At 44.2% G+C, this 54,190-nt stretch overlaps 2 protein-coding genes across 3 annotated transcripts; one reads left to right on the forward strand and one right to left on the reverse strand.

Moving 5' to 3' along the window:
* Window positions 1-341: 341 nt before the first annotated feature.
* LOC119170391 (sialin-like) lies at window positions 342-29,375 on the reverse strand. 2 transcript variants are annotated; one of them, XR_012886642.1, is made up of 11 exons: window positions 28,675-29,375; window positions 25,272-25,490; window positions 22,268-22,518; window positions 18,362-18,545; window positions 16,537-16,667; window positions 15,246-15,395; window positions 12,455-12,587; window positions 11,513-11,668; window positions 4,083-4,247; window positions 3,488-3,573; window positions 2,643-2,826 (listed from the first exon to the last, which is right to left on the reverse strand). XR_012886642.1 is itself a non-coding variant. In XM_037421537.2 (10 exons), exons 1-10 carry the CDS (start codon window positions 28,724-28,726, stop codon window positions 2,614-2,616), a joined length of 1,575 nt encoding a protein of 524 aa, XP_037277434.2. In that variant the 5' UTR covers window positions 28,727-29,375; the 3' UTR covers window positions 342-2,613. The 2 variants fall into 2 exon arrangements, 1 of the variants encoding a protein (XP_037277434.2); XM_037421537.2 differs by lacking the exon at window positions 4,083-4,247 and having other exon boundaries at window positions 342-2,826.
* A 3,304-nt stretch (window positions 29,376-32,679) lies between these two features.
* LOC119170389 (Dolichol kinase) lies at window positions 32,680-34,573 on the forward strand. The gene has a single exon (XM_037421536.2). The coding sequence runs from the start codon at window positions 32,971-32,973 to the stop codon at window positions 34,495-34,497; it is 1,527 nt and encodes a 508-aa protein (XP_037277433.2). The 5' UTR covers window positions 32,680-32,970; the 3' UTR covers window positions 34,498-34,573.
* The last annotated feature ends 19,617 nt before the right edge of the window (window positions 34,574-54,190 follow it).

Here is a 54,190-nt window from a genome sequence, read left to right on the forward strand (position 1 = left end):
ACTAAGGCTTGGGAATTTAAGGGTCAAGCAAAGGGAATAATTAAGCCTTCAATTGAAGACATTCACATGGAAAAAATCCAAAGTGGGAATACTAACTATTTTACCAGTGTATTCACAACTACAGATTGGAATACATGCATATGTACGGTAACGTGCACATAGCGGCTAGATACCTTTGTGCATATGTGAACACTCCTGGTTTTGATTTCAAGCTGTCTATCTAGCCTGTGAAAAAGCAATAATTGCAAAATCTGAAGTTTTACGTTTGCTCACACAAGCCTGCTACGTGTAATCACGATTAGTGTTTAGACAATTGAAACACAAATATCTGAAAACACACCTTAACAACTCTTCAAAACTTTATTGCAATAAGTATCAGCAATTATGTAAAAAAGTTATATAGCCGCCTCATTTCAATACCACACAGTATAACAGCTGCCAAATAAAAGTGGGCATTATTAAAATGTGTTACAATTCAACATCTGGCTCTCAAACTTTCATTTGACACTTCAATTTATCATACATTTTAAAAAATAATACATCTGCATGTACACGCAACAAATATGTTGCTTTGAGGTAAAAACTTAACTGAATATTTGTATAAATATGACTTACAACAGGTTTAATGTTGGCTGTGGCAGTGCTACCATTATCAACAACTGCATATAAATATGTAGTGTAGATTATGTAGGGTGAATTAGAAATTGAGCTCGTAAACAACACAGCAGTACAGTTATTTAACAACGGGTCATAGTGTAGTTTGCGTAGAATTTCATTACTTAAATTGTTTTCATGATCTAAATTCTTTTCAACCATCATACAAGACTTGCACTAAATTCCATGCAGAGCTTCATTTTTCAATTTTAATTACTTATAAAGAATCATGGAAGCAAACAACAAACTATTGCACATGTTTTGTTTGTTCGTTTGCTTGTTTAAGTAACCTTGTCTCTACTCATTCTATTTAGGCTGCACAAATTTCAGTCATAAGAAGGGAAAGGCACCAGTTATATTAAGTATCACTTCTCTACCAGTGGAACTTGGAGTGACCAAACAAGCACATTATACAATACAAGAAAAAATACTATTCTTACAAAGTAAGATTCAACTCCTCGCACATGCTTCTGAAGTGGCTTCGAGCTCATGTTAAACACAAACAAAACAAACACATCACCAGGCTGGAAGAAGCACAGCAGGTTCATGAATATATGAAGAAAGACAATATGCAAACTGTACATTATTCACAGTCTATGACACAGCAGTGAAGAAAAAGATGTAGCAACATCAAGAATACTGTAGCGAGATCAAATAGCTCGCAGTTTCTTACTTCTTCTTTTTCATATTTATATTTTTTATCATCATCATTAGCATCACAGCGTGGCATCATTTTTAAAAGAAGCATCACGGAATGGGAGCTATGGAAATGTTTCGCTCACCTCACCACGAACGAAAAGCTTGAAAATAAAAAAGAGAAGGTGAAATAAGGGTGAGATCATCTCGATATTTGGAGCAGAAGGGGGCTCCATATGGCACATTTCAATTAAAGGCCACTTTCCACTGCAGTGCGAAGGTGACTCTCTTACTCAACTTTCATCAAGCTAATGCTCTCCTAAGCTCCACAGTTATAATTTAGGAAACAAGAACTGCTGCAAGCAGAAAGCTCAGCACGCATGGGGAGACCTCAATATCTGTCACGCAGAATGACGGCCACACAGCGGTAAAGAAATGCGATGCATCATAAAGCAAATTGATGTGATTACAAAAGCTATTCCTATAAATGCTATTACAAATGCTATTCCATCAAGTCTCCCCTTCCATGCTGTCAGCCCAGTATGGAAGAGGAGACTTGATGAAGGTACAGCTACATTATAATGCCTTTTGTTCCCGTTGGCCTGCAAGCATATCACAGTTTGTGCCGTAAAAATAAATTTTAAAAAGCTGCACAATAGCTGCAAATATGCAAATATATGTAGTGCAAGTAATTAAGCTCAAACAGTGGTCGTGATGAGTCACCATACAAAAAATTCTAGCTGTCAGCTAAAACACGCTAACAGGCAAACAACTTTTAGATAAAAATGATCTTCGATAACTGTCAGCCGATCAACCACAACAGAGCAACAAGGTGACGGCATTAAACCCACTCAAGTCGCTCGTTTATCCACAGGTGGTTACATACATTGCGGCACCGGTATTCATGTATATCAAGCTCCATGCATCTTTTAACTTGAATTCAGTTCAATAATTCATTACATCACACTATCTTTGATGTTGAGATGTAGTGGATGCGATTACACAGGGTTAGGGCATGCAAAATATTCACATCATTGTAGTCAAAATGTTTAGCAGCCCATTAAATTGACATCAGCTTCTGAATGAACCAAAGGCCATGTGTTCGCGCTACCACATTTCATCTACTGGGCACTTTAGAACACATAATTCAAGTCTAACATGAAAAACAGTGGTTCAAATGTCAGGTGACTGCATTGCCATCCTATTGTATGACCATTACTGGCGTGCTTCCCAAATTAATGGTAGATGTGGTACACACATACATAACACAATAACAAGTGTTTAAAAAAAAAGCACCTCCTGCGGTGAAAACAGCTACAAGCACTAGCTTGCAGGAGGCAAGTGGTTAGCATCTTCTATCTGTTCAGCTCCAAGCTGGCAACCTTGAGAAGTGCCGTATTTGGCAATAACCTTGAACTTGTTGTCGACTCCCCAGCTCTGAAGTTCCGCTGAACCAAGCAAGATAAACTCCAGGGCTGTGATGATGCCTATTGCACTTCCTATGTAGTAAAACAAAGCCCACGCCTCAAGGGGACTCTGAAACCAGAAGAAACAAATGAATAATGAGCTATGAGCAACAACATCATTACGATCCACTATACTTTTTGCCAGAATCTGTGAAACCAAAGGGTGTGACTGATAGTACAGTCGAACCTCCTTATAAGAGACACTGATATAAGAGAAAAATGGGTATAAGGGACACCTGCACGCCTACAGTAATATATGGGTTGATAATGAAATTGATACGAGGCACCCTGCTTATAAGAGACATCTCATATAAAAGACAAGAACTGCTGTCGAAAGCATGCTTGTTATAAAGAGGTTTCACTGTCTGCGTGGAAGAAGCGAATGCGTCCCACGATGCATAACTGCAAGCTATATTTTGCTGAGAGCCTTCCCGGCATCATCCTAATGCTCTCTGGATTGCCACAAAACTATGAAGGCCTTCTCAACAGGCGTAAAAAAGCAGTGGCACATGCGCTCCGCCAATAAATTTTGGTCGAGCGCATGTGCGCACAATCAAGAGTTTGAACTTTGTTTGAATTAACTCAAAGCACAAATTATTAGGGTTTAAATTGTCGCGAGTCAACTGCACAGTTAAAAGATATGCCAGCATGCCAGCATTGCTTGATAAGAACTGTTAAGAATTAAACCAAGTTCTACGCACCCCAAAAAATGTGCAACAATGGCTGTATACCTGTTCTTTGAGCAGTTCACCGAGCATGGCTGGTAAGGCGATTCCTGGAATGCTGGCGATGACATTGGATATTCCCAGAAGGGTACCTAGTGGAGGTAGACAGCAGTTTTATTTTTCTTACACTGCTACAGTGTTCCTAAGTACTCACATTCTAATAAAGGTCTTCCCAATATGGAGAGCATGCATACTATCATAGTACAGGGTGTAATGCCCAATATAGTATTTAGAATGCTCATTAGAAACATAAACGTGGCCATTTCTGCGATCTCACTAAAATGCAGCATCAAGGAGCCTCTTTAGTGCATCAAGAGCTGAACCTATGCATAATGAAAAAAAAAAGTGTTTGTGCCATTACCTTTTTTACGTTGGTGCATACAAACACATGTTTTGAGATACACGCGTCTTATCTGTCATGCAGTTAGTGCATAGAATAGTCCAAATCAATTATTAAATAACAAAACAAACAAAATCTACAGAATAGCAGTAACACGCAAGAGATAGATTAAGTGGTGATGAAAAGCTGTGAAAATAGAGGCATGCAAGAAGCCCAAAAGCAAATACTAGGCATTTGAAGCAGCGAGAACAGCATATTTACCTCTCCAGAAAAAAGCAGCCATTAGAAAGCGCGTTCTTTTGCACCCCTTATTCCTTGCAATGGAAGATGTCAATCTTGTAATCATTCAGCTTCGTATTCCCGCACAAGTGAAATTCACTAGCTTATGTGTTCCTGAGCAATTTGCTGGTCGAGCATTAGTGCAATCTGGAAGAAATGGGCAATTTCTGTGATATGTGAGGAGTTCAAAAGTAAAAGGGGCCCTGCAACACTTCTCTAAATAGCCAAGGAATAGATTCCCTAAACAAGCCTATTGCCTCACAAATTCACCGTCGCAGAAAATTTCAGAATTCTTTCAGTACGAGCAGAGTCACAAAGATTTGTCGCACGCTGTAATCAGCATTCTTTCTTCTTTCGTCTCGGCGAAAGAGCTGGAAGATAAGCAGGGAGGGATGGCACAGGGGAAGAGAATGCATCACGCAGACCTCGTTACCTTGAGCCCTTTCTCTTTCTCTCCCTTTTGTTTTTGCTTTCTGTGAGTGCGCTGCTCTTTAGTGCGATCGCGCAGCACACGTGGACAAGCTGCAGCCTATCGTGATGAACCCAGTGATGACAGAGTGCACCATGCTCAAATCAGCCAATGGCTGATACTAAGCCTGGGATGTAGTGATTTTGAGCCTGTAGCGTCATTTGTCAAGAGAAGAGAAAGCGATTTTCAGCTGACTTTGACACTTTATTGTGCATCCCAGGCCACGTTCTGCGCTATATGGCACGCATGTACTCGGGAGCCACGACTCCCGATCGGCCGAGTTTTCTGACCATGCTTAAAACGTGTTGCAGGGTCCCTTCAAGGTTCATAAGGAGGCTGTTGAATAATTTCTATGCTCAAGCAATGTAAAAGCTGACAAGTGTCGCTATAGGAGTTATGTGATGAGCTCACCGCTATAGTAAACAGACCACAGCACTCTTTTGCAGCCCTATCCAAGTTTCACCTTCTTTTTTTTTTTTACATAACCCATTTGAGTGAATATAAAGAGGGGCACGTTAGAAACCTTCAAAAAACCATAGTATTGTCTAAAGTCACCATGCTTTGCGAATTCAAACCATTTTTTCCCTCGTCTGATTCTAACGCTGGGAAAGCTTTTTCAGTTGCAGTTGAAATAGCCCCCCTAGACAAGAAGCATTTCTTACTTTTTTATTTTTACATTGCTCAACTTTATCTGGCCCTTCAAAATTATTCACTTCAAAATGTGACAACCTCAACCACCAGGTAAGTAAGTTTTCCTGAAAAACTGGCTTCTCAATACACAAGAGGGGATACAGATGCACAAGTGCAAGAGGAGACAACATTTTTAAGTATGTAGTACTGGAAACAGGTAAGGCACAGGTGCATACAGATACGTCAAAAGGAATGAGTGGTATAACCTTACACAACACCTGACTTTACTACTACTTGGCAGAGCCTATTTCATGCAGTAGCATTCTGTTTTGGATAAAGTATATGTCGTTAAAACCTAGTCCATGTTTTGGTTCGTCGCGCTTTGTAGACGATGAGCCAAATCACGCGGGACTGGCATGTCGGGACTTATTAAACCCCATAAATGCCAGTCCTGCATAATTTCTGTACGGTAATGCATGTTAAGTTCTCATTCTTTACAATCCTATATAAGGCTGCTAGGTCCAAAAACTGTAAGGGTACGTATACTGAAAGCTACATACATGTCACTGCTGAAAATAGACGCAGTGGCACCATCTTTGCATGGGGAGCAAAGCCATCTGTCTTTTTTCTCTTTTTTAACGAGGCTCTAAAAAAACTTTAAAATAAGTTTCTACGACAGTTACTGTGTAGGTATACCACTCTATGCTTTTCAAAGCACTCTGCCACTTGTGAGGCAAGGGTAAGAGCAGAGTGACGTAGAGAGCCAGGGTCTGTGTCAGAGGAAGGTTAGTCTCTGAAGGGTAGCACCAGCAGAAAGACAAGATGCCTGCAGATGTCACACATGAGAAAGAACAGAGCAATGTGGTAAGAGTCATGAAAAAAGCAATGGGGAAAACAGCAAGAGGCATGAATGTCAAATGCTTGTTGTATTTCTGTCACATATCCTTTCATACACAAGAAAGAAAAGGTATTTTAAATATTAGTGATCCCTAGCAAAAATAACAATTCTTGGTCAGGTTAACAAGCAAATGAAGGCCACCACGCAAAGCAAATCAGCGAATCACTTGTGCGTATTCAACTACCAGTATACAGTGGAATCTCGATATGTTTTTATAGGGAAGCGGTAAGTAAAACGTACCATGCCAAAATCATGCTAAATGAAGAGGATGGCTGGAAGTAACGCTGCCCGAGAGCAGAAAGAAAAACGAATTAGGCAAAAAAAAATGCCAGGCCTGCACAGTCACAAGGAAAGCAGGAAGAGTGGCCTTTCAGAGCCTTTTCTATGCACTCTTTAGGTAACTGCTACAAGCCCACTTGCAGGGTGCCTACTACGCAATAAGTCACAATTTTTGTGTAGCAGGAAAGCATTCGCTATGCCATCCTTCATCATTCTTCGGAGAAGCAAGGTACCCACTACACACTTGGAAGAAATTTTGTGAAATTTTTTTTAATGCTGGAAGTGACAACAATCAAGCATTGCGCCTAAAGATTTTGAAATCGGTTAGAGCATTCGATAACCCAGTCGATATTCAATTTGCATTGTGTGGCACCTTGTTGTTCCTTTGCTGTTCTAAAACGCGTTATTACTCATATTGCCGAGCTTCCTTTTCCGACATCAAGCCAGCCTCAGGACAGTTTGCGACGGAGTTCCAGGCAGCAGCGTGGCTTTGTGGTAGAATACTGGGCTGGCACGCAGGGGATCCGAGTTTGAATCCCATTGTGTTAATGTTGTTATTATTTACCTAGTTTTTTTTAAATATTTTTCGCCATAGTGGTCACGGACACCGGCGGCAGCGGAGAACTACAGCACGCACGCAAACAGTGTTGTAATCAAATAACAACTTTCACTGTAACAAAATATGCAGAATTATGGCAATCAGATTTTACAGTATAAATAAATGCTATGGACATTCGCGTTGGCTTCCCTTTGCCATGCTATCTAATGCCCTGTGAAGGTAAAGTGTATAACTCGATGCAGGATGCAGCTGCCTATGGTAACGCAAGCACCATGAAGCCATGGTTTGGATTGCAGTGCCATAGTACAGTTAAACCTGGATATAACGAAACTGATAAATTCTGGGAAAATTCATTATAAAGAGTATTTCGTTATATGCAGGTTCGATACGAAAATTCGAAAAATAAACACACAATTTAAACAAAAGCGGGACTGAAACCTGATCTAACCTAAAACACTTGGTTTACAGTAAAAAAACTGCGTTATTATTGCATTAGCAATTATATGGAACCTCTCGGGAGGTTTTTGCCATCGCCGCCATGTTCCGTAATAGGTACAAATTGATAACATGTCTACGTGCATCGTAACTTTCACGAGCGGGTAAAAGCGCACGAGCGCTGCTGAAGCAAAGATCAAATGAGTCGGCCCAGCCCATCCCTATTGTCTGGAAAGTGCATAAGATAATATCTCCCGCGTGTTAGAACTGCCATCGAATGCTCACACAGAAAGTAAACCACCCGTCTTGAACAAGCAAGAAACAGCGCTGGAGGAGGGGGGGGGGGGGGGGGGATCGTTTAAGTAGCAATAATGAACTTGAATTTTAAGGGCGGTCTCAATCGCTGGCACCTTTGCTATCTCAGCGAGTATCAGTGCAGTTTCAAAAAAAACGAACTGTGTGAAAAGCGCACTTCTCCTTGGAGCAGCCGTATTTGCTCACACTAGCGTTTTGAAAGAGTTCCACCATATCGGATCCAAAAGAGTTGGCTGCCAGCCTTACATTAAATTTTTTTTTGCTATCGCGTTCATTGCATTGCATTCAACACGCCGTCGTGTTGGCAGAACTAATTGGCTAATTGCAAATTTACCAGCTTAGGAACTCGTGGCGCAAGACGGCAGCGCATGACGAGTCTGCCTCCGAACATCCGTCGTCACCGTGGTCTCCGAGAGTTTTCATCAGCGCCTAATCCGACATACCCTTGGTGGTGATGACACAGTTGTCCAGAATAAAGAAAAGTCACAGTTTCACCACGGTTGTCCGGAATGAAAAAAAGTCACAGTTTCGCCGCAAGGGCAAAGCAATAAATGCGATAGCAACAACTTGGAATGTAACGCTGAGAACAGCAAGCAGATCAAAATGTGCAGCGCAATGCTCACGCACAAATGATGAACGAAAACAACACATACACAGGACGAGAGCGAACTAACAACCTTTCCCTAGTTGTTACTTCGCTGTGCTTGAAAAGCGCACTTTTTTCACAAACGGAGTCTGTCCAGTGAGCGAAGTGGTCTTCGAGCGCCCGGCAACTAAACGCAATCGTTCCGGTCAAAGTCAAAGGCACGCGATTCTCCCCAGCGAAGGATAAGCGTGCGCGCACTAGCATCTACCCCCCTCCCCCTCCATTGGTGGGGCAACGTATGCGTGGAAGATAAGCACGTGTTGGTACATGAAGCAAAGCTGAAGGTAGTCGGGGGCCACATTATGCGCGCGCAGTGAAACGATGCACGTGCGCGCGGCATGTTTTTATAGGAAAGCGTGGCATGGCCAACACGCCAAAGTACTTTTTTTTTATTTTGGTTTGGAGTGGGGGGGCACACCCGAAAACGCACCCGCGGTGGCGAGAATGCTGGCAACGCCGGCTGGTCGGGTGCAGGCCCCCCTGTCTGCCTCGCGCTCACGCACATGCAGGAACGAGTGCTCGCTCTTGTCTGGTGTGCCGTGCGCGCCGCTGCCACTTCGCGCATGTCTTCGGCGAGGCAGTTGGGGAAGATGCATGCTCGTACCAAAATGCTGAGCGAAATTCCCAGATTGTCCGTGAAGAAAATTCGTAATGTCAAGGTTGTCTCGTGCTGTTACATTGTTACATAGAGGGCAAAAAAAATGTGCTTCTATGGAGCAACGGCGGAGAATAGAAAAAATTCACTATATCGAGGAATTCATTATACGGGGGTTCGTTATAAGCGGGTTTAACTGTAGTTGACCTGGAGATTCAGGCTGTTCTCAAACGAGCATCACTTTGGGCTCAATGGTTAAAGGCAAAGAAGATATTGGTGGGATAGACAACAGCAGAATTTGCCTGATGACCTAGTAGTGGCTGATATAGTCGTAAGCACTTCAATAATAAATCAACTCCACGTTTGGCAGAAGCTGGCCAGGTTCTCCACCACAAGCTTTCACACATGTGAGCACTATTGTACTTCTCGCAAAAAAGTTTATTCGGGCCGTTCTCATCTTCACGCATTCTTTAACTCGTGTTCCTTCAGCACTGCTTGCAATGTGAACGAGAATGTTTCCCCAACATCTGTTTTCCCCAGCAGCAACATCTGTACTAGACCAAAACTGTTTAAGAAAGTTCTGGTCTAGAACAGACAAGCCCACTTAACCTTGTAGCAGGGAGCGTGTTTTCAGGCACAATACTGCTCCGATTACAAGATATGGCAAGGCCATGTTAAAACCCACAATGGCCTGGTGGGGTATATGACAAATGTCTCAGTGAACGTGTGACAATGTGATAGTTGCTGTCTACTGCGACTGACAGCTACATTTAGTTGTTGCTATGCAAGTCCAGGCCAAAAAAAGGACAAGCGTGTTCCTCTACGGAAATCTACAGAAGGTCCGCACGGCACGGCTAATATAATGAAACTAACAAAAGATTCTAACCGTTACAAGACTGAAACTTGAACAAGTTGTTTGTGCTTCATGATGGAGCGGCAGCACAACCACACACAGACAGAGCAAAGAAGGTTAAACATACTACCAATTATACGACTTTCAATTATACGAATACCAATTATACGACTTTCAAGGGATCACGCAAAGCTACCTATAATTTTGGCACCGTATAATCAAAAAACTAAGATTATAGGCAGTGACACTGGGCCTTGCTAAAAAAATGAGTACACACCACCTGAATAAGCCCAAGGTACGACTTGTGCTTCTGCAAGAAAAGTAGATTTAATTATTCTTGCCAGTGGCAGCTAATGGCAGTACTGTTAAACCTGAATATAACGAAATTGATAGATTCCTGGGAAAATTCGTTATAAAAAGGATTTGGTTATATGAAGGTTCCGTAGGAAAATTCGGGAAATAAATGCGCAAATTAGACACAAGGGGGACTGAAGGCAGAGCTAATCTAAAACACTTATTTTACAGTAAAAAACTGCGATATTATGGTGATAACAATTATATGGACACTGTCGGCGGGTTTTTGCCGTTCTCGCCATGTTCCGTAACAAATACAAATTGATAATATGGCCGCACATCGTAAGTAAAAGCGCACGAGCTCTGATGAAGCAGAGATCAAATTAGTTGGCCCATCCCTATTACCTGGAAAGTGCAAAAGATACAATCTCCCGCGTGTTAGAAACTGTCATCGTATGCTGAAACAGAAAGTAAACCACCCGTTTTGAACGAGCATGAAACAACGTGAGGGGGGGGGGGCGCCCAAGTAGCAATAATGAACTTGAATTTTGAATGTTAAAACTTGAATGTTAAAAAACTTGAATGTTAAAAACGTGAATGTTAAAACGAAACCAAAGCCGCGTTGGCAACAGCTTCCTGTTACAAGAGTCAGACACACTGTCATTACTGTCACATAATGGCGATGAACCACGAGTTTGTATAGAATGCCTTTGTGCGCGGCTGAGCTGTGCGCGTTGTAATTTGATGGCTTGTGAGTGCAACTAGTGATGTCCCGCTGTTACTATGAACGTTAATGTCTCGTGAGAGTAATTTTGCACGGTGAAAACAGCTGCGTCACCCCCTTTAGCATGCGCAAGCCTGTGCGAAAAAGGCAGGAGATCTGCTGTATGTCAGCCAGGAAAAGTTTGCACGGATCGAAAAAGTTAAAATATCAGCTTTTAAGTCAGCTGAAGCTACTCTGTGTAGATAAAGCTGGACTATATAGGTAACGACGCTGGATACGTATGCGAGTGATCAAGACATATGTAGAAGCGCACGAACTTCCAGGACAGTAAATTTTCCATTCTAAGAAGAAATCCTGTCTCACTCCCTACTTTTCTAATCGTCCACCTAGGAGAAAGCAAGTTTACATTTTGCACTCGTGAATGTGTGGTCAACATTTGATTTGAGTAAATGTGAATTTTTCTTTCGGGCGGAATCTGAATCGTCGTAAGATGCAGGGTCGCCATAAAACTGCACAGTATAACCAAGGTTTTTAACACATTAGGTACTTCTATAGGGTTCTTGCTGGGTCCAAACTTATTCATCATAAAATGCGGATCGTCACAAAACAGGGGTACGTATAATCGAAGTTCCACTGTACATTTACAGAAACTCAAATGCTGCAAATGGGAGCACCATTAAGTTGTAATTTAAACATGCTAAAACTCAATGCCAACCTGCGAAGTCTGGCGCAAGGTCAACAAAAGCAGCCATAAAACCACTGTGTCCCATTTCATGAAAGCCACCTGCCACAGCAAGCAGCACCATGTTCCAAAAACCATTGCAGCCAGCCAAGGGCACCAGCAGCAAAAAGAGGCCGGGAACCATCCCACCTGCAGTCGGAGAGTCGTCAGAGCAGCACAGCTAATGAACGATGAACAAAAATGATAATGCCAAATAAACAAAGCGCACACTGTGAATCACTCCACAGCTGCATTTCACACACATGCTTTTATTTGCGCAAATACGTGGAAAGTGCGGCAGATTCAGAGCTCAGAAAAATTGAGATCATGGCTCAGAAAACATGTCAACAAAGCTGAGCTAGTGCCACCAAATTGAAGCAGCGCTCCTATACGACCTTTACACTCGAACAGCATAAATATGTACAGGCTCATGTAACACGCCCCTATTATTTGATTGCGCGATTGTTAGCATGAGTAATCAATCCTTAATTAGGTAATCATTTAATAGAGTAAAAAGAGTGAAGCAACTGTTCTATCTCAACACGCATGGAATCAGAATGATAATGCAGGTTTGGTTCCTGCCGGTGGCAAGCTATCTTTTTGTTGACATTAATTTATTCATGCCAGTATCACAATTACTACAGCACAATTAACATCCCCTACGTGTCCCTTGGCTTCATTATCTGCTGGCTATCACTAAAGTTGTGTTAAACAAAGAAATGAGCACTCATTATTCTCTTCGTGTAGACAAGCAGGGACTACGAGGTCTAAGAATAATGACAAAGCCTGCGCTTGTTAACAACTGTACTGACTTGGAGAATTCAAATCTGCCATCGAGCAGCGATTCATTTGCTTAACGCAGATGGTGTTTTTCTCATTCCTCAAGTTGTCATGAGGAGATAAATGTTTGCAGCTGCCAGGCTAAAATACACGCACCTAAGGTGTTGAAAAGCTTTCTGTTGTTCGAGATGGACATGCTGCCACGTTTTCTAATGAGGTCGGACGCCAGGCTAGCAATGCAGCACAGGAAGGCACCAAGGATGTATGGGACAGCAGAAAGAAATCCATTCTGTGAGAGAAGAGTGCACATTTTTATAAATTAAGATAACAAGACAGCTGCATTCCAAAGTGTTTCTCTGTGGGCACATGCTTTGGTACATCCATATATTACCCACAAAGCTGGCTCCACCCCGCTCTAATTCACGATTGCTGCACTGGTTGCCAACATCAGTGCAATGTCTCACACATGCATTCTAGAGCATCGACTTTTGTGACCGAGCTAGTCGAAGTGACAAAAGTCGATGAACAGGGAAAATGTCAACGTGTCAATAAGTGAATTGTTTTGGTCATGGTAGCAGTTGTATTCCTTCACAGTGCTTCCACTGTGCACATATCTACTGAATTCTTCCAAAGGTGCTTTAAACAAAGGAAATTGACCGAGCGAAACCTGTCGCACGGCCAACAAAAATGCACGTAAATCAGAACAGAAGACGGCATTAGCTAGAAAAGAGCATAATGCACAGCACAAATGGCTGCTAGCATCAAGGTTCTCCCAAGCATAAATGGTACCCCACAAATATGCTATACAACACTATCAACTGATAAACACTTTAGAAAACCTATCTATTTAGTATCAAGGTTTCTGTATTGCCACAATGAAAGCCGGAAAACATCTTAGCCAGCCCAAAGATTAAAGCCTAGGTAGCCTATGTATATCATCAAAGTAGTTTAAATTTTAGGCACAAGACCTGAAAACACCATCCGCGTGAGATTACAGTTAAAGGTACAGCAGGCAATCAGGTCCATGAAATTAAACCCAACTTTATGTGCACTGCTTAAAACATTTCCATTCTAGAATGTTCAAACACACAAAAAGCAATGCCTTGGTGAAACATGGCAAAGAATGGATTTTAAATTAAAGGGATATCACACAGATGCAGCCAAGCCACGGCAAAACACTTTAACATGCCAGATCCCAAATTTGACTAACGTAAATTTTACATACTGCAGGTAAATTTTCGTTCATCAAAACATAATATAGAGGGAGCCATATTCCATCCACAAGTCACATGCACTAGAACCATCAGGAATGATTGTTCCAAAGGGAGCTGTCGAATAGATTTGCTACATCAAAGACACAATTGTTGGTGTAAAATTTACTTATTTTACTGCTTTTCATTTTTTTGCATGATTAAAACTCTCTAGTTTGGTGCTCTCCATGCGCATTTCTTTGAAAATCAGCTTCACTAACTTAGCTTTACACACATTTTTGCATACCGGCACAAGTCATCAGCCCTAATTCCCTTTGCCTTACTTCCCCTCCCCCCTCCATCCCCATTGTTTTCTTCAACTAAATATTCCAAGCCATTATACACAGGCACATTTCCATCTTGGCACACCATGTGTAGAAGATTAGTAGCCACTGCTCACCCAGAAATAATTGCTGTTCCTGGTATTTATTTATTTATTTATTTCTGAATACTGCAGCCCTATTCGGGCAATTGAAGGAATGCTTTTCTCTACATCAGAACACAAACAGAAACGCAATGCAGTACGAGTAAGAGGGGAAAAAAAGACAAACGAACAAGAATAAAACTCTTGATATAAGCAAAGTGCGAATCAATACATTTATTCAAGAAATCTTTTAAAGGCAATGATTCCGATCATACAGGCAATATATTCCAATTTTTCTATAGTGTGCGGAAAGAAGTTGGATTTAAATTGGTAAGCGCGCGGATGGAAGCATGTCAGGTTCAGATTGTGCCCGTTTCCCTTTACGACACATACCAACATTAACGACCCCATCGTTCCCCGTACGCACATAAGTACATATGTATGCAGACAAATGTAATTTTGTAAAATGAACTAGATACAGCTTAGATTTACGTGTAACGTCACTTCAATTAGAGGCAGCACTAGCATGTCATCACGATCACCAGTGAACTCTGCATATTAATGAGTGCTCTGTACAACTAATCATATAACAATGACACAACTATAACTTTCGTGGGCTCTTAAGCAATGCTTGCTGCCGGTAATGACTTGTTTCTCTACGACAGGTACTGACGTTCTGCTTAACATAGCGCTTATAGTTATTTGTATTTGTTTCGGTTGCCGGCACTCGCAATTTATTTACGCCAGTAATAAGCCATGAATACCTTCTGCTTGTTTTTATAACATAATACATTGCGTAAGAATACACTCACGTAAAAATAACGCATTACATTGCATTCTTGTACGAAGTGTCATTGTTACATTATATGCGAACGTGTGATGTACGCTAACCTGTATATAAAATTCTTTCGATGTGAATGCTATGGAAAAAACACTTGGTGACGTGTCATATAAGTGCTATTGCCATGTAAGGGACCCTGGGTCTTCGTCAAGCTGCTGTGGCAGCTTTTTGCTCAGGTGTCACTCCAGATTGTTTTTCTGGTAAATAAATTGAAATTGAATTGAATGCGTTATTATTTTTTATGAGGCCTCTTCTGCTATGTAACATCCAAAGTAAAGTATTTAAGCATATATTTTTTATAAATAAGTAAATACCAAACACACACCATTGGTAAATTTTCACTCCACTGTACGATCGATGGATCAACAAGAATCGTTAAAACTAGGACAATACAATCCGATTTTTTATTTTTTTTGCTCACATACACAAGCATAACACATAGGCAAGACAACAAACTGCCAAAACTGATATTTATTAGAAAGGACAACTCACAGCTCCGAGGCTGTAATGCAGCACAGAAGTCAGGTACGTGGGCATTTCGGAGAGAAAAATGTAGTGAATCCAGTTGAAGCCGAAGTGAGAGAGAACACTGGACCAGATAGGGATGGACAGCAGCACCTTGAGCCATGGAACCTTTCGCTTCTGTCACAATCAAAAGCGAGAAAAAAGATGAAATACTGCAGTGCCCAAGAGCAGCAGAGGCACAATTCAGGCCACGGTCGCCAGAAAAAAGGCGCAATGACCAACTAGAAATCTTTGTCCTCTACAACAACTTTAGCTGCGAACGTTTAAAAAGAAGCAAAGTGGTTTACCTTAATATGCTAACAGCAAGATGATCTCAGTTTACCTATGGTTTTAAATACCCGTTATGTGCTACCAAAGCGATCTTAGCAAAGCTGCGGGGTCAGTAAATATTGAAGCTATTTACTGGTGTTGAAGCTAAGCAGAGGTGGATATGACATATGGGCAAGTGTGGCTAACATGTTGAGAGCGCTGCTGCTGGAAGCAGCAATTCTCAACGTCGTTTTCACTCTGCTTTATATCACCTTCCACAATCTCATGCCTTTCGGTTGTTTATGCATTTCTATGTTGTTGTTCTATTTGTTTATGCAATGCCCACAAACTGATTTTATTATTCTTAAGTTCGCATGTTGCCATCACTGTTTATCATAATTTCTTGTCGCCACACACAGTAGGTACCATTTCAGTTTCTTACTACACAAGCTCCTTTTGTGTGTATACATACACACATATATATATATATATATATATATATATATATATATATATATATATATATATATATATATATATATATATATATATTATCACCAATGATTGACATGAATAAACTGATACTGAAATAGCAATGGTTCCAAATCTTCTTATTTTCTTCCTTGTTTTTGCTCGAAAATTGTCAATTATTTTTAGTTTCCTGTGATTACTCCACTCACATAATTATTTTGCACAACGCTGCTCTACTCCTCGTGGTCTGGAACTATTACTTTTGAATCAAACTTCCCTTACTTGCAGTTAGTCTCCATGACCCGATATTAGCTCTATTCGATGAATATTTCTCTAAAATTGCTATATTAACACATCTTACAGTCTGTAACTTTTCTTTGTTTTTTCATTCTAGAGGTGCTGTTCTCAGTAACATCGTGAAGACACAATTTTTTTCTTTTTTCAGCTCTAACGAGAGCCGTGCTCTCTGCAAGTGATCTCATCACTCAACGAGGTGGAAGGGACGTGAAGGCACTGTGAATAAAAAAAAGCTACCAACCAGTTGTGCCTGTTCGTTTCCCTGGTTCACAATAATGAACTCCAATTCTCCGTTTGAGATTCTGGGGTGCTGGCTGGGCGTGTCAAATGCCAGCAAACACCAGGCTATGAACCAGATGATACCTGCAACACCTGAGACAAACAGCATGGCGTACGTGAAACGTGCACAGGCCATTTTAAGGCAGCCATACGCCAAATTACCTTCTCCATAAATGCTTGCCATTCTTAATAACTTCTAAACAGACTCCTGTTAAACAAAAGCTGAAGGAACCGAGAAAATTTGTTTCGTTGGGCAGGGGTTTCATTTACCGAGAGACGAACAGGAGCGCAAAATTCAAGTACGAAACCAGCCGTGTTAGAGACAGGTGTTCCAATTAGGCAGCATTTTCAGTAAAGAGAGTTTGACTTACTGAAAGAGTACTGTACACCTTATGACCAAGGTGCAAGAACAATACCTCTCTAGTGTGGATAAATCAAAAGTGCACATGCTCACATAATGAAGAAAGTTTAGCGAGTTTCCAATTACCTGTCGGCCCAAAAAGACTGACTCTTCGCACATCAGTCTGGCTCCTACCTCCAGCATGAGCTAGAGTAGGAGTTCTCAAACACACGGCTGCTGACATTGCTTGCGGCCCACGGCTCGCATGTGACCTTCCTCGTCCCATATATTTTTATTTTTTATGAGTATCTTCGTTAGCTACACAGTCATGACTGACTTATAAGCATTTTTTTTTTTTCATGAGGCAGCCCTTGTGGTTGCCACGTGTTGATACGTTACCCTGAAACAAAACTCAGAATCTGCTTCCATATTTTAGTCTTTTCAGAGAACGGCATTTATATGCTGCTGTAAACCTGCCGCTTCCCGACACTGAATTTAAAAATGACCAGTATATGATGTATACGACAGGCTATTCAAGTTGGTCAACTTTTTATACCTTTCTTTTGCCCGCCTCCTACCATCTGGTATGCTGACCCTTGCAGGAGCAAATTTTAATGACTGCCAGCCGAGCCGAGTTTAAACATGTACGAGATAAATAATAAGCTCACGCCCATGCGGAGGCCGTCTACGCTCTACAGAATACCACAAATTTTACGTATATCAGAGTTACCAGATTTAACCAAGCTAACAAGTGAATAATCATTTAAAAAAAGAAGAAAGAAAAGCGGAGCGACTTTCACGAAGAAGTCCCAGAAAAAGTTGAATTATAATGAATTTCTCATGCTTAAAAATATTTTTAATTATATTAAATAAAGTGTTACTCAAACACAAAAGGGGAGTTGAACAAATCGCTTTAGTTACTTTGTACAGCAAAAATATGCACAACTATGAACGAAAGCACATATTTACTTTTTAAAGTTGTCTCCAGAATTGTCTCCATTCAGTTGAATGCACATTTGCCAGCACATGCTTAACGTTAGTTGTTGATTTTTGTGCTGTATTCTTTACTTCAACACTCGACTACTCAGTCATCGACACACTCACTTTTACTGAATGGCGAATGTGCCAGTGGGTGAACAGATGATCAATAAAATAACTATACTCGCTGAAAAAAACACAAATAAACCCAAGAAAGTGACTAGCAATTCGGCAAAAAAAGAAGGCCGAAACGGCTTTTCATAAACAGAACCCACAATTCTGACGAACGTCTATTGGGCGATGAGACCCATAGACAAAACAAATTGTTTGAATGACACATAATTCTGTCTCTTCAACCAAAAATGAAATATCAAAATAAACCAAAAAATACCATGACGAGTAACCCTTCGCATGGGGCACGTAATGTGTACCCAACACTTATAAATGTCCACTTTGACAGCATACTCACCAAATACATAAAAAATGGAAGGCCATCCACCGAGAAATGTTGATTCAGCTAAAACGCCGGACGCCATCATGGCAACCACAGCACCAACGTCGGAGCCAGATTGGATGATTGAGACAGCACGGCTCCGAGATGTGATTGGAGTCCACAACGAAATCATGGTGTGCATTGCAGGAAATACAAGCCCCTGAAATGTGACAGCAGGATCCATCGCACCAAGTCCCGACATCCCACAGTCTTGCATCCTAGCTACCTTTTTTATTAATCACAGCTGGGCCATAACTTATTCTTCCTTAGCAAACCTGTCAGATATTTTACTGCCTGCACGTTGTCTCTCCATTACATGACATATCATACACACCGCTAGCCATTAGTAGCCCCTAGAACATACCGTATCTAGATGGCCAGCCATTTATTCGATCAACATTGGTTGAACAACAAATTTTCCAAGCCTGAAGCCAACATTTTTACAAAGGAACTTGCCTGTGACAGTTATTGACAAAGAGAAGCTTGCTTGTTTACACATCAAGCCCACATCAACCTCTGAAACACAGTCTTGCCTCAAGATTGTACTACCTATTATTCACACAGCAATTAGCCTGCCTGCTGAGTGGAGCACTCCTTAATATTAAGGTGAAATTTTATAGGCACACAAGAATGAAACACTGAATCAATTCAGAATAATAAATTATTAAATAATCCTATAGTCATTATACTTCATCACCGGTTCGTTATTGAAGGACCAAAGGAAGGACGAAGTTTCACATTTTGAGCATCGCACCACGCCTACAGCATTGGAAGGTGACGTCACGGATTTGAATGTCTTCTTTCCCATTTTGGCGGTGACGTTTGAATGGTCTTTTCCAAAACTTATTGTGTTTTCTTTCTGCTCTCCTTAGAACCAACTGTAATAAACTTTACCAGTAAATACTTGCCTATCAGAGAAAAAAAAATATTTTTCCTATTTTCAAGCTAAGCAAGGAAGGAGGCACTTAGTACCATTAAGCTTATCAAAGGTAAGTGCTCTGTACTAAACTTAATATTCCATAATAATGATTACAATGTGTACCAAGGTAGCAATTTAAACACTTATAAAGAAACTTCTAGAAATTTCTACTGCCTTAAATATTGAACTTTCAATAATCTGATTCCCAGACATTACCTGATGTAATTGATACTGTGCAGTGGAAGTGATCTTCAAGAACGTGAGGTTTCACCTTTGTTTATGCCTGCAAATATTCTTTTTTTTCCCTCAACAATAGCAGAAATACACTTTCCAAAGAATGTTGCCTGATGTCACAGAAGCTGGTGACACAGTCCATAGAGTTTCTCACAATATTACCTAGAGGGAAATCTGGCCCTAGTGAGCTGCTGGGTGCAAGGGAATGCCAGGATATGAAACACACTCACTTGAAACAGTAGCACACCGACGCATGTTCGAACGGCTTGTCACTTTACATAAAATTGTACAATCATCGGTAATCACGGCCCCAGTGTCATTTGTGAAGCGTCCTACTCGAGCTACGCTAAGCTATCAACTCTAAGGAGTCCCTTTCTGCCCACATTTAAGTAAATTTAAATAGTCATTTTTCCCATCCACAGTCGAACTCTGGAATGGTCTAGACGGCGCACTTCCCCAGTTACCTCCCGCTCAATTTGCGGAAAGAATTCATGAGTCCTAAATGACTGGTGCGCGTTTTGTATATTTATTGAATTTTTTGTATATTTGTGCCATCTAACAAGCATTATTTGATGCAATGTTGATTTGCTACCCGTGCATTTGCATAACATTCTTTTTATATGCTTGTTAATTCACGCAGTTTAGTATTCATTTTGTATACTAATTTGTTTCATGTTATGCCTGATTCCCAAGCAAATTCTGTACCCACCCCTGTAATGTTTCTCAATTATATGGCCGTATATGTAAATAAATAAATAAATAAAACAAAATATGTGAGCTTCGTACTTGATTCGGATTTTATACCACGAAGACGCATATGGCTTTATGTTGAAGTGGTTGATTTCTTACAAAAAGAGCACGTGTTAAGCTATTTATTTCTTTGTCATTGCACAGAAGCGTGCTTTATTTAAAACTGGAGCCTTCTGTGTCGATGCTCAATTTTACGAAATAACCAAAATAAACTTGGCAAGCAGATGACAAAGCGAGTGTTTCTTCTGCCACTTTTATGTAATCTGTTTCTTTCTTTCGCCGTTTGGTTGCGCCATCAACGTAAGTGGCCCTTTATTTTAGAATATAATACACGTGAATGAGATCTGCTAATAAAGATTTTGTTTCAGAAAAGCTTTATTTACTTTTGAGCCAAAGTCTCGCTCAACAGCAGCCAGCACAAGCCTCGCAGACACATATACCGCCATTCCCAGCGCTCTAACCTTAAGAAATTCGCATAGACAATGGCACCGTATTTCCCTCTAGGTATTTTTGTGAGAAACTTCATGATACTGTTGATCCCAGATAAAAGAAACTCGAATTTATCGAATTATTGGCTATATCGAACAGTTGAAAATCTCCTTAAATTTGCCATGGAAAAGTAAGGGAGCAGTGCACCTATATATCGAACTCCCGCACAGCGGGACAACCGCTATATTAAACACTGCGCTACGCCGAAGCCCAGAAAATGCATTTTTCCTAGCAAATATCGATGAATTTTCAGCCTCGTTCAAACAAGCTCCGATCCCTTTCCACGGGCAAGTGACGAAAAGATGGTGTTATTTTATTGCACTGATCTGATTCGTTGCACGGCGCTTGAGAGTGCACCGGTATGTTTTATGCACGATCTGCAGGTCTTAACGCGTGGGTGTAGTGTTTTTTAAAAATACCCATTGCTGAGGACAACGAAATGAGAATGCAATTTGACTCGGTGATCTGGTTGCAATGTTTGCATTCCCTTCCTTGTTTGTTCGCGCTTAATGGCGTGTGAGCCTGAAAAACATGGCCTCCGAGATGTGCAACCTTGCGACATATTTTTAGTGTTTTCGGTTTTAAAATGCATGTCTCGGAGGCTACACTTTTTCTAGATTTTCCCATCAAGCCAGCTGAAAGCAGCACTGCCAGCTACGAAGCCACAAGTTACATCGATATCGCCAACATATCAACGGTGCGAACTCAGCATTCTTTATTGCACCTTGTGAACTTGTGTACATCTCACCTCGTTTCTGATAAATCATCATTCGGGAGTTTAACTGAGCTTTGACCCTCACGTAGCGACAAAAATTATGACTGGCGCTTGAAGCGACGTCAAGTAAAGCACCTTCGTAAACTTTCCTTGCAGGCCAGGTGACAACTTTGAGTGCGTCATGACCGCTGACACCGGCTAACAGTGCTTCAAAGAATTCTGTGACTTATCAGCGTTTCGGGCAAGATCTCTGAGGTGCATATGACGACGTAGCTGTTTCTGACTGCATCGATGCCGAAATTATGGCCTCCAGTGCCGCGAAAGTGTACCGGTGTGGTTATAGATATGCGAACGCCATCGCTGCCGTCGTCAACCAATCTTTTGCGCACTACAAAGGCTTGCATTGGCGTTTTGTGTCGATCAACAACGTTGTGGTCGAAGGAGCCAAAATTGCTTACTTGAAAAGCTTCAATGACATTGAGGATGACTTAAATTTGATGGCGCGCAAGAAGCAAGACAAGCTTAAGGACTATTTTCATCTGAAATAAAGTGCGATAACTTGCAGTTCACACCTTCTCCTTCGTTATACTGAGAGCAAATGCTTGCAGCGATTTCTGAGGCCTGAAATGCTTTAACTTAGGCAATGAATAATGCATATTTTGTTATTTCGAATTATCGATATATCGAACTATTTTACGATCCCCTTCGAGTTCGACATATGCGGGGTCGACTGTACATAATAAGTGACATATGCGTTTGGTGCCTGTTTGCTTACCTCCGCAAGACCCTGAAGTACGCGGATGACAACCACAATTATGTAGTGCGCATGTGCGGCTGCTGGCAGCACCATGGACAGCAGGCTAGTGATCACGACGCCGAGGCCGATGAGCCACTTTGGCCCGAACTGCTCTGCCAGCACACCTCCCGGCAGCACTGTCAATATGTAGCCATAGAAAAAGGAACCCAGCACCAGGCCTTGCACCCGAGCATCCCAATCAAAGCGCTCTGCTTGACCATACCGCTGCTCTGCGTTGACAACAACAAAAAAAGAAAAAAAACACTATGCTTGTCATCTGCCAGGACAGTGTAAAAGGCAGAGATGATCAGTGCAATCCCTGCCTTTTGCACATATCTTTCGACGCGACCTTTATTTATTTGAAACACCGTTACGTATTGCTGTAAAGTGCACATGAACATCAAGGTTCATGTACAGCTCACAGCCAGCATTTACTGAATAATGTTAATCCTTTGCAGTTTGTTGCTGGGCACTCCTGAACAAGTTTTTTTACACTTCATTCCTGCACACGTTTTTTCTCACCACACATGCGCCATCTGTAAATGAGTAAGTAAACTTATGTACTTGGGCTGCGAGTATTATAGTTTTGGAACAGAATGGACGTAAAATGGGGAGAGCTTATAGACTGCATATGGTTAAGGGAAGCAACGAGAAAGCCTTTTCAACTCCGTATTGCACTCACTACGCAGATTCTATCGCACATGTTAAGAACACAGTAGATGTCTGCGGAGCAAAAACTGCATTTATCATCAATGTTACATGTGAGCATGCTGCACTGAGCACTATACTCCAAAATGCTTGATCAACTTTACCATCAACATGGTGCCTAATTCACACAGTAGGATGAGGACCCAAGCAATGTAGCCTCTGAAATCAATACACAGCTCTTTAACATAACTAAGCTCAACGTCCTATTGAAAACAGCATTTGAAAGCTCACATGCATCTTAACAAAACAATAATAATATTAATAATTAATGGGGCACATAACAGTCTCAAATGCCACACAAAAATTAGATACGCAAAGCACTGAGAAGAATAAGCGCAAGAAACAGTTGTTTGTTTTTTTCTGCATCACCTAATTTTTTAGTAGCATGCGCCAACTAGACCAACAACAAGCTTTACTCAATTGCCCCATAATCTTTAAGCCCTTTCTATCACCCACAACATGCAGGCACATTCTATAGTCCGTTTAACAGGTCCACATTGTCGCGGAAAAATGACCATGAGCCGTGTTGCCGTTTAACAAATGACAGTACATTGAGTTGCCCTAGAAAATATCTATTTTTAAAAATACAGATGTTCAGAAGTCTTTTAAAGGGGCCCTGCAACACTTTTTGAGCACGGTCAGAGAACGCTGCCGATCGGTCGTGGAGGCTCTTTAGAACACTCAAGCCAAATACTGTAGCACAGCACAGGGCCTGCAGTTCACAATAAATTATCAGTCAGCTAAAAATTGCTTTCTCTTCTCTTGACAAACAACGAAAGAAGTTCGAAAATCCCTCGTATAAGGCCATCTATCAGCCATTGGTTGATTTGAACATGGCACGCTAAGTCGTTACAGGGCTTGCCGCTGGAGCCCGTGACTTGCCTATTCGTGCAAGCTCAATCACACTGAAAAAGCCGCACATTCAAGGAAAAAAAGAAAAAAGTGATCAATGTCACGAGGCATGCGTGACGTATTTTCTTTGCACCTGTCATTCCTCCACACTTAGCTTCCAGAACTTTTGTTGGGACGAGAGAAGAGAGAATGCGATTGCAGCGTGCAACAAATCTTTGTAACTCCACTCATACTGGACGGATGCTTAAAATTTTTGTTGCATTCATAGTGAGGCAATAAGCACTTTCAATGAATTCATTCCACGGTTATTCAAAAAACTGTTTGAGGGCCCCTTTAAGGGGTATATCTAACATTATATATACCAGCCTTTATTCGAGATGTTCAAACCTTCATTTAAAGGTTCATAATCTGTCAAACTAGCAAAGCTGCATGCCGTAACTGGGACTGATGCCACCGATATGAATTGCCAAAATCCTAGTGCTCGTGTTTTATTTACTCTGTACTATGGCTCTGGTTTGGCCTTACAGATTACAACTTCGTACAGATTGGTTGTTACAAACGCCTGGTGAAAAATTTCCCTTCCTGGAACAAACAGTTCCTGTCGAACTCTCTTGAGGAACTCTGGGGCGACATAAACTACAATTTAAGAACAACCAACATAAAGCAAGGTACAGGTCAAATTAGGAAGCTTTTGCATAAAAATTAAAAGAAAAGAAAGAGCATAGATATTAGCCATGGAAAAGTGTTTTTTAACATTTCTATTTTACATGTGGTAAAGCATAAGAGAGAAAACTGGCTATAATACAATAGTTAATTTAATTAAGTCGCATAGCCACCGATTTGCTTTGGCGGTCGTTGCTAGAAAGGTCCGCGAAGCTGGCCATGTTTGTTTTTTTTAATTTGGGTGAACTGCTGTTTGACATAATATTATAAATAAATTAAATACAAGCATGCAGCCACCACATTTCATGCAAATTCTGCAACGGCAACTTAAAGATTATGTTGCCCATTAGCCATCATAAGCATTTTTTAGGCTGGTGACTTTGTTCAAGTTTTCAGCCAACCCATTCTACAAAACTGTTGGCTGTTACAACCAAAACGTAAACCGCACTTGAAAAAACAAAGCTGTAGAAAAGGAATGTGTTTCGACTCCAATTATTCTTTTTTAATTCCGTGCGTCATCGATAGTTCAAGCAATGCTGGAACATATATTGCTAAGATCAACCAATTGTGAACAGTGATCCGTAAGAAAGAAACAGAGGAGTTTCAGGAATCCTTATGTTGAAATGGGTTGCAACACCAGTTCAGTCTTCACTGTAAGGAAAGTGTGATACTTTTCAAGATAAACAAGCATTGTGGAAAATACACACACGTGATCATGATATTGGTAGAAAAGATGGTGTCAGATGTCCTTTAGCAGTACCTTCTAATGCCTCAGAAGTGCTTAAGCGACCATAATCCTTTGTTTGGCACTGGGTGTAATTGACGAAGCTTGTTCCATTTGTAGGAGTCGCTGCATCGGCAGGATGCTTCACCATCGCCACAATGGCCACGCTAAGGCTCACCCTCAGAGTGTAGACATTCACAAGGCCTAAAAAGCCTAAGAGGACAAAAATGTGCCTCGCAGGTATTGACAGCCATCCTGTTGGGAGTGAGAAAGAAGAAAATATTAATAAGAGACGGAATATATATTATGTAACCGAGTCCACATGTGTTTAAAGCAGAAATAACTATATTTTTCCGACTATGGCCTGTAAAGCTTCGTCGTGAGGTAACAATTATTGACCGTGCTGTGAGTTACCTGAAAATTATGCCCTGAAATTTCAGAAGCTAAGCATGATGTTTCTCATGCATCCAATTCCTCTATAATTCATTGCTTTCAAGCCTTGAAATAACACCGCTCCATTTCATGGTGCAGTGGACTTACTTACACATTTGGGACAAGCATAGCCAGTAAGAACAAACTTGCGTTAGGGATACAGACTCATTCATGGCCAATGCTACAACTTCTTGTGCCGTATATAATGGTATTTCTTACATGGCAACATGTGGGTGACCCAGCGACGGAAGCGACATTTTGCTTTTTGGACCAGATTCTGGAGCAAAAAAAAATGGCGCTTTGGAGCAGCCTCAAGTGTCTTCGGAGCAGAAAAAAAAATGCTATAGCTTAAGGTTGCTATTGGCATTTTCGGAGTAGAGGCATGTTCCCAGTGACTCCTGAAGTCTGAAACATCACCTAAACATCTAATAAATATTTATATAGATTAATAAACATGCCGTATGCAAGTATGCAGCTAGTATACAAGCAGTATAGTTGGCCTAAATCATGGGCAGGAGTGGAGGATCAAGAGAATCTGGTGAGGGGTCGAGACTTTTCTGGTGCTCAGGCTGTGGAGGACACCCCTTGCAAGTGTCCCACTTGAGATTGAGCTTTAGCAAATGATATAATTGAGTTAACAGTCAAGTACAGCAAAATAAACTTTTTAAAATACTAGCTTTTACTGCGTACCTGTGGTAAATGCCCCCCTCAGCTGTGTTAACTATGGAAATCGAAAAAAGGTGCAAAAAATAGGCTGAATAGAACAATGCAATTGCTCCAGCTCTGAACCCATGCTCTTTTTTTTTATTTGAAAGCATGATTTAATTCTTGTATAAATAAAAATACAACGCATAATCAAAAATACAAATTGGACACCATGGCCTGACGTGTGTCAACCCTTGAGATTTTTCTGGATTTATGCCACTGAGAAGCATCCTAGGATGATGTGCTTATGCTCACGGGGTGGTCCCATGGCTCAACTTCATTGGTGTGCTGCTCCAAAATGGTGTGGTGACACCATTTTGGAGCATGTTTGGAGCACTTACTAGCAAGTATTGCACTTTAGAGCAGCATTTCTATTTTGGAGCAGTTTGGAGCAGCACTTCCATCACTGGGTGACCACACGTGGAGCGACTATTGGGACTGTCCTGCATTGGGGCTATTGTACCACATCCCTTACGAAACATGAAAATCTTCAATAATGTACCGCATTTAACAAGTTATTATTGTTGAGTATCATTGAAAACCTTGAATTCAGCTGCACTAGGCCCCCCTGTCAGAGAATATGTTAGCGGCAAGCACTCCAAGCTTCCAACAAGCCACGCGAATGAAAGCCGTTGGAACATTTCAGGTGCCAGCTGCGTAGCGCCCTCCTGCCATCCCCCCCCTCCCCAACGTGGGCAACGGCACGCATCAAAAAGGTAGTTTTTGCGGAATCTAAAGAATTTTCAGGCAACACATGAAGCAGCTTGCTCAAAAGGCTGCTTTGAAAAATATAGTTGCAGCGCTGTCAGTTGTGTTGAGCCTTCTAGTGACAGATACGTTCGTGGAGCGACCTTTCAACTCATGACGGAACTTAAAGCACAGAACGAAGCCGACGCCATGTGGGCCTGATGAAGGTCGAAATACTGATAAAAGCAAGCTATGAGCAAACATGTCAGCGAGTTGTACCAGTTCCTGCAAACAGACAGTCATTTTAGAGGGGATTAGATCTGACAAAAAATGAATGACTTCAAGAAAGCAAATTAGGTGGCCACCAAAATTACTTTTAGATTTGGGCAAGTTAGTTCATTTCGTGAATAACTTGAGGCAGCCCGCCCCCCCCCCCCAAAAAAAAAAAAAAAACAAAGACGAAAGAGGAACACACACAACAGGTCTAGCGGTGGACCTGTTGTGTGTGTTCCTTCCTAGTCTTCGTTTTTTTCATGCTGCTTCAACTTATTTGTAAAATATCTGGAATTTTTAATCAGTAATGTGTATGACCTACCTAAGCTGTTTTACAAATGACCATTTTTACATCAGCCGAATTTTATGCCAAGTTGAATAACTTTGTTTCATGTCGAAGCATATTACAGCAATGAATAAAATTTGTTTAGACAGATGTTTAGTTAGACTTCAATGAAATACTATATTTCCAAATTTCAGGAAAAACAAAATATTACAAGGGAAGAGCTCTCACTAGAAGTTAAGAAATACACCACATTGGAGTGTTTTGGTACAACTGCTGCAAGATTGAACAGTAGGAAACACGAGGACACCAGAAAATATTGCCATGTTTTCTCATGTCCTCGTATTAATACTGCTTAATTTTGCAAATAAATGATTGCATTTACATGCTCATCCCGTACCCCCCTCCACACTCGGTAAGCATGTCCCGCAGATTGACAGTGGGAGAGTGGTCACCTTAAGCAGCCTTCCTAAGTTTCTGCTTGAGCATAACATGAATTACTACACCTAAAATTAACAGGTGCAGACAGATTCATTTTATGTACTATTTCCGTCGCAATCTTGGACAAATGAAAGCTAGAAAGCTCCTGGCAAGCAGCTGATATGCATCGCACTGAAGCTTCCTGTTACAAACCAAGAAAAGCTGTCGATAAGAATTGCACGGTCACGCCTTCAGGAGTGTCTGCGTACAACAACAGATCAGTGGTTCCAGGATGGCATTCCATCACGCTTCAATCACAGATCTTGAACACTGAACAACTCGTCAGATGAAAGGGAAACATCTATTAGGTGTTCCGTGAACACGGGGTACCTGTTGTGCGGCCATTTTCATATGTTCACACATGCGTCAAGCCGAAATATTTGTACAATGTTATGCACATGCTAACCATGGAATGTGTGCAATGTTCAACAATCTCCTCTTAGGTAAACGCGACACTGTGGCGGAAACACAAAACGACAATGGCAGTGTTGTGCGGTAGGTTTTGTTGGCCTTACAACTTGAGTGTCTACAATCAGAAGGCAAAAAAAGTGTGAAATGACAAGATGTACGAAAACTCACCCAGAATGTACTGGAATCGCCCATCAGATTGTTCTCGGCTACTTTGTTCCATTTTATCTCGATATTCTGAAATAGTTTAGCTAAGAGTCGGGTCGCATCAAGTAAAATGTGTCGTTTGAGGCAGTCATCAAACGCACAAAAACATGCAAAAAGAAAACAAGGCACAGCGGTGAAGCCGGATACTGCCACGGCAACTGCAGAGTCCTATTAAAATGTTGCTGACAGCCGGATCCAAAAACGCCCAGCCGCGCATAAGGAGACTCGGGGGCTTGTGAGCGATTTGTTTTGCGGGTTGCTCATCCTGCGTAAAAAGCCGCCACAGCTGCTTTCGCTCGCTGTCCTTGACTTGTTCATAATTTTCCGGCGCATTGGGCTCCATGGGAACTGGTCACAAGCATCGCTGCCACTTTCGCAGGGGCGCGAACGCACCGCGACACCAAAATCACAGAACGTACCGCGGTCGACAAGGAAACAAGACACAAGCAGCAAGCCACGTTTCAAAGGCTCATGCAGGAGGTCTTGGTTCAACCAAGAAAGGAGACGAACCGGTGCAACGAGTACAGTATATTCCTTTCTAGACACTAAACGAGCACTAAAAAGCACAAGCAACAGCTGACAACAAGCAACGCCTCCCAGATTTCTCGTGCCTGCCGGATTATCGGCGGTCACTTGGGAAGCGGCGGTCGTCGGAACTACGGTGGTGGCGTCACTCATGTAGGGGGTGTCTTCAAATAAGTTTTTAGGTTTTTGGAGATTATATGCAACAAAAATAACGTTAGAAGTTTTAGAAAGGCATAAACGTAGTTATAGTTAACCCTACGAAAGTGATGCCGTCATTCAGCAAGCAACTTTTTTTAATACAAGGCATCCTCTGAAATTAGCAAACGCTAAAATTGCCGATCTTAAAGGCCAAGTACAAAGAATTTTATTTCTACGTAGGCAGCGCTGCCATAGATAACCGGTGTTTCGCGCTCAACCGGCAGGCATAAAAAATCTAGGAGGCGTTGGTTCTGTCCACGCCTATTCTAAACAATGCCTGGGGATTGGCTCGCGCTCCCAGCGGAGTTGGCTTGCCTTCAGTTTTGAGCGAGCGCCGCGCGGTGGCGCTCGTGACCAAAACTATTATGAAAAGATTAGAAGGAAGGGAGCTCAGTGGCTGGCAGAAGTACATAAAAAAGATAGAAAGGCAGCTGCGAAATTTTGGAACCATCTAAACTCCCTAAGAAATGAGACGAGCCTAGAGCAGAACTTTATAACTACAGCCCAAGGTACTAGGCTAGAAGGGGACGAAGCTATTGAATATATAAGAACAAGGGTGACAGAAAAATTTCAACAAAGAAGTACTTTATGCACCACAATAGACAAAGACGAATCAAGTGGTGCAATGGCTCCATTTTCACAACAAGAGTGGGAAAGGGCTGAGAAAAGGGTTCCTAGTAGTACATCAACAGGCCTAGATGGCATTCCAATTAGGCTGATAAAAACATTAGGTCCGAAGTCTAAGCAGGTTTTGAGAGAGGCAGTGAGTACAATAATAATCGATGGTGAAGTTCCCGATGGATGGAAACTTAGCAGGATGAGCATGATCTATAAAGGAAAGGGGGACAAAGCTGACATAAACAACTACCGTCCTATAACAGTGACATCAGTGGTCTACAGGCTGGCGATGCAGATTATAAAGGAAAGACTGCAGGCGTGGATAGAGGATGAGGGGGTGCTGGGGGAACTGCAGAATGGGTTTCGGAAACACAGGAGGTTGGAAGACAATCTGTTCTCACTGACGCAGTGCATCGAAATAGCAGAAAAAGAACACAGGCCCCTGTGGCTAGCATTTTTGGATATCAAGGGAGCGTACGATAGCGTGGTTCAAGAGGAATTGTGGGGAATACTGGACACACTAGGCGTGGAACATGTAGTCACTAATCTTTTAAAGGGTGTCTATAAAGGTAACAAGGTAGTTATAAAGTGGGAAAAACAGGTATCCAAGCCTGCAGATGTAAAACGGGGGCTTAGGCAGGGGTGCCCCCTGTCACCCTTATTATTCATGATGTACCTACAAGGATTAGAGGCAAAATTAGAGGGAAGTGGACTTGGCTTCAACCTCTCTTTAGTCAAACAAGGAAAACTTATTGATCAGGCACTACCGGCATTAATGTACGCAGATGATATAGTGCTAATGGCCAACAACAAGGAAGATTTGCAGAGATTGATGGACATCTGCGGTAATGAGGGAGATAGGTTAGATTTTAGATTCAGTAGGGAAAAATCAGCAGTCATGATTTTCAATGACAACGAAGGTAGTGAGCTTAGAATACAGGAGGTCACGCTAGAGATGACAGATAAATACAAATATCTGGGCGTATGAATAAGCAATGGGACCGGGTATCTGAGGGAACACGAAATATACGTGACGACTAAAGGTAACAGGAATGCAGCAGTCATGAAAAATAGGGCACTGTGGAATTACAATAGGTATGATGTTGTGAGAGGAATATGGAAAGGGGTCATGGTTCCTGGGCTGACGTTCAGCAATGCGGTCTTGTGCATGAGATCAGAAGTTCAAGCAAGATTAGAAATTAAGCAACGTGGAATAGGTAGGCTTGCTTTAGGAGCTCACGGGAATACACCAAATCAGGGAGTACAAGGTGATATGGGATGGACATCATTTGAGGGCAGGGAGGCTAGCAGCAAGATAAAATTTGAGAAGCGATTGAGAGAAATGGGGGAAGAGCGTTGGGCTAGGAAGGTTTTCAGCTACTTGTACATGAAGAATGTCGATACAAAATGGAGGAAGCGAACCAGGAAGTTGACTGGAAATACTTAGAAAACAGCAGGTGGCCAAACCAAAAAGAACTATCGGTTAAGAAAAAAGTGAAGGAAACGGAGACTGACATGTGGAGAATGGGCATGATTAAGAAGTCCGCACTAGAGATCTATCGAACTTTTAAGCAGGAAATTGCCAAGGAAAGGATCTATGATAATACTCGGGGTAGTTCTCTACTGTTTGAGGCCAGGACGGGAGTACTGCGAACCAAGACATATCGGGCCAAATACGAAGGGGTAGACACAGTATGCAGTGCGTGTGGAGAGGAAGAAGAAACTGCCGAACACTTGATAATGTTCTGTAAAGGGCTTCACCCTATAGTTCAGGATGATGGCGCAGAGTTTTTCAAAGCACTTGGATTTAGGGACAGCGAGGGCAAAATAGACTTTAAGCGGGTAGACTTAACTAGAAGGAGGTTATCTGATTGGTGGCTAAAGTCAAGGCACGAGTGAAAATTAAATCCTTCACTGCGAATTACGAATCCTCAACTTCATTATTTAAAGGGGAAAAAAAGATAAATGTAATGGTTAGTTCACTAAGTATTACGGCTAGGTGGCGTTAGCCGCCGCCCGATCTAAAGGGTACAGCCACATCCATCCATCCATCCACCCATTATCACTGCGACGGGCGGTACCAGCCAACGTTTTTAGAACAATTCCCAGCTAACCGTTTTTGATCTGCGGCCCATAGGGGCACGTCAGTCGAGAGTTGTTCGAGACCTGCAACTGTGCATCACTGTTTCGGAGGCTATGCAACGTGTTGCGTTGTTGCACGTCTGCCACAGGTGACGCTAGCGACCAAGAACATTTTCAAAGTGAAGGAGGAAAAGGGTGTGGCAGCTGTTTTTATTTCTCATGCGGCAGGCATCTTCCTAGAGGAGGCGTTGTACCAGCTAAGCGTTTTTGATCTGCGGCCCATAGGGGCGCGTCAGTCGAGAGTTGTTCGAGACCTGCAACTGTACACTACTGTTTCGGAGGCTATGCAAAGTGTTGCGTTGTTGCACCGTCCGCCACAGGTGATGCTACCATAGCGACCGAGAACATTTTGAAATGAAAGAGAGAAAGGTTGTGGCAGCTGTTTTTCTGCTCATGCGGCAGGCATCTTCCTAAAGGAGGCGTTGGTTCTGTGCACGCCCGTAAAATAGTCACGTGGGATTCCAATTCCCCCCCCCCCCCCCCCTGTTGGTTTCGCTAGCCTTCAAAAGTGCTTCCACCGTGAAGTTGGTTGTAAGCTTAAAATACCAAAAACAATACTTCCAGCTGCCGCATACTTTCATATTGTGTGTTGATTCCAGCTTTCAAATGGCAATGAGCAACACAGGCGGCTGTTATCGCAGCTCAGCCGTCTCGCGCGCGCCTTTCTAGCAAGAGCCATGCAAGAGCAGCTACGTACGATTTCTTTGACGTGCCTATCAGTGAACATGAATGTCGCGTGCGTAGTGTAGGGGTAGCCTACCACGAAAACGCCTAGAAATGACCGAAGCAAGTCAAGGAATGAGAATTCGCTTGGAGCACTTCGTCGTCGCTGCCGGCGTGGCTCTCACCGCTGTTCGACTCGGCATGGTCGCACAGTGTTTGACTGTAGTGGCTGTTCTGATTATCCTGCTCCTACTACTACGCTGGCAGCAGTCACAAACTCCAGACTTCAACCAGAGGCCGCATGCCGACAGTGGACTGTGGCTGAGCCTTCTCCTGCCTTTTGCGTTGCTTACCGCCGGCAACAGCTACGAGCACGGAGATGTTTACACTTTCGCCGAAGTGGTATGTAGTCAGGCGCTTGTACTGTCTCTCGCCGTCGTCTTTAGGATCGCGAACATTTTCATTTATGGCATTTCGTCTGTATGGACTGCGACACTGCTTGTTGCTGCGACTGGAGTCTCCTTCATTTGGAGTACCACTGCTGCTGTGACAACTGCAGGAACCTTCAGTTACCTGGTGACTTCCTTACCAGCTTACTCGCCCAAATCATTTACTCAAGGCGAGCTACTGCTCGTTTGCCAAAGTATCACCACCTTCGTCGTTGTCGCGGGATGTAGCGTGGCATGCAAAATTGTGTACAGGGACAACTGCGACCTCAAGTGTTCCGCATCAGCCGGATTTCTGCAAGCGGGACTCTTCAGTCTAGCCGTGTTTGTGATGGCTGTGACCACAATTCAAGCACTGCGAAGAGCGACGTGGTTTTACGCGAGTCTTTGTGCCGCGGCAATTTTGCTCGTATATCCCCTGTGCTGTGTCATGGTGAATGCGGAGCCAGTGAGCTGGCTTGCATACCACTGCTTCAGCAATTACACGAGACTCTGTCTTATGGTCTCGTGGGCCGTCCTGTTAGTAATAGCCGGACTGTTTGTGTACTGGTACACCTCGAACTACAGTGAAAGCTCCACTGTGGTGCGCAAGGCTTTCCACGCGGCGGTTGTGTCGGTGTTTTTGCCCGGAGTAATACTAGATCCTGACCTCATGTACCTCGCGTGTGGGGCCGCTCTCGGGGTGTTCGCGCTCTTGGAGGTCTTTCGGACGTTGTCGATTCCGCCAGTAGGACCGCGCATACAGAACGCCTTTGCGATGTTCGTAGACGAAAAGGACGCAGGCACGCTCATTCTGACACCTGCCTATCTATTCACTGGTTGTGCCGCACCCCTGCTGCTCTTTCCGGGACCGATGGGAGACCCAGGCAAAATGCCAATTTTACTTAGCGGCACGGTCGCACTCGGCATAGGAGATACCGCAGCGTCAGTTGTTGGGTCAAAGCTCGGTAAGCACCAGTGGCCTGGCACATCAAAGACTGCAGAAGGGACACTTGCCGCCATTGTCACACAGTTTGTATTCTACTTCCCTCTGTTACTTGTGGCTGTGCCGACTGTGTGGCATTTAAACACACTGCTGTTAATTGTGGTTCTCTGCCTTGACTCGTACCTTGAAGCATTCACAACTCAAGTGGACAATTTAGCGCTCCCAATCTTTGTGTATCCTATGATGACAGCCTTGTATGCGTTGCAATGAAAATGTTTCAATAGTAAAGCTATCAATCACGAGAATAAATGCTAGGCAATGTGCAATAAAATGATTTGGACTAGTATGTACATTTATTTACAAAATCACAATGCAGTTTCTGCTGCTGGACCCCTTGATACCTTCAGGGAAAAAAAAACAGCAACACGGCTATGCAGTGCTAAATAACAACTCTGAAAGAACATTGTCATAATGACTAACGTCCGTGGAGGCAGACAGCTCGGAGACATACCGATCTAGCTCCGCACCAAAAGTGGCAGAAGCTGCTTCAGTTGTTGGCCTAGCAGACGTATCTGCTTGTGTCCGTCTACGCCTTGGTGCTATCACAGTTGACTTCTTGTCACTCTTGTAAGGTGGACGAGTTGCCAGCACGGTATGGTACCCAGGAAACCCACTCCCACTCTCCTTCATCGGGAAGCGACTGTTTTTTATCGCTTCTATGTAATCCTCGGCAGACTTGAAACTCCTATTTGATCGCCGAGAGTTCTCCGTTTTAGAAGTCGAGAAGGAGCTGGCGGCATTGTAGGAAGTGCTAGAAAAGCTGCTTTTGCTTGGTTTTGAGCTTATGGAGCTGAGGTCACTAGATGTGGGGCTGAGGACAGGCCCCATGTCTGGAACTACTTGCTCATTTGGGGTGCCACCTTTCCCTTTTACGCTCGAAACCCGTTTTGCTTCTTTAGGCGACGCTATCGGACACTTTTTAGGCTGCCTCTTCTTTTTATTTGGGCAGGTTCGGCCACTTTGCCTCCGAGCTCTTGCATTTACATTGGACTTATTTGGTGCACTTTCATTGGCCATCGGTGCAGCCAAGGCTTCTTTGATGGCGGCCAACTTGTCCACGGCTGCAAAACCAGTACGAGTGACGTTTTGTTTCGGAGGCAGAGGTGATTTATTTTGCTTTTCTGTTGTCTTACTCTTACGCACTTTGCTCGCAACTGTACTCGCTACTTGCTCCTGCTGTTTTGTCCTTGCATTTCGAGCATGTGCCCGTTTGTTCATTGGTTGAACAGCTGCAGTCTGTGTGTTGCCACCTGTGACGGCATCAGATGGTAACTTGAGTAATACATTCTGCACGCTTTTCTGTAGACCTGAAACACGAAGGATAACAGCTTTCCCCGTTGCAGTCGTGCCTATGGTAACTTTCATTGCTTCGCAACCCTGTCTAGCTCGCTTCACTTTACCCTCCTGTACATCAGAACTAGGTTTGTTGCATAAAGTGCTTGTTGATCGCAGTAGTAATCCAGTTGACATGCACTGTTGCAAAGTGCCTGAATCGCCTCCTGCATGACTAGATGGTCGAACAGTAGTGCTTAATGTTGCACATGGCGAGGGGCTCCTTGTTCTCTTTAAACTGCAAGTAGGTCGCTGATTCGGAGCAGTAGCAGTCGGTGAAAGGCATCCACCTTTACCCTTCAACTCGGTGAAGTACTTCATGTTAAGGTCACTAGACTGCAATGAAATCTTTTCTGTCAATGAGGCATTTGTACATGAATCTTCAGCACCAAGGCCCTGTGGCACAAAATTGCGAGGACCAATAGTTGACATGCTCTCAGCAATGTATAATGATGGTGCCAGAGGATCCCGTAAGAGTTCCTCTAAGGAACCCTCTACAAGACCTGGTGCACTGATTTGGCTGGACACAACTGTGGGTTCAACGATAGCGTTCGGCGTGGCAGAAGATGCAGGGTGATTTGTAACAGTCCTTGAATTGTCACCGTGTCCAGTCTGTGAAGGCTCCACCAACCCCACAGACTGTGTTTCACTTGCAGCTACCGAGCTTTCTGGCGAGTACACCTCCCTTCTACCTGGTGGACTGGAGCAATAACTGGCAGCTCTCGACAAGAAGCTTCCATCATGAATGAGCACACCCTCGATAGCTGCTTGCTCATTGCACAAGGCTTGTGGTGGTGATATCGTTTCACTTGTTGCTTTACTTGGCGAGCTTCCCTGAATGATGTCGCTTCCATTTAATACAGGTCTTGCCAGCTCTGTAGAGGGTGCTGCATTTGTGGCCCCTGAACAATGTGGCAAACCTCCCTCACTTTTGCCTTCCAAACTAGGCAGTCCACAAGGAGCACATGTTGAAGCATATAGGTCATGGTAGCAATGAACATTCTCAGTGCTTTTCCAAGGTTCCTTTGAATACATAGGCACCTCCAGTGATGCAGTCCCACCTTCAAAGGTTTCTGATGAGCTTGCCTCACTGCAGGTTTGTCTCTCTAAAAGCTTAGGTGACTCTGTCGAAAGAATTTCAACTTCGCTGGCAATTTCATGATTTTCCACAACGCTTACTTCACTTGTAGGTTGGCTGAGCACTCTGGCGCTTGACTCCTTTTCAACAAGAGTCTCTGCAACCATGGTGCAGCTTTTCTCCTCTTGATAGTGGCATTCTTGTACAACTTCACTTGTATCAAGCCGACTCGGTGAATTAATGACAATCTCTACAACATCAGGTTCATGACTAGTTGTGGGCTCAGCATCAGTCCCAATTTTTTGCAGAGGCTCGGGCAGCTTTGGTGTTTCACCAGCTCTCTGGTCGTTCTCTAGTAAGCCTTCTATACTCGGCATGCTGCTTCTATCATCACAACGTTCGAATGAGTCAGTAATATCACAAACAGTTGCACATATAGCCTCCTGTTCTTGTGACAATGTAGACAAACTTGCACCGTGTGGCGATTTATAACAGCCGTCATGAGAAAATGCGTTCTCCACATCCACTGCACCCAATGCAGCCGTAGAAGAGAAGGCAGCATTGGTCATACATGCGGTTGAAACAGCTACAAAATTTTCCTTTTCATGTACTGCATAATTTACTTCATCTTCTAGTTCCTCTGGCAACTCCTCTAGCCACGAGTGTGTACCATTTGAAGGCAAGAGAGTGGGAGTGGAAACACTATTACAGAGACCGGGCTCTACCTCCGATGAAGCAACAATTTTCAAGTTGAGGGATTCTTTCATCCGGTGTAAGTTAAACAGGAGACTCATTTTTTCAACGTGTTCTTTTTTGTTTTCCTTTAGGCATAAATTAGCAGTGGATAATTCAGCCTTAGAGAGACAGAGAGGTCGTTCTGATGAAGCGACAACCTTCACTGCCACCGCCTTGGGCAGCAAAGATGTGTAGAAGGCGTGACCATCACTTGTGTCAATCCGCTTCCGTGTCTTTGCTTCCGATGAAAGGTCGGCACTCGAGGGCGTCAAGGGTGAATTGTCAAGATCTGAATCAGGTGATGCGGTCACTGTCAGAATGGTTTTCACAGCAGTGATAGGAATGTGGAGGGCATCATGCGGCCGAGACCCATGCTCATGCGAGCTCGCGTGCCGTGAGGTGTTGGCACTAAACGATGTCTGCACATTGTCAGGAACACCACACACTTCCTCGTTTTCAGCAGTCAGGCGATTTGCATTGCCACAAGTAACAACGCAATTTTCAGGTCTCATAGATACATGCTCCTCCACATCACCGCCCACTTTCTCCTTTTTAGCAGTCAGACGATTTGCATCATCACAAGTGACAAAGGAATTTTCAGGTCTCATAGATACATGCTCCTCCACATCACCGCCTACTTCCTCCTTTTCAGCAGTCAGGCGATTTGCATTGCCACAAGTAACAACGCAATTTTCAGGTCTCATAGATACATGCTCCTCCACATCACCGCCCACTTCCTCCTTTTTAGCAGTCAGACGATTTGCATCATCACAAGTGACAACGGAATTTTCAGGTCTCATATATACATGCTCCTCCAGATCACCGCCCACTTCGTCCTTTTCAGCAGTCAGACGATTTGCATTGCCACAAGTGGCAACGGAATTTTCAGGTCTCATATATACATGCTCCTCCACATCACCGCCCACTTCCTCCTTTTCAGCAGTCAGATGATTTCCATTGCCACAAGTGGCAACGGAATTTTCAGGTCTCATATATACATGCTCCTCCAGATCACCGCCCACTTCCTCCTTTTCAGCAGTCAGACAATTTGCATTGCCACAAGTGGCAACGGAATTTTCAGGTCTCATATATACATGCTCCTCCACATCACCGCCCACTTCCTCCTTTTCAGCAGTCAGGCGATTTGCATTGCCACAAGTAACAACGCAATTTTCAGGTCTCATAGATACATGCTCCTCCACATCACCGCCCACTTCCTCCTTTTTAGCAGTCAGACGATTTGCATCATCACAAGTGACAACGGAATTTTCAGGTCTCATATATACATGCTCCTCCACATCACCGCCCACTTTCTCCTTTTCAGCAGTCAGACGATTTGCATCATCACAAGCGACAACGGAATTTTTAGGCGTCATATATACATGCTCCTCCATATCAACACACACATTAGAGTCTGCACGTAATGGTGTATTGTAGCGGATGTTGCTGGTGGACTCCCCTGTATCTAGAGACACAGTAGAGTCGGCCAACGGCAACATAGTGTCACTGGTGTCAGTTGGCTTCTCTGCATCCACCCACATATTGTTGGCACATGGCAATTCACAGTCAAATATGTTGCTCCAGGGCTCCCCATCATCCTCACAAAAGCTGAAATCAACACACAATGATGCACTGTCACATAAAACATTGCCAGTAGGCTTCTCTGCATCCATACAAACATCAGGGTTTGCACACATGCTGACGGTGGGCGCTACGACGGGTGTGATCAATGCCGGTCCTGCATCACCACAGGTGGACATAGAAGTTTGACGCTCCCTGTGCACGTGTTCAGACGAGTTAGCGAACAGTGGGGGGTCGGAACACACTGCAGCAGTGGATTTGCTGTCACCAATGTTAACACTGGGCTGTCCTAAGGGTTTTGCAGTCACCAATGCATTGCGACTACTGGCCTTTCTGCAACAGTAGTCGAACTCTTCGTCGCTGTCACATAAGTTGTCCGTGACGGAGATCGGGCCAGCCTCGAACTCGAGTATAGACATGCCGTCTATCTTGACGATCTCAGACAGGATGCTGCCATTCACCTCATCTGAGCACTGCAGAAAAAAAAGGAAGAAAGAATCACTGCTTAAATACTTAATCAATAAGTACTTTTCTACTGGCTAATTGGTTCGTTTTCAACTTTGTAAGTTTATTGCTCGACAAACTTTTTTCTACACCTTTCTTTTTAAGGTGACTCCATCGTGCAGTAGGTTTACACTTTCTCAAGGTAAGGAATGAGAGAACCCACAACGTAAATATATTCCAAATATCTGCACTGCACCCTCGAGTATGGTGATAAAGCTCCCACACCTCTCACCGTGGCATCATAGGTTTCGATGACATCTGCTAAGACCTACATGATTCTTAATTGATAAAAACTAACAGCATAGTGTTGTAATAAAGCCAGACACTTCACATGGCAAGTTTGAGGAAACTATATTGAGCCAACATGTCTAAAAGGTGGAAATATTAATAATGAAAAGGGGTTTATTGGCGTGTATTGCGACGGTGGCCCTACGATGAAAACACGATCGGTACAGTGCAACGGTCAAGCAGATGCCGGCGACGATCAGCACGAGGCGAGCGAGCGAAGCCCAGGACTTAGTACCCAAGCGGTGGCGATGTTGCATGCCAACGATGCGTTTTCTTTACAATTTTCCCCCGCCGAAAAAGAGCCATCCTGGCGACAAGAGTCTAGAAGCAGAGGGCTATAATATGGCTTAAGGCGGGCGATATGGACGATGTCACGTCCACGCCGGCGCATGTCGTCAGACGGGGAAAGTGGCTCAATGAGAAAATTCACCGGCGAGGTTTGCTCCAAAGCGCGGTAAGGACCCTCGTACTTCGGGACGAGTTTTGAGGAAAGGCCGGGGGTTTGGCAAGGAACAGCCAACCATACAAATGATCCCGGGGAATAGCTGTGGCTTCGTGAAGAGCCGGCGTTGTTTTCTTTCTGGCGCTGCTGTTCTTGTGACGTAAAGGTGCGTGCGAGTTCATGGCACTCTTCCGCTTTTCGGGCAGCTTCGGACACAGATGGGCATTCGGATGCGTCAGGATGGTATGGAAGGAGAGTGTCGATAAAGGAGAAAGAAAAGTGAAAATCTAGTGGTGGACTGCGCCGCGGTGTTGTATGCGAACGTGATGAATGGAAGAATGCGGTGCGGATAAATCTCTCCGTGAGCCCGTTAGTCTGCGGATGGTATGCCGTGGTCTTGCGATGAACAACATGGCATTCAGAAAGCAGAGCGTGACGACTCCTGATAGGAAGGCTCGACCTCGGTCACATTGTAGTTCTCGAGGAGCACCATGTCATAGTACGAATCGATGGAGGATGAAGGACGCTACGTCCTGCGCAGTGGCACTTGGAAGGGCGGCGGTCTCAGCGTAGCATGTTAAATGGTCCACAGCGACTATGATCCACCGATTTTCATCTGATGTTGTTGGTAGAGGGCCATAGAGATCAATTCCGATTCGATCGAAAGGTTTGGCAGGGCACGGGAGCGGTTGAAGCGCACCGGACGAGTGAAAAGGCGATGATTTGCGGCGTTGACAGTCAGGGCAGCCCATAACGAATTTTCAAACAAAATTATACATTCCGCGCCAGTAGAAGCGACGGCGAATGCGTTCTAAGTTTTGAAAACTCCAGAATGGTCACATTGGGGATTGTCGTGAAAGGTGGTGCATATTTGTGATCGCAAGCTGCGGGGGACAACCAAGAGCCACTTACGACCTTCAGGGGCGTAGTTGCGTCGGTGTATCAGCCGATCACGAATGGCGAAATGAGCAGCTTGATGTCGGGGAGATCGTGATACCGCAGTGGTTGACGATCCAGAGAGACAGTCAAAAAGGGAAGCGATCTATGGGTCCTTGTGTTGTTCACTAGCAAATGAGTCGAGGTCGAGAGATACGACGGAGTTGGTACCAGTGGTTCCGCAGGCCGAGTTGGGAGGTAAAGGCGAACGGAAGAGGGCGTCGGCGTCAGAATGCTTGCGTCCGCTGCGATAGATCACGCGATCGTCGTACTCTTGGATTTGCAGTGCCCACCGAGCTAGGCGGCCAGAAGGATCTTTCAATGTGGCGAGCCAACAAAGTGCATGGTGGTCCGTTACCAGGTCGAATGGGCGACCGTACAAATAAGGGCGGAACTTGCAAAGCGCCCACACTAGCGCTAAGCACTCTTTTTTAGTGACGCTGTAATTGGCCTCAGCTTTAGTGAGCGTGCAACTCGCATAAGCGACGACGTATTCGGAGTAGCCCGGCTTGCGCTGGGCGAGGACAGCACCAAGACCAACCCCGCTAGCGTCTGTGTGAACTTCCGTTGCAGCTGTTGGGTCGAAATGCCGTAGAATGGGAGGAGATGTTAGCAGACTACGGAGCGTGGCAAACGTGATGTCGCAGTCAGGAGACCAGGATGAAAAGTTTGCGTCACTGCGTAGGAGGTTGGTCAGTGGCGACATGATCAACGCAAAATTTCGAACGAAGCGCCGGAAGTACGAGCATAGTCCGATGAAACTGCGTAATTCTTTCAGTGTAGTAGGTTTCGGGAACTCGGCGACTGCTCGCAGTTTTGCAGGGTCGGGTAGAACACCATGTTTGGACACGATGTGCCCTAAGATGGACAGCTCTCGTGCGGCGAAGCGGCACTTTTTAAGGTTCGGTTGGAGCCCAGCGTTGGTTAAACACGTCAGAACCAGTTGGAGCCAAAGCAGATGTGTAGAAAAATCGGGAGAGAAAACGACAATGTCGTCGAGGTAGCGTAGACACACAGACCACTTCAGTCCACGCAGTGTGTTGTCCATGAGTCGTTCAAACGTGGCAGGGGCATTACAAAGCCCAAAAGGCATTACGTTAGATTCATACAGGCCATCTGGTGTAATGAACGCAGTTTTCTGGCGATCAGCTTTTGCCATAGGAACCTGCCAGTATCGAGATCGCAAGTCTGAGGAGGAGAAGAATTCGGCTCCTTGGAGGCTGTCTAGGGCGTCGTCAATGCACGGTAATGGATAGACGTTTTTCCGCATCACCTTGTTTAATCGCCGGTAGTCGACGCAAAATCAAATCAATCCATCCTTCTTTTGAACTAGAACGACAGGAGATGCCCAAGGACTGTGCGATGGTTGAATAACGCGACGATGTAGCATCTCTTCGACCTGGTCGTTGATGACGTGACGTTCTGCAGCAGAGACACGGTACAGTCTTTGACGCAATGGCTGGCGCGAACCGGTGTCAATGTAGTGGTGCACTGCGGAAGTACGACCCAATTGCGGCTGAGAAATGTCGAATGAATTCACGAAGTGCTGGAGGAGATTAAGAAGCTCGGCGCGTTCTTGAGCACTTAAGGTGTCGGCGATGGAACTCGAGAAAGTGTCACTCGACGAGCATTCCAGTGGGGAAAGTGCATGAATCGTGCAGTAGCGCCTCGGTCGAGGCGCTACTGCACGATTCGTCTGGCATGTTAAGGAATAAAGAAGAATCAAGGTAATCCACTCGACCGAGACATTCGCCGGCAAGTAGCGTAAGCGGTGCAGAAAGGGGGTTGTGGACGAAAATATTACTTGGGCCAGCAGTGACGTCAAGTGTAGCGAACGACAAAGAAACAACTCTGCGGCTCATGAAAATGTCGGAAGGTGTAAACATTATCGTAGCATCATTATGGTCATCGCAGCAAGCAGGGACAACGGCAAGAGAGGCTGGCGGAATTTCAGTGTCCTCACGCACGACAAGTTTGGCGACCGCTCAAGGGTTTTGTGCAAAAATTCGTCACACAGGTGCGAAAATTGAACTTCAGCACATGCGCAGTCGATGATGACATGATGATTTGACAGAAAGTCCCACCCAAGGATAACGTCATGCGAGCACACCGAAAGGACGATGAACTCGACAACGTACATAGAGCCTTGGATGAGTATGCGGGCCGTACAGGTGCCGAGAGGTCCAACTGGTTGTGCGCTAGCTGTACGAAGCGATAGTCCAGAGAGCGGCGTGGTAACTTTGCGTAGGGAGCGGCAGAGCTGAGCGGCTATAACAGAAACGGCAGCACCTGTGTCGACGAGGGCAAAGGTAGAGACACCATCGACAGATGTGGTGACGACGTTAGCAGGTGAAGTGCGAGGACTTGAACAGTTCGACAACGGCGCAGTTCTTGCCTCTGGAACTGCGGCGTTCAGTTTTCCCGGTTGGAGGAAGCGGGTCGAGGACGCATTGGGGACAGTGATTGCCTGCGAGAAGATGGGGAGCGGGTAAAGTGAGTCTGAGGCGAGGGCTGGGGTGACCGAGACTCGGGAAAGTTAGTGTATCCATACTGCGGTGAGGGATAGGGAGCAGGTATGTGCATGGGCTGTGGGTCATACTGTAACGGCCGAGTAGCGTCGTGGAGTGGTTGGAAGCGACGGCGACAATATCGTGCCACATGTCCTGGAGTACCGCAGGCGTAGCAGATCGGTCGATTGTCAGGAGTGCGCCAGGAATTGCTGGCTCGTGGTGCGGCCCAAGGTGTCGAAAAAGGGGTGGAGTGGAGAGCAACTGAAGACATGAGTGGCAAATGCTGCTGGCGGGGTCTGCTGCGTACCACCTGGGCATACGTAAGAGGCGTGGCCACGGGCTGCATAGCCGGCGGATGGGTAACAGGCATGGGCACAGGCTGCTGGTGGGCAGCGACGGGAACAGCCTGAGCTACCTCTTCGGCAATAACATCGCGGAGTGGTGAGGACAGACGAGAGGACGGCGGCTGCTGCGTGATGGGAATCAACGACAGTTGCCGAGCTACTTCTTCACGCACGAAGTCTTTAATCTCTTGCAGGGTTGGTGAGTGGTCCGGAACGGAAGTGAGACTGGAGAGCGAGTCGGCATGTGAGGGAAATGGCCGAGTCAGGGCGCGCTGCTTGCTCAACTCGTCGAAACTTTGACACAAAGTGATAAGTTCCACAACGGTGGCAGGATTACGGGCCAGCATCATCTGAAATGCGCCGTCATTTATCCCTTTGAGGATGTGTTGAATCTTCTCCGACTCGGACATGGTGGTGTTCACACGGTTGCAAAGACCAATAATGTCTTCAATGTAGCTGGTGAACGATTCCGTTGGCTTCTGTGCGCAAGTCCGCAAGCGTTGTTCGGCTCTGGACTTGAGGACAGCGGGTCGACCAAAAACGTCAGCAAACAACGTTTTAAAGATGGACCACGTCGTTTTTGTGGTTGTTATACCACATTTCGGCCACGTCAGTGAGGTAAAAGATGACGTTAGTCAACTTCTCCGCGTCATCCCACTTGTTGTTTGCGCTCACCAGTTCGTAGTTGGTGAACCAGTCTTCCACGTCAGTCTCATCAGCTCCACTAAAGACTTTCGGCTCTCCCAAGCAAAGAACGCTGGGGTTGCTGGAGGATGGAGCGGAAGAGCCAGGTTGCGCATTGTTGGTGGCCATGATGGGAGGTAGCGTTCGGTTGCGCAGCTCCAGGTTTAGGCGACAGCGAATGGCAGCACCCAGGTTCAAGCGACGGGGAATGTCAGCACCCTCCACCAATTGAAAAGGGGTTTATTGGCGTGTATTGCGACGGTGGCCCTACAACGAAAACACGATCAGTACAGTGCAACGGTCAAGCAGATGCCGGCGACGATCAGCATGAGGCGAGCGAGCGAAGCCCAGGACCCAGTACCCAAGCGGTGGCGATGTTGCTTGCCAACGATGCGTTTTCTTCTTCACAATAATAATAATAATGTGGGCAGCTTGCATTAGGGGTGCAAGGCTGGAATAACGGCAGAGTTGGTGGCCGACCTAGACTACCAGAAAACTCCTCATTAGCACAGTCTTAATAAGCAAAGTTCCCTCTTTGTGTTCGTGTTTGTTTCTTTCTCCTGTACTCAGTTTCTTCCTCTCCCTTCTGAACAATTTACCTGTTCTATACTTCTCTTTTCCTTTCCCCAGAAGGCACACGCATGGAAAAAAACGCCTACATTGTACATCCATCACATCAACCTCGATGAGTGGGCTGGCCAGAGGTCTTATTATCTACAAAACTACTAAGTGATATGAACAAATTAAGGCAGCTTCGCATTAGTAGTGCCAAGCCTGAATGAGGTGCGGAACTGGGTGACGTGCCTTGCTTCTTCTTCCCTCCTCTTCTATTGCGATAACAATTGCCTGGGCAGTCTCCACAGGCTTTCGCCATTGCCATCATGTCGCATATAAGGTCCAAACTGATAAGGTCCCCGGGAGCGTCACACGTTCCACCCTCGGGTAATCGTGCACGAGTGGGGGCAAGGAATGTGGCTGAAGCAGAGATCAAATGAGCCTGCCCATCTCTGTTGTGCTGAGAATGCATGTGATAAGATCCCCCCCGCCTGTTAGACCGGCTGTCAAATGCTCAAGCAGAGAGCAAACGCCCCGCCTGTCTTTAACAAGCATGAGAAGATGCGACCGGGTGGGGGGAGTTACTTGAGCAGCAACTGGGAACGTTGATTTTATGGGCGCCGCCTCCATTGCTAGCGCGTGAATGCCATCTCGGCAGAGCTGGCGTGCTGAGCTGCTCTTAGCAGCGAAGAGACCGCACGAGAACTGTCCTTGGAGCAGCCGTACTCTCTTGCACCATTGTTTTTTAGAGCTGCATGAGATCGAATTCAGAAGAGTTCGCTGCCAGCCTCGCTTCGTATACCGACTAAATTTGTTGCTTTCGCATTCATTGGTTCACCCTTGTGATGAAACTGTGGTGTTTGCATCCATTTACATTTCATCTATTTTACCCTCAATTGCACATAGCTTTACAGAGGGGAGTGGGGTAAAAAAAAATAATACACTATAAACAAGAGCAAACATAGTAACATCAAAATAATAAAGATTACAAGACATGAAAATTTGATGTTAGACAATACACTGAATGTATGTGTAAGTATCATCAGAAACATGGGGGAAACAGAGTACAATAATATATATGTACAATATACACTTCACGCGTCATCACATTAGTACTTCTGTATTGTAGAAGAAAACAAGTCATGATTTGAAATAGAAACAATGTCCGAGGGAAGGTGGTTCCAGTCGTTGAATGTGCGTGGGACGAAGGAATGATGGAAAGTGTTAGTGTGGCAGCTAATGACGTGTACCTTATGTTGATGATCTAAACGGGCTGAGTAATAGGATGGAGGGGTAATAAAACTGAGCTTTTAAAAGTGGATGATTGAATATCTTGTGAAAAAGTATGAGATGAGATGCTTTGCGATGTGATTCGAGTGACTATAGCGAAAGGCTGTGTTTCATTGACGTAACACTGCTAGTGTGATGGTAGTTAGATAGAATGAAGCGTGCTACGTTATTCTGTATCATTTCAAGCGAGTGAGTTAAGTTCAGTTGAAAAGGGTCCCTAATGGAGCATGCATATTCGAGTTTTGGACGAACTAGTGTTTTATACATTGTTAGTTTCACGGCTTGAGGGGCACGGCTAAAGTTGCATCGTAGGTACCCTAGCATATGGTTGCTATTGTTAATAACATAAACATAGTTAATATGATGCTTCCAGTTCAAGTCAGATGTTATATGAATCCCCAAGTATTTATACGAAGTTACAGACTCTAGATCAACGTCATTTAAGATGTAGTTAGCAGGGGTCCGGTAGTTCGTGAGATACGTAAAACTTTACATTTGTTCGTGTTGAGGTCCATGTGCCAAGTTCTACACCAGCTGGCAATAATATTAATGTCACTTTGCAAAGAACTAGCGTCAGAGGTAGATGAAATTTCTTGGTAAACAATGCAGTCGTCTGCGAAAAGGTGAATAGAAGAAGTTACAACATCGGGTAAATTGTTAATATAAATAAGGAATAGTAAAAGGCCCAGCACAGAACCCTGGGGCACACCAGAAGTAACGGGAGAAGAGGGTGAGCTGTAGTTGTTAGCAACAACGAATTGTGAGTGATTAATTAAAAAAAATTCGATCCAAGCAAGAATGCCGCCATCAATATTAAGGATCCTAAGCTTATATAGTAGTAGGTGATGATTAATCTTGTCAAAAGACTTTGAAAAATCTAAAAAAATGCAGTCGACTAGTGAACTTTGATCTAGAATGATATGTAACAAATGGGTAAAGCAAAGCAACTGCGTTTCACATGAGAATGACTTCCTAAATCCATGCTGTGACGTGCTAAAGAACGAAATGAATTCTAGAAAGGTGACCAAGTTAGAGAAGATTATGTGCTTCAAAAGTTTGCATGGTATAGAAGTAAGCGAAATAGGTCGGTAATTAGTGACAGAATGCTTGTTTCCTGACTTGTGTAGCGGAACCACCTTTGCCTCTTTCCAAACGCGTGGCACGACACCTTCATTCAAAGACTGTTGGAATATTTTACACAGGAACATAGATGAGGCATGTTTAGTTTCTTTAAGAATTCTTGCGTTTATATTGTCAACACCACAAGCAGAGGACACTCAGAGTGATTCAATTAGTTTTACAATTCCATGGGCCTCAGTCACTGTAACAGACGTTAATGGATAGTTGCGCGCTGGTAAAGAGACGGTAGCAGAAGTGGACGATACTGAAAAGTTCCGGACAAAATTTTCGCTCAGACGTGCTGCACACATCTCGGAAGACACGGGAAAGCCGTCAGAGTCAACAAGTACAATTTCACTGTCGTTGGTATTTGTAATAGTTTTCCAAAACTTTCTAGGGTTGCTGACAAGCATTGATGGCAGAGTGTTAGATAGAAAGTTAGCCTTAGCATCCAAAACTGCTGACGAGTAAACTCGCGCAGCACTCTCGTAGGTGCGCCAGCGTTACTCCGTACTCTGGAGTTTCGCAGCACGAAACAAGCGTTTATTTTTGTTAGAAAGTTGCTTTAAGTATGTAATCTACCAGGGTGAGCAAGAGCTCACAAATATAGACTTTAAGGGAACAAAAGTGCGAGTAAGTTCGTAGATTTTGTTAACAAACAGATCCCAGTTTTCCTACACGGTTCTATTATCAAATTCATGTAGATAAGCGTCGTAAAATAAAGAGAGTTCGTGGTTCATTGCCTCGAAGTTTGCAGCATTGTAGTTATAGATAACGTTGCGTTTCTTAGCAGCAGTTGGCATGCTGTCACGTATGTAAAAATGTAGCAGACAGTGATCGCTGAGACCAGGAAGTGACTTTAGTGCATGAATGTTCTCGGGCATTGTTGTAAGAATCAAGTCAAGAATGTGCGATGAAGAACTGGTGACGCTAGTTGGGTTGTTCACCATCTGCATAAAATCAAACAGGTTGCAAATATCAAGAATGCATTGGCCATTTGAAGATAATGGTACGACTACTGGTGACGATGACGCCCACATTATGGTAGGATAGTTGAAGTTGCCGAGAATAGTTATCGAAGAAGATGGGTACCGCATTGTAATTTCATTAATATTATCGTGAAACTCCTGAACAAAGCTGATGTCTGTATCTGGAGGGCGGTAACAGACGCCAAGAACAAGCGTTTTATCATTCCCAACCACCCCGCACCATATCACTTCCAATGTAGACGTCACGTTTATAAGAAACGACTTAAAATGCTTTGAAATGGCAAGCAAAGTACCACCACCTTGTCTTCCATCTCTATAACGGCGGTAAATGTTCAACGATTTGGAAATAGTAAAAATTTGGTTATCGCAAACATGAGCATTCAACGAAGTCTCGGTCACGGCAATCACGTCGGCTTCACAAGAATCGATAATAGCGTCAAAAGCGTTACGCTTTCCCATTATACTACGGATGTTCATGTAGAGAACCGAAATAGGACATGATACGATACTGCCACTTCCCCTTGCTGATTGTTATGAGGAGGCAATAGATGTCCGCGCATGTGACAAAAGTGCGGCACCAGGCAATGAACGTGCGTGAAGGTCGTGGCTGTGATCGGAAGTCGAGCGCGCCCCATTTTCGATGCAAAATCCGCTACCATTACTGCGAGAATGCGCAGTAGTCTCGCAAACAATGCCCACGGAAGCATCATAAGAATAGTTTTTGAGGTTAACAACGAGCTTGTCGTAACGAAGCTGAAAAGCGGGTCGGCCAGGCAATGATTTTGCAAAATTGTGCAGCATCTTGCGCGCTGTTCTTGTAGCCTGACAGTAGTCCTCCGATACAGAGACGTTATGACTTCTCAACTTAGATCGACGTGCCAGCGCAAGTTCTTTTGTTTTAAGGCTTGCAAATTTTACTATCACTGGTCGAGTTTTCTCGCGTATGTATGGACCACCTAAACGATGGGCCTTTTTTACTGCATTTGGGTCAAACTCGGCGCCTAGGCTACTACAGAGCAAGTTGGTAAGTGCCTCTTCAGTAGCATGCCAGGTCTCATTTTTATCGGGCATACCAAAAAACACTAAGTTGCATTTTCGAACTCTGTCCTCGAGGTCGTTTAGACGGGACACCAACACGTCATTTGTTTGAGTGATACTGCCAATAGCTTCATTCGTGACCTGCAATTCCTTTTCAATGTCAGCAACCGAATTAGCCCGCAAGTCAACAGTTGAAAGCCGCCTTTCAATCTCGCATAATTTGCTCCCCACAAGTTGCTGGTTGGCTTTCACCTCGTTGATCGCCTTTGCCAAATTGGACTGCTCAACGGCAGATGAATCACAGCGGGCACTCTTAGAAAGCATTGCCAAGACTTCTTCATGACGCGCATCAAAAGAAGCTGTGTTGTTCTCGACATCATCTAGTGGCCCAGGGGTCTTTTTTGGAGGCCCTAGGTTCGCTTCAACGTCACCGCAACACAAGAGTAGCGAGCAAAGGTACACTCTTGCGACAAGATGTACAGCACCTGTGGGTGTGGAAGCAGCAGTAAACAACAGTTACTTGTCTTCTTAGCATAAAAAGAATAGGTTTCACCAACCTGTATAACGTGAAAGCGAAGCTTGTAAGTCATTGCCACAGTGGTGCTGCCCCCACGCCCACTAAACCACTAACGTCCGCTGTTGCCGCTTTTGTTTCTTGATAAGAACAATGTCCCTGGCGATGAAGATGTCCCGAATGGCCTGAGAGGCTCAGGTGTGTCGGCGCAGGCACTCGGATCCGTAGAAAAGCCGCAGTCTTCTGAAACTGCAGCTGTTTGGCAGGGGTGCCAACCGGCCTTCCGGAGAGAACCATAAGTGGCAGCCAGACCAAGACGACCTGTATAACGTGAAAGCGAAGCTCATAAGCCATTGCCACAGTGGTGCTGCCCCCACGCCCACTAAACCACCGACGTCCGCTGTTGCCGCTTTTGTTGCTTGATAAGAACGATGTCCCTTACGATGATGATGTCCCGAATGGCCTGGGAGGCTCAGGTGTGTCGGAGCAGGCACTTGGATCTGTAGAAAAGCCGCAGTCTTCTCGAAACTGCAGCTGTTTGGCAGGGGTGCCAACCGGCCTTCCGGAGAGAACCATAAGTGGCAGCCAGACCAAGACGACCTGTATAATGTGAAAGCGAAGCTCATAAGCCATTGCCACAGTGGTGCTGCCTCCACACCCACTAACTGCCTGTCTTTCTCTACATATTTCCCTTCTCTATATATATAAATATTTCCAATTTCTACCTTTCTCGCTATATTTCCCTTCCTTTCTAGCTTTGTTCCCTTTCTCTCAATCTCAATATTTTTTGAAATCTCGCTATTCCTTGGTTTTCTCGCTCTCTCTGTACTTGTTCCCACACTCATCAGTTATTGTATCCCATGCTGTCGGTGCACATGTTATGGAAACAATTTCAATGAGAACTAATAAATAATGATGCCAAGAGAAATATAGGAAATGTTATTAGAAGTAATTGAAATGTAAATGTGAAGAAAGAAAAGTGGACGAAAAGATAACCGTCGAACAACACGTCCGATGCTCTGCAACTGAGCTACGGTGGCTGTCATCTGCTCATCCACTTTATAGAGTACATATCTGCATTTAAAGGGGCCCTGCGACAATTTTGGGAGAGTTTTATTTAGCACCGGAATGCGTGCACCTATAATTACCGAGACGAATGCAACAAGAGTGATCAAAATTGGTGCAAGGAAAGTCATGAATCCCCAAAGTTCAATACTAGAGCAGACGACGACGAGGAACATTCTCTTTTGCATTTCACTCGCCTGCCAATGTCAAAGACTGCTACCAATCACAGTGCGCGCCTCAAAAACCTTCCGGAAATGTCACCTCATCGTGGCCTTAACGCAATACATTGCTACCGCTCTCTTTGACGGGGTCGTTAGCATGGTCACTACGAACCACGCGCATTGGGTAGCAAACGCTCTCACGGTCACACTGTGTCAGATACACACATACGCTTTGGGGGTAGTCAGTTCTCGGCTTGCATGCAAGACGTGTTCTACGGCAACGCTGGCACCCACCGACTGTCGCATTTTTGGTTCACTAAAAACTCTGCGCGTGTTTCCACTTTTAGTTCTGGCATACCATAGCCTTGTTCGCAGGATAAGTGTTGCATTCGTTTTTCTGAAAATACATTATTGGGAAACAGAAATGATTTCTGAGAAAGTATAAAAAAGGTTTTTGCTGTTCTCAGCATTCACTCGTATGGCCTAGCTACCACCATATGAATATTGCACACTATTTCTCACGTCAAGCCAATCAAAAGGGGGTGATGTTTGTCGTCCTGTCACATGACATGATGTCACTTCCCATAACAAAAATAGTCGAAGTGTGTCGCCGTAGTCTGAAATCAAGGTAGTTTGTCCCGTGGATTAAAATTATAACAGCGTCGATTTCGGTATTGCCATGTGCGCAATGACATCGGCACGTTCCACAGCACCAGAAGAATTGATTGATGAAAAATACATGCTCAAATAGTGTAGCAGGGCCCCTTTAAACGTGCGATTAAACGTGGGAGCGTCAGCCAGCCTTGCCTGTTGCCATTGCGGCAAGTGTGGAACACACTTTTTGCTTGTTGGCGTCACGTAGCATGTGATCTTATTGACGCCTATAAACTAGATTTTTTTCAAAGATATCAAAGAAATCTTCGTGTTAGCTTTCTGTAATGAATCTATGGCCAATTTGAGTATAATATAGTTCTGAAAATATAATTAATTGGACTTGTCTAACTTAATGTTTTGCTTTACTAATGTTCCTTTCTAGGAGTGAGGCTATATTTCTAATGACACAATTGTATTTGATTTAGCATTACGCGGAATCGCACTGAATGTTTTAAAAATGACCAATGTTTAAAAATGAAGTTTTTCTTGGACAGAAAGATGGTTTTATCGAAATTGCATTGGCACCAGCGGGAAATATCGAGCAACAGGTGCAATATGGTAATTAACATGACAGTTAACTGAACTCGCCATGTACTGATGGACCATAATGCATTATCAACACAAAATTTTCACATTATCATGTAGAATTAAAAATTAGCTTGAGGGACCCTATCGTAATTGAAATGATTAACAACTACTTTAGCGAATGCTTGGACAACAGGACTAGCCTTCATCAGGACAAATGGAAGGAACGTCAAAATGTTAACGACAGCATTCATCACTTCAAGCCTTGATTTTCCCCGAGATATTGTACATTGTTTAGATTTCTTGTAATGAAGATGTTGAAAGTTGTCAATGAGTGCTATTACAGTAAAACCCCGTTAATTCGGGCTTCACCGAACCGGAGAGAATGCCCGAATTAACCGAGGGTACGAATTATAGCGAGTACAAACAGAAAACTTGAAAAATGTCTTCTACACCATCAGACTTTTATTTCTTAAAAAAGTCTGTGATCGCGGTTTGCTTCACAGGTGCTATATGCAACGAAATCACAATTTCGCGAAGTTCCTGCAGGTGGCTTAGTCCACACACATTGTCCGAGGAAACATGCATATGTCCTCCAAAACCGCCAACGCATGCGCAGCCTCCGTCACAGTGTGGCGTGGACGCTCATCAGCATCACTTACATCCTCGTCAGCCGATTCCCCTTCACCGACCAAGAATTCGGCGACTGTACCGCTGTCGGTCACTGTGCCGGCCACGGCAACATCGCTGTCAACTGCGAAGTAATCCCCAGGAACACATCAGATGGCACGATGCTCACATAGCGACCGTCTTGCTCTTCGCCGGTTTCCTCATCGGCCACCACCCCCGGATCAGCAGCGTTGTGCATGAAACCACTATGCCTAAAGCAGTTTGCGACTACTGCAGGCGCATGTGGATGCAGGCGCATGTCAGCATGTGGATGGCGCTTAGCAGGCTTACTTCGTACTGCTTGCCCGACTCCATGCGGAGCAACATCCGCTCGAGTACCTGCCATCAATAGTGGCTTTTCACGAAATTTTTGGTTCCGTGGTCCATCAGCTGCAGGGAAGCCGTTGCGTTCGGAGGCAGGAATAGCAGTTCAATATTCTCAAACCCAGACACCTTTGTGTGCGCACTACAGTTGTCTAGCACGAACAACGCCTTCCAAGCCATGGCCACAAAGCGGCGGACGAGCTGACGCATCCAGGCTTGAAATAGTTCGGCAGTCATCCAAGCCTTTTTGTTGAACCGGTAGTCAACAGACAGCTGCTTAATATTCTTAAAACATCTTGGCTTCGCAGCCTTCCCGATCACCAGCAGCGCAGCGGCAGCCACTCTGTGCCGGGCTCGAGTACCTGCCATCAATAGTGGCTTTTCACGAAATTTTTGGTTCCGTGGTCCATCAGCTGCAGGGAAGCCGTTGCGTTCGGAGGCAGGAATAGCAGTTCAATATTCTCAAACCCAGACACCTTTGTGTGCGCACTACAGTTGTCTAGCACGAACAACGCCTTCCAAGCCATGGCCACAAAGCGGCGGTCGAGCTGACGCATCCAGGCTTG

This window comes from Rhipicephalus microplus, chromosome 2 (assembly GCF_043290135.1).
Source record: "Rhipicephalus microplus isolate Deutch F79 chromosome 2, USDA_Rmic, whole genome shotgun sequence".
NCBI classification, from domain to species: domain Eukaryota; kingdom Metazoa; phylum Arthropoda; class Arachnida; order Ixodida; family Ixodidae; genus Rhipicephalus; species Rhipicephalus microplus.

Excerpts from the sequence above, each read along its gene's own strand:
- LOC119170391 (XM_037421537.2), bottom strand. The coding sequence starts at position 28,726 with ATGGAACAAAGTAGCCGAGAACAATCTGATGGGCGATTCCAGTACATT. Across the intron at positions 16,668-18,361 it reads TTCCATTTTTTATGTATTTG|GTGTTGCAGGTATCATCTGG; the intron begins GTGAGTATGCTG and ends TGTTTGTCTCAG. Across the intron at positions 11,669-12,454 it reads AAAGCTTTTCAACACCTTAG|GTGGGATGGTTCCCGGCCTC; the intron begins GTGCGTGTATTT and ends CTCCGACTGCAG.
- LOC119170389 (XM_037421536.2), top strand. The coding sequence starts at position 32,971 with ATGACCGAAGCAAGTCAAGGAATGAGAATTCGCTTGGAGCACTTCGTC.